Source organism: Oryx dammah, unplaced genomic scaffold (assembly GCF_014754425.2).
Source record: "Oryx dammah isolate SB20612 unplaced genomic scaffold, SCBI_Odam_1.1 HiC_scaffold_2, whole genome shotgun sequence".
In the NCBI taxonomy this organism is placed as follows: domain Eukaryota; kingdom Metazoa; phylum Chordata; class Mammalia; order Artiodactyla; family Bovidae; genus Oryx; species Oryx dammah.
In genome coordinates, this window is record NW_024070186.1 from 80,530,682 (window position 1) to 80,602,770 (window position 72,089).

Consider the following 72,089-nt stretch of genomic DNA (forward strand, 5'->3'; position numbering starts at 1 on the left):
GGATATTTTAATGCAAATTATTCATTAGCTGGTAGAATAAATATAAAAAGTAAAACAAGTAAATATAGAAAAAATTTGAACAATGTGGTTAGCAAACTTGATCTAACTGAAATATTTGCAACACTGCACCCAACACCTATAGAAAATACCTTCTTTCAAAAACTCTTGGAATATCCATGCTTAGGCATTCAGTCTTGTCTGATACTCTTTGTGACCCCATGGACTGTAGCCCACCAGTTTCCTGTGTCCATGGGGATTCTCCAGGCAAGAATACTGGAGTGGGATGCCATGCCCTCCTCCAGGGAATCTTCCCAACCCAGGGATGGAACCCAGGTCTCTCACATCGCAGGCAGATTCTTTACCATCTGAGCCACCAGGGATGCACTGGAATATCCATAGAAAATGACTAAACAAAGTAATTTAGAGCACACACTCGGTATTTCCTACTAAAGTTGAAGTAACATGTCTTACTGTATGACAAAGGAATTGCACTCAGTATTACATTGTTTTAAAAATCATACAGAGAAGCATCAAAAGCCACATACAAAATTACTCAGAGCAGCAGTATTCCTAATGGTCAAGAACTGGGGAGAATCCAACAGCAAAAGGATGGCTATTAACTGAGAACACATCTATATATTAGAATAGTATATGGTAATGAAAATAAACAAACTACAGCCAAAAGCAACAATATATTTGAACATTCAGTTCAGTTCAGTTCAGTCGCTCAGTTGTGTCCGACTCTTTGCGACCCCATGAATTGCAGCACGCCAGGCCTCCCTGTCCATCACCAACTTCCGGAGTTCACTCAAACTCATGTCCATCAGGTCAGTGATGCCATCCCGCCATCTCATCCTCTGTCATCCCCTTCTCCTCCTGCCCCCAATCCCTCCCAGCAACAGAGTCTTTTCCAATGAGTCAACTCTTCGCATGAGGTGGCCAAAGTACTGGAGTTTCAGCTTCAGCACCATTCCCTCCAAAGAAATCCCAGGGCTGATCTCCTTCAGAATGGACTGGTTGGATCTCCTTGCAGTCCAAGGGACATTCTTGAGAGTCTTCTCCAACACCACAGTTCAAAAGCATCAATTCTTCGGCACTCAGCTTTCTTCACATTTGAATATTACCAACCTAATATTTATCAAAAGAACTCAGTCAGGGATAATGTATATTAATACTATATGCTTCCATTTGTACAAAACTCAAAAACTAAAGAATAGTATTAGAAATTGGTATTATCATCATGTTTTTTCAGAGGCAGGCATGAAATAGTGAATGAAGGTAGAATGGGTGCTGATAATATTCCATTTCTTGAACTGGGTGATGATTACACAGATGATCTCTTTGTGATACTTAATTCAATTCCACAAATAAATTTTTTCTACATTCTTTTCATGTATGTGTTATATATTAAATTTATATATAGGAATGTATAATTATATATAAGGGAAAATATATATGCACAATCAGAATATAGAGTATGATATGACACAAGTTTACTTTCACTAACTGAAATAAGCATACTATCAAGCTCTATGGCAAATTATTTGTCAGCACATGACCTTGACAAATAAAGGTGTCTCAACCTCTTCCTTTTAAAAATAGTCTATTTGGGGTAGTTAGATTGGAAATAGTACCAGCTGTTGTCTCTTCTTTGGCCCAGATCCCTCCCCTGACACAATAGTCAAGCATCTCCTCTAAATTAGAATTGAACAAATATTTAAAGGCTATGATATTTAACCAGTGCTAAAACAGTAGACTTCGTAATATACCTATATGACTTAATTGAGACTACACATATAAACAATCTCATGTACCTATTCTATTCCCCAAATCAGTATTATTTCCCCTAAAGTGCAGGTTTCACATCTAACTTTCCTTTTATTTTTATTTCCTTGCCTAAAATAATTTACAGACTAGGTATTCATTAGGTTTTTTTGAATATTAACAATTATCATATGCTTATAAGGTAAAGTATCGATATCTATAGGCTTTCCTCGGAGAAGGCAATTGCACCCCACTCCAGTACTTTTGCCTGGGAAATCCCATGGACAGAGGAGCCTGATAGGCTACAGTCCATGGGGTCGCTAAGAGTCGGACACGACTGAGCGACTTCACTTTCACTTTTCACTTTCATGCATTGGAGAAGGAAATGGCAACCCACTCCAGTGTTCTTGCCTGGAGAATCCCAGGGACAGAGGAGCCTGGTGGGCTTCAGTCCTTGGGGTCGCACAGAGTCAGACACGACTGACACGACTTAGCAGCAGCAGCACCACAGGCTTTCCTGGTGGCTCAGATGGTAAAGAATCTGCCTGCAATGTGGGACACCTGAGTTCGATCCCTGGGTCAGGAAGATCCCCTGGAGAAGGGATTGGCTACCCACTCCAGTATTCTTGCCTGGAGAATTCCATGGACAGCTACAGTCCATGGGGTCACAAGAGTCAGACTTGACTGAGTGAAATCCATATATATCTCCATGTTAAATAAGAGGAAAATAAAATTTTGAGATAAACTAAACTACCCATGAGCACACAGATAGAAAATGGCAGAGTTCATATTCAAAGTCTGACTCTATAGCTAAAGTTCTACCTAGCAAGTTCTGCACTGTCCCTAAGCAGAAAGTTAGGGACTCAGATCTTATTTTTTCTTTATTCCTCTCGTTAAGACTCAAGAACATGTTAACAAGAGAAAGCCAAAGAAAAATCCCCTCTCCAAAAGAGATTTGAACCAATTTTTACACATCTCAACCCACTCTGCTACTCAGACTTCTTTCCTGTAAAACTGTTTGGTTTGTCACGCGAAGAATTTCCAGATGAGTACCTACTACTGATCTCCACACATGTCCCAAACATATCTAAATCTTCAGTGATAGTTTATGCTAAAATATGTGAATCTCTCATACATAAAAAATAAATTTGTTTTTCTACCCCCAGAATAGAAATTTAACATTGCCTCATGTGAATTATTCTTATATTCTTATTAAAAAATCATCTTTTTATGTGTGTCTCTCTTTCCCTCTAACTGGTGAATTTCTCAAGAGCAGAATGTTTATTCTAACTTCCTGGTCCTTCCTATTCAAAGCACTAATATAGTGCCTAGTACAAATAAGCATTCAGTTAATGTTTTTGTTCAATCTTTCATAGAAATGAAGAGAATTAAGTCCACTCAAAAGAGCAACAGGAAAATCTAGTGTTGTGCCTTTATTATTAAGGTTAATTTATTTGGCTTAGTTTAGGCTAAATAATCCAAGTCATTTTTCAATTTTCACCTGATTTTCATGTTTCAACATAATAAAAAAAGAATGCTGAAGATTGCCCCTAGTAATATGTGTGGAAATATCTCCTTTAGCAATTATACTTGCAAGGTTTTTCCACTTTTACCCTAAGATTTCATAGTAGATGGAAAACAGAGAGCCAATAATAACAGTTGCTAGTGGTAACATATCATGAGAACAAACAATAAGGAGATCCTGGGAAGCAGCATGGAGAAAACCAAAGAGTTAAGAAAGGATATCAAACTAAAAATAGAATAATTTAGAAATCACCATCTTTCATTCAGTGGATATCCTGGTAGTCAAAGTCCATAAACAGAAGCTGCTTGAGCCAAGACTTCCTTTGAAACCACATCTATTTCATGGAAACTAATTTTTTAAATGCTCAGTGGTTTAGGAACATGAAGAATCAGTTTACAAATCATTATTCACTTCATGAAAAGAAAAAGAAATCATCAAGAACCCAGGTTTTTAAAACCATATAATGGAGTTAGACGTTAAGTCATGTGACAAATTAGAGGGGCACCAGAGTAATTTCAACACAGTCAAATCATCAGCCTTCAGTCCTCATAGTGATTATGCTCTCAGCTTACATACATCTCCACATTACTGTGGTGTCTTAATAATATCTGTTAAAAATCCTGACATGTTAGTAATGTGAGGAGAGAACATCCCTCAGTGTACCTGTGCCAATAAGTAAATGTCTGTTCTAGTTACTGAGGTTTTTAGTCTTTCCGACTATATATAGCTCACACTTCTCTGTTCTCCTGACTTCAGAATGGAGTGTATTAGGTAGCTCAATGAAAATAAGCAAGTTGTGATTACTGATCAGTTTGTAGGTTGGTTTGAAAACCCAGGTCTATGATAAAATGTTCTAATAATAGCCACGAGGCAAGCGTGCATTAAATATGGACTTGGTAGGAGAGGTGTGTTAAATTTATCTTAAATATTACATGGCCATCTTGTTATTTGTTAAGATTTTTTTATTTTCCATTTCTGATATTAAGAAATTATGCAATTATTGTATATTCCATCCCAAATATAATACCTCTTTCCCCTAGAATGCGCACTTTCATCCACAGATACCTCTCTGTAGTTCTCATCACTGAGTACTGTACATATCCGTCATATCTTAACTCATGTACCTCCTACGTTATGAAACCATCCTCCACCCTCCAGACAAAGGCAATGAAGTGACTTCCTTCATGTTCCCCCTGAATTTACAGCAGCCATAGCACTTGTTATAAGAGTGTGCTTATTTTTCTCTTCTCTTGGATTGAGTTTCTCAAGTGCAGAACTGGCTTGTTTAGCCTAGCTCTGGAACCTAGTTGAGAAAATTTTTTTAGAATTTGTTAAATGAGCCAATCTGTCTTCTGGATCTTATCTCATAATACCTCACCCCAGTACCACATATGCATTTCATTATGCTTCAGGCACAGAGGAATAGTTAACATTTCATATTTTTTGTTACAGTAGTTCAGTTCAAAGAGTTGTTTCAGTCTATGTGGCCATCTCTTGGCTATGACAGAAGACATTCATTGATAGACAATACAGGAGAATTGTTCTCTGTTGTCTTTAACGAACTCTAGGGAGTTGCTCTAGAGAAGGAAATGGCAACTCACTCCAGTGTTCTTGCCTGGAGAATCCCAGGGACTGCGGAGCCTGGTCGGCTGCCGCCTCTGGGGTCGCACAGAGTCTGACACGACTGAAGCGACTTAGCAGGGAATTGCCTCGGTTGCCAGAATCTCTTCCATCAGAGTGTCTTTATTTGTTTGGAGCTGACCATTTATCTTCACTTTGTCTCGAGTCCTCAATTGAAAAAATCATGAGATAATTTGATTAATGAGAGTAACCACCTCAAAATACTACCTATTTTATAAAATTCAATTGAATGTGAAACTATTTTGATAGTCACCATTTATTGAATGCATATTAAGTATTTACATTTGCTTTACATGCATTATTGAATTTAATCATTCCTACAGTATTATAGAATAAGTATTGGTATCCACTTCCTAAAGAAATATGTGCATGTGTGTGTAGGAGACTATATCTTCCTCAGGATCTAGTCTTTTCAAAAATATTGATGTGCTGTACTCTATTTAATGTTTATCCAAAAGACACAACCCCTCAAGATGGAATTCAAGGCAAATGTAAGGTATTATTATCATGCGACCAAAATATATTAATCATCAGAATTTAAACCACAGAACAAAATCTTGTTTCAGAATTAATCTAAAAAGTGCATCCCCAGATAGAAGCGAAACCTGTAAAGATACAAATTTAGCTCATAATTTGCATTTCTTCCTGAAATTCAGCCAAGTCTGGAGTGTTAAACAACCATACCTGGTTTCAATATTAATAAGATCTATGCAATAGGAAGTAAGAAGACTGTTTTTTTGAAGGCAAATTAGTTACGGAATTAAATGAAATTCCATCAGTTCAGTTCAGTTCAGTTTGCTCAGTCATGTCCAATTCTTTGTGACCCCATGGACTGCAGCACTCCAGGCTTCCCTGTCCATCACCAACTCTAGGAGTTGCTCAAACTCAGGTCCATCGAGTCAGTTCCATAATTCTAATTAAATTCCATAATTACAGCTTAATATTTAGTGAATAAATTAAGCTTTTCACATTAGTTCTTTCCAAACCCTACCCCTGTATTTTCTTCACATATGTTACTCCATACTGGTGAAGAAAACAATAACTTCTATCCCTTTGTCAGATGGAGTATGAGTGAAAGGTGATTCCAGATAGGACACATTCCCTGTAACTGAAATAGAGCTAGATAGAGCTGTAACTGAAATAGAGCTAGATTTACCTTGATAACTTGCAAATAGAGGAAAGATCCCAGAAGTCAGGAATCAAAGATTAAAATTTAATGAGATTTAAAAACCAAATAGTCATTCCAAAAAATAAGGTGACCAGTGACAATGAGAACAAAACTAACTTGTGATTTGAGAAACCAGAAAAACTAAGGATAAAAGGTTGTGGAGGGGACAAAACGGAAGTGATCTGGAAATGCTCCTAAAATGGAGCAAGGTTGAGGTCTGGGAGCCAAACCCAAGGCAGGTAAGGGTTTTGTATGTCAGGAGCATCTGAAGCATCTGATAGAACCTCTCAAGAACAGAAAGTTACTCATTAGGAGTTATTCTTATTGGGAGATATGAGCAATATGCCAGAAATAAAACCATCTTTTACATTTGTTTCCGTGTATTAGTTTAAATCTACTTATCCTATTTATAGGGTCCTTAGAAGCAAATTCAGTCTTGTAGTAGGTGCAAACCTATCTTTTAAAATAAGCATTTGGAAAGTCAAAGTTTTTTCTCTGCCCCAATAAGAGCATGTTGGTAGAGAAAACAAGGTTTTTGAGAAAGTAAAAGCCATTTTTTAAGATATTATGTTTTGATCCCAGAATCAGTATTTTTAAATGAGCTAAAAAAAAGTCCTAAATTAAAAAACAATTTTTGCTTAATGAGTTAATTCAATCAATAAAACTTTAATGTTAAGACATTAAATGTAGAAAAACATTTACAACAGACACATTTCAGAGTAGTTTGATATACCAATAGCCCTTGCATTGGTAGAGAGCTTTCTCCTTGGGATCTTGAATTATTTGGACCAAAGTAAATAGACACTGGGCCAGATTCTACAGCCTTACCTCCAATTTTTCCTTCCTTAATCTAGCCAGCCCTGTTTCTAAAAAGAGATTTTTATATGTGATCAGTATATCCTCTTCCATACACTTTCTCTTAATTTTTGCAGATGCTTTCTTCATTCTAGCAGATTTCTCAAAAGAAAAGAAAGAACGAAAAGATACTTTCTAGGTAACTTGCTCTAGTTTAAAGGGTGAGTAGAAATTATTTATATTTAGGAGGCTTATGATATGTAGTTAGAATACAGGCTGTGAACACATTAGGTTTGAATCCTCCCCCTGCTCCCTCTACCACACCCACCACTTACCACTTACTAGCTGTGACCTCTCTTAAGGCATTTAAGCATTCCATAGCAAAGTTAGTGCTTTGCAAACGTATGGCTAATAATAATGTCCATCTGTTAAAACTACTTGAAGATGAAACAAGATAAGGAACTTGACACTATTGGCAGAGTGCTGACTCTGAGGAAGAATTAAATAAATGGTAATGGTTATTACGATTATTACTAGACACCTATTTTGGTAATATGGAAATGAGCTATTCTTTGTTCCAATTTCCTTTTCCTTAATCAAAATATCACCCTTCAATCCACAGGAACAGGGATGGGGGATCATGAGGCTTTTAAACAATCATAACCAAATAGATAATTAAATAGATAATTTTTTTCAATGAGACAAAGTTCAATAAATCATAATTATTTAATAAGGCTGTACTCAAAGATCCATGAATAAAATAATTAAGAGAAATATGTTATTGGAAGTTTTGTTGCTTAACAAATTCAGAATCTTGAAAAATGTTTTAAAACTTTTAATAACTGAACTAGCTAAACATTATTTTTATTTTTAATTTTTAAGTAATTAATTAAGTAATCTTTAATGCAGTAATAGTTAACTTCAATGTTTATCATTTTGAGTGATTTTTACTTCACTCTGTTTTATGTAAATAATGAAAGTAATTTTTCTTCCAATCATTTAACCTATTTCTGTTATTTCCTACTAGACTGTAACTATGAGTAAAAAATAAATATGAGATTTTACTGCCCCAGTACTGCTCAGAGAGGACTGGATAAAGCTGGGAAGTATTATGGGACAGACTGGGAACAAGGATGGCTTTGCTCACAGCCTTGATTTTCACTATCAACTCTGCAAAATCAAATTCCACAACTTTATTTTCAAGTTCATTATCATTTTCACACTTATAATTAGATTTAAGGCTAAAGTGTATGCTTTAGTGAGAGGTATATAGTTCTGCTTCACATTGACAGGTAAGTGAATTCTAATACCTTGCAAACTAGTGAGTGAGAGTTTATTGCAGATAATGAATAAGATTCACAAATGCTGAAACAAAGGCTCAATGTGAAAAGTAAGAAAGAGCATCTGGGGACTTCCCTGGTGTTCCAGTGGTTAAGAAGCCATGCTTCCAGTGTGAAGGACACAGGTTTGATCCTTGGTCAGGGAACTAAGACCCCACATGCTGGGTGGCATAGCCAAGAAAATATTTTTAATATACTAAGAAATATAAAGGAAGAAGGCTAAGCACATTTGATTTCTATTCAAGAAAATAGTTCATGGTGATAATTGTAGGTAAGATATATTAAGAATGGACTTTACTGCTTCATTTTTTTTACATCAATGGACCCTGAAGGATAATATGGATCTTTAATATTAAAAAAGTTAATTTTGTTCTTTTACAATCATAATAGCATAGACCTTGAAGGCTTTTTCTAGTCTTAGCTTGCGGATGGTAAGATACATCCTTATTCAGAAAACATGTGTGCACATACTTAATGTTAGGGTGAGACCTCTTCAAGCACCCTGGCAACTAAAATAATATGACAGAAGGTAAATCTCTCAAATCATGTTTAAAATATGCTTCCATAAAACTGTTCTTATACTATTTGTATAGCACTAATCACATTGAAATGTCATTCTTTTTCAAATTAACACTCTTCTTTCCAAGACCTTAAGTTACATGAGGATGTGGGCTATCCCATACAAATTCTTTATCTTACACTATGACTTTCTAAGGACCTGGTCCACAAAAGACTCTAAGGGAATATTTGTGGAAATGAACACCCTACACCGCAGTCAATGGAAGCACATTTGCAGATAAGTGGTTACCTGACTTAGTGAGTCAAAGACATTTGAAAACTAGAAAATGCCATAGGGGTCACTTGAAAAAGCTCATTATTTCAAAGATGAGGAACTAGAAGCCCAGAAAATATAAGACTTGTCCAGAGCCTGTACAGGACAAAGACAATCTTACTCTTCAATCCTAACTATGCCAGTCCAAGGAAGACCCAATGGTAGCTGGGGGTAATTTTTCCAGTAAGTATCTTACTTCTAATATGCAAAGGGAAAACCTGTGGGATATTCCTAAATTAAATAATGCAGGCAGCTGAAAGTTCAATTTTGTAGAGGCCGTTTTGTAGATGTAAAGATTCTGTGTGAAGAAAAAGGTAACTTGCTTGCCTCTGCTAAACATCTACTAGCCTCCAGTGCACAAAGTTATAAAAATATTAAAAATGCTAGAGTATGTGTTTGTGTGTCTAACAGATGGAGAGAAAATGAAAGAAAGAGAACAAGATTGGATGAGAAATATCCCCCCAGAATTATATTAATTTTGTGAAAATATAAAAATAAAAAATAGCATTTAGTCATAAATATCTTTTACAAACAAAAAGGAAAATATTACCTTTACTAATTCCTAATTTTTATTGCTAAAACCTATTGCTAGTCCAGCTAAAATTGTCACTTGTCTCTTTCTTGGCACAAATGCACTTTCTCTATCAATAAAAACTGACAGCCAGGAATCTGGCCTCTGAACCAAACTGAATCTGTTGACTAGCCTAAATATATCTCAGTTTCCTTATTTTCAATGTGAATATAATAAAAGAATTAACCTCAGAGAATTGTTGTGATGATTTTAAGTAAGCTGATACATGTAAAACACCTTAGAGCAGTATATGTTTCATGGTAAGAACTCAATAAATTTTAAATATGTATTTAACCTGTATTTAAATATTTATTTTCATAAACAAATACAGAGTGTATTTTAAAATGTATGTCTGGTTCCTAAACACTGAAACCTTCAATATACCTCCTAATTTGAAATCTGAAAAGAAAGGAAAGAAAAAGAAATTTAGTGTTTAAAGAATTTCAAAGTCACTTGTAAGTCATCCCCTCCTCATTCCTCAATTTGAATTCATTATTAAAAAGAGAAAACTAAACTTATATATGTTTTTGCTTGAGAAAACAATTACTTAAAAAGCAAAAAATGATTACTGTAGAACCATCTGCCTGAGGTTAGAGTAAATTACTGTTGTTTAATATATGGAGGTAGTAACTAGGGAGATGAGAGAAATATGATAAATATTCTTGACTAGGACTTACATTCATGCTTATAACTATCTACTCCCATTTAGAATGAAAATATTTATAATTTTGTAAGCAAATATAATAATAGAAATGTCTGAAGCAAAAGAGATTAATGATTGTATCATATATTACATGTATATTTTATTCAACCAGTGTATTTGTTTCAGTTCAGTTCAGTCACTCAGTCGTGTCTGACTCTGCAACCCCATGAATCGCAGCATGCCAGGCCTCCCTGTCCATCACCAACTCCCGGAGTTCACCCAAACTCATGTGCATTCAGTCGTGATGCCGTCCAGCCATCTCATCCTCTGTCTTCCCCTTCTCCTCCTGCCCTCAATCCCTTCCAGAATCAGAGTCTTTTCCAATTAGCCAGCTCTTCGCATGAGGTGGCCAAATTAAAGGAGTTTCAGATTTAGCATCAGTCCATCCAAAGAACACCTAGGACTGATCTCCTTTAGAATGGACTGGTTTGATCTCCTTGCAGTCCAAGGGACTCTCAAGAGTCTTCTCCAACACCACAGTTCAAAAGCATCAGTTCTTCGGTGCTCAGCCTTCTTCACAGTCCCACTTTCACATCCATACCTGACCAGTGGAAAAATCATAGCCTTGACTAAATGGACCTTTGTTGGCAAAGTAATGTCTCTGCTTTTGAATATACTATCTAGGTTGGTCATAACTTTCCTTCCAAGGAGTAAGTGTCTTTTAATTTCATGGCTGCAATCACCATCTGCAGTGATTTTGGAGCCCCCAAAAATAAAGTCTGCCACTGTTTCCACTGTTTCACTCTTTCCCCATCTATTTGCCATGAAGTGATGGGACTGGATGCCATGATCTTCGTTTTCTGAATGTTGAGCTTTAAGCCAACTTTTTCACTCTCCTCTTTCACTTTCATCAAGAGGCTTTTTAGTTCCTCTTCACTTTCTGCCATAAGGGTGGTGTCATCTGCATATCTGAGATTATTGATATTTCTCCCAGCAATCTTGATTCCAGCTTGTGCTACTTCCAGCCCAGCGTTTCTCATGATGTACTCTCATAGAAGCTAAATAAGCAGGGTGACAATAGACAGCCTTGACATACTCCTTTTCCTATTTGGAACCAGTCTGTTGTTCCATGTCCAGTTCTAACTGTTGCTTCCTGGCCTGTATACAGTTTTCTCAGGAGGCAGGTCAGGTGGTCTGGTATTCCCATCTCTCTCAGAATTTTCCACAGTTTATTGTGATCCACACAGTCAAAGGCTTTGGCATAGTCAATAAAGCACAAATAGATGTTTTTCTGGAACTCTCTTGCTTTTTCCATGATCCAGCAGATGTTGGCAATTTGATCTCTGGTTCCTCTGCCTTTTCTAAATCCAGCTTGAACATCTGGAAGTTCACGGTTCATGTATTCCTGAAGCCTGACTTGGGGAATTTTGAGCATTACTTTACTAGCATGTGAGATGAGTGCAATTGTGTGGTAGTTTGAGCATTCTTTGGCATTGCCTTTCTTTGGGATTGGAATGAAAACTGACCTTTTCCAGTCTTGTGGCCACTGTTGAGTTTTCCAAATTTGCTGGCATATTGAGTGCAGCACTTTCACAGCATCATCTTTCAGAATTTGAAATAGCTCAACTGGAATTCTATCACCTCCACTAGCTTTGTTCATAGTGATGCTTCCTAAGGCCCACTTGACTTCACATTCCAGGATGTCTAGCTCTAGATGAGTGATCACACCATTGTGATTATCTTGGTCGTGAAGATCTTTTTTGTACAGTTCTTCTGTGTATTCTTGCCACCTCTTCTTAATATCTTCTGCTTCTGTTAGGTCCCTACCATTTCTGTCCTTTATCAAGCCCATCTTTGCATGAAATGTTCCCTTGGTATCTCTAATTTTCTTGAAGAGATCTCTAGTCTTTCCCATTCTGTTGTTTTCTTCTATTTCTTTGCATTGATCGCTGAGGAAGGCTTTCTTATCTCTCCTTTCTGTTCTTTGGAACTCTGCATTCAGATGCTTATATCTTTCCTTTTCTCCTTTGCTTTTCACTTCTCTTCTTTTCACAGCTATTTGTAAGGCCTCCCCAGAAAGCCACTTTGCTTTTTTGCATTTCTTTTGCATGGGGATGGTCTTGATCCCTGTCTCCTGTACAATGTCACGTGTATTTGTTTACATAATAAGATATAAATTGATTTTAGGGCAAAGATAGGCATTATCAAATGAATATTTATTTTAACTTGTCCAATATGTCTGGTGACCACACTAAGGAGTGTGTTTTATATATTAAAACTTCCACATGGTAATAACTCTGATCAATATATGACAGATGATATAAACAAGTCACTCTGTATATTTGGATATGTTTGTACCAATATATACTTTTCAATTTTTGTTAAGAAAATCACTGGTTTAGAACCTTACTAGTCCTCTAATCTAAGAGATTAGAAGTGCAATCCTTTCTTCAACACACTCAACAAATTCACTTTTCCTTTTTGATGTAGGGACTAACTGTTCTTTGAGGGAAATAATTCTTTTGTCAAAAGATCTAAATAAAATGTACTGACAGTGTTTTGTTCCTATTGAATTAAAATCTCTCTTCCTGTTTTATGACTCATAATCAGTATTAGGACCCTCTATAGTTTGTTTGCTTGTTTTTATTTTTGCCCCTCAAATTAAACATATGCATTCTTCTGTATGGTTTTAAAGCAACTGTCTTCCAGATACCACCCTGAGCTGGGGCCTCATTTTGGGACACTAATTTGTCTGCAACTCTCTCAAAGTACAATACAATCTGACAAGCATAGAGTAGAGAAGAATGATTCCTTCATCCTTTGGATACTGTCTATGTTAGAGGTTTTTAAGCATTCATATTATAGTTAATTTGCACTGGGTATCTTACTTGAAGTCTTGTTTTATTGGTGCTTTTGAATTGTGGTGCTGGAGAAGACTCTTGAGAGTCCCCTGGACTGCAAGGAGATCAAAACAGTTAATCCTAAAGGATATCAACCCTGAATATTCATTGGAAGGACAGATGTTGAAGTTGAAGTTCCAATACTTTGGCCACTTGATGTAAAGAGCTGACTCACTGGAAAAGATCCTGATGCTAGGAAAGATTGAAGGCAAAAGGTGGCAAGGTTGGGTGCGGAGGAGTGGGGGGTGCAGAGGATGAGATGGCTGAATAGCATCACCAACTCAATGGACAAGAATTTGAGCAAACTCCAAGAGACAGTGAAGGAGAGGAGAGCCTAGTGTGCTGCAGTTCATGGAGGTGCAGAATCAGATACAACTTAGTGACTAAACAACAATCAACAAAGAGAATGTAATAATCTTGTTATTGGCTGTATAGTCAGGCCACCCAAGGTGGCTGTTCTCTTGCTCTCCCTACATCCCTTGCTCAACCAGTGCATGCCTCACCTATACCCTGCTCACATGACTGACCTTTCTACACACTTGCCCCAGGCCCCCGCTAGTGATAATTCTTACCAAAAGGAAAGGGTAAGAGGCATGCCTCTCTTCTGGTTTTCCAGTAACCAGTGAGCTCATTGTTTTGCTGTTGTTGTTCAGTTGATAATTCAGGTCCTATTCTTATGTGACCCCATGGACACATTTTTGTGATCTCATAGACCCTGCCAGGTCCCTCTGTCCATTGGACTTCCCAGGCAAGAATGGACAGGGTTGCCATTTCCTTCTCTAGGGGATCTTTCCAACTCAGGGGTTGAACTCATGACTTCTGCATTGGTAGGTGGATTTTCAACCACTGATCCACCAGGAAAGCCCAACCTGAAAACCCATTTGATGTCAGTTCCTTCAGAACTGGTAACTTCTCCCCACCCTCGAGAGAGAGAGAAGTCTCCTGCCATGCCCTGCCCCATCTGCCACACACAGTGGGATGTCACTCTAGGACCTTGTTTCAGACATGTAAGCTCCTCCATCCATTAAGCCACTGACATCTCAGTCTCAGACTCCAAGCTTTTTTGTTGGTTCTGAAGCTGGGCAAGCACAGGACTTGTAAGTCTGATGGTTGCAGTCCAGCAGTGGTATTTCCTACTTACTTAAGAGGTTCTGACTTACTTGTCTTATTTACTATTGCATATTGAGCCAAGTTTATTTATTTGTGATACCTGAGTCTCCTTCCCATTGTGAATTGGTAGAGATGAATTTAAAGGGTATGTAATTCATAGAGACATGACTTCTCCACAATGATGAAAGTTGATGGCCTAAACAGATCATTCCAGGAATATCAGGTATACCCAAGACTGTCAAGCTGACTTCTCAGCATCATTGGTATAGCACAGTGGAAAGCAAAATTGAAGAAGTTTTAAAAACAGTTTTGGAGGAGTCGCTCACAAACACAAATCCTAGCTCTCACCTTTATACCTGCATGACTTTGAACATATTCCAAATCTTATTTCCCCATGATTTAATTATGGATAATTCCTACCTTTTCAGGTGTGTCAACGATTAGATGGAGAGACAATATAGTGTAGTTGTTAAAACCATAAACTTTAAGGTCAGAACATTTTTCTTTAAATTTTGGCTTTACCACTAACTAGTTTATTGACTTTAGCTAAGTTTTTATTTCTTCTCTGGTAAAAGGAAGATAATAATAATTTCTCCAGTGCATAGAAGTAAAAAGATAAATTTTGAAGTGCTATGTGTTAATGTGCTTAGTCACTCAGTCATGTCTGACTCTTTGCAACACCATGGACTGTGGCCCGCCCAGGCTCCTCTGTCCAGGCAAGAACACTGGAGTGGGTTGCCATGCCTTTCTCCAGGGAATCTTCTGAACCCAGGGATTGAACTCGGGTCTCCCATATTGCAGGTGGATTCTTTACCATCTGAACCACCAGAGAAGCCCAAGAATACTGAGTACGTAGCCTATCTCTTCTCCAGGGGATCTTTCTGACCCAAGATCTGAACCAGGGTATCCTGTACTGCAGGCAGATTCTTTACCAGCTGAGTTACGACAGAAGTTAATAGGTTATTATTATTATTATTATATTAGTATATCCTTATAGGCAGGTGAATCTTCTCCTGTAGCCCTGTGGGTATGTCTGTGTGATAAAGCTGAGGAAATATATGACAGTTTGGTCTTCTAGTATCGCTTCTGGTATTCCCTAAAATTGATCAAGTCAGTGCTTTGAACTGTTGTAACTTAGCAGATAGACTCCTGTAGTTAACATAACGGTAGGGATGATCATAATAAAGGAAGGATGTAAAGGACAGGGATATCAAAAGACAGGAGCATTCAGTCAGGGTCAGCAAATGTCATGGCTATAAAAAAAAAATCTTGAAATAAGGCCAGCAAGCCAGGCTGAGGCTCAAGCCCCATAAAATAAAGGTGAAAGGTAATGCATTTTGGCTCAAAGGTGATCTGTAAACTTCCAGTCTATTTTTAAAGCCACCACCACTGTAACTATATGAATGCAGTGTGCCCTAGACATGGGATACAACAAAAGTCAATGCAAAACCAGAATAACACGAGGTGTTCCAGAGTCTAGAAGTAGAAATGAGGCTTCTGACGTGGAAGATTAGAGTGTGGAAATTTAGCCTTCTCAAGTTTAGTTCAGTTCAGTCGCTCAGTCGTGTCCGACTCTTTGCGACCCCATGAATCGCAGCACGCCAGGTCTCCCTGTCCATCACCAACTCTCGGAGTTCACTCAGACTCACATCCATTGAGTCTGTGATGTCATCCAGCCACCTCATCCTCTGTCGTCCCCTTCTCCTAATGCCCCCAATCCCTCCCAGCATCAGAGTCTTTTCCAATGAGTCAACGCTTCACATGAGGTGGCCAAAGTACTGGAGTTTCAGCTTTAGCATCATTCCTTCCAAAGAAATCCCAGGGCTGATCTCCTTCAGAATGGACTGGTTGGATCTCCTTGCAGTCCAAGGCACTCTCAAGAGTCTTCTCCAACACCACAGTTCAAAAGCATCAATTCTTCGGCGCTCAGCCTTCTTCTCAAGTTCATTTCAAGCTAAACACAAAGGAAATATGAGGAGGCTTGTGAATGCAATTCTTACACCTCTGAATTTCATCATTAAAGGGATGATTTATACAGATGAAAAATGCAGTGGAAAAGGACATAGCTAAGAGACAAGCTGTGCATCTCATTTCTACTGTATGAGTGTTTTAAATTCTGTTTTAACATCTACAAAACTGGAATGATAATAAATACAATATTGTCAAGAATGGAAAGGAATTATTGAAATATTGTTACACAGCCAAACAAGCATAAAATATTAGGAAGAAAACTTATACTTTCATTTGGTATATGAAAGCCATAAGACAATGTCACTTTCACAAAATCGTGCAAAATTTTAACTTTGTTTGAGACCATCAGGGATCTGAGGTCAATAATAATCAGGGTGGGAAATTTCAAATTCTTGCAGTTCTTCTGAGGGGAGAGAGGACATACAGATTGTCTCACCTTGGGTACAACATTTGAAAAATATGAAGCCAACATAAAAGTCGTTAAAAACAAAAGAACAGTTGAAATTTTAACAAATTTTTAAAGTAAATGTGTCATTGGCATGAGAATTTAGAGTTCCCAGAAGACAATATATAAGTGAAATCCTCATTCATTTGCTAGGTCTATAATATGCTGAAATTAAATACACACAGGCACATGGGCACACACGTGTACACACACACAGAGTAAATGAATTTAAAGCTAGGTCAATAGAAACTATTTCAACTGAATAATATGTAGGAAAGATATTTTTTTTTTAAATCAGACCTTCCAAGAGGTGTAGGACAAAATCAAATGATCTAACACACATGTACTTAGAGTCACAGAAGAAAAAAGAGAGAATGAGACAAGAAATATTTGAGGAGGTAATGGTCATTTTCCCCCCAAATTAATGAAAGAAAACAATCAAGAAACTCAGAAACCTTCAGGATTTTAAATGGAAAGGAAAATACTACTACATCATAAAGTATATCACAGATGAAGAGGTTTCCAAACATACACTATGCAAATATCACCTCTGAATTCTATCATGAGCTATAATAAAAGTTAAAAATGAAGATAAGTTAAACACTCTCTTGAACAAAAATACGATGAGAAATGTTAAAGAATGTTTTTTAAGCAAAAGAAAAATAGTATTACTTAAAAGTGTAAATCTAAACACACACAAACACAAAAAACAGTATCAGCAATGGTAAATATAGGCAAATATAAATTTCAAAAATGTTAAATCACTGAAAATTATTGACTTTGTAAAGTAAATATAGAAAAAATAATTAGGCTTATAAAAGCAGAAATTAAAAAGTGTGACAATACTACTACAAAGGATCAAAAGAATAATATGAAATTATACTATTAAAAGATTGTTACCCTATATGTGAAGTGTAAAAATATGACTTGAAGGAAAGCTGTGGCAATATAATCACTGGCATATCGTAAATCTATAGCAACAACTTAAAACATAGGTATGAACAATAATCCAAATTAAAGTAGAATAGTAGAAAATAGATGAAACAAAAAACACCAGTTTTAAGACTGTAGCTTTAAAAATAAGTATGTCAATAATTGCAGGGGTTTCCCAGGTGGCTCAGAGGGTAAAGAATCTGTCTGCAAGCAGGAGACGCTGGTTTGATCCCTGGGTCGAGAAGATCCCTTGGGCAAGGGCATGGCAACCCACTCCAGTATTCTTGCCTAGAGAATCCCATGAATAGAGGAGCCTGGCGGGCTACAGTCCATAGGGTCTTAGAGTCGGATTGAGCGACTAACACTTTCACTTTTCATCCTAACCCCTAATGTGACATTATTAGGAGATGGGGGGTGGGGGGGGTGATTTGAGAAGTGATTAGGTCATAATGGTGGAAGCTTCGTGTATAGAATTAGTGTGCTTACAAAAGAGACCCAATGGGTTTCCCAGATGGCTCAGTGATAAAGAATCCACTTGCCAATGCAGGAGACACAGGTTCGATCCCTGGGTCAGAAAGATCCCCTGGAGGAGGAAATGGCAATCCACTCCAGTATATTCTTGCCTGGAAAATCCCTTGGACACAGGAGCCTGGTTGGCTACAGTCCATAGGGTCTCAAAGAGTTGGACACGACTGAGAGACTGAGCAGGCATGCCAAAGAGACCCCACGGATCTCTCTCGCACTTCCTGTCATGTGGGAAACCATTGAGAAGTTCATCACCTACGAACCAGGAAATAGGCTCCCATTAGACTCCAAATCTGCAGGCACTTTAATCTTGGACTGCCCAGCTTCCAGAAAATTAGAAATAAATGTTTGTGGTTAAGACTTCCAGTCTATAGTATTTTCTTTATAACATCCTGAATGAGCTAAGACAAGGGCATAATTCTTCCCAATTATTTTGTGAGACCACCATAATTCTGATACCAAAAGCTGAAAAATACATTTTAAGGAAGTAAAAAGCCTATCTCCCTCATAAATAAATACCCTTAAATGTATTCATTGTGATCAAGTAGACTTTATCTCAGAAGAGCAAGGTTATAATTCACTTTCAGAAAACTAATAACAGAAGGGAACTTCTGCAACCTGATAAAGGGCAGTTATAAAAAACCTACATTATCATATTTAATGGTGAAAAATTAATACCTTCTTAACCACAAGATCAGGAACAAGGTGGGGATGTTCACCCTCCACTTCTATAGAATATTTCACTGGAGGGGCTGGATGAGGCAATAAACAATTACAAAAATATGAGAGACATACAAGTTGAAGATACAAAACAGTTTTCCTTCCTGAACCAGAGGATTTTATATACTTACATAAAATCCCATTTAATCTATAAAAACCTACTAGAACTGATAAATAAGTTTAAGAAGGTCACAGAATAAGAGATCAATAGACAATAATCAATTGTATTTTTGTAAATTAGAGATGTCCACTTAGACATTGAAATTTTAGAAGCTACATTTGTAATAGCATCAAAAATATCAAACAATTAGTGAAATATTTAACAAAATAAATACAAGATTAGTACACTTTTGAAATTTAAAAACATTGTAAAGAGAAATCAAAGAGCTAACTAAAAGAGAAGCATACTAAGTTCACACATCAGAATACTTGAAAAATGTCAGTTTTCCTCCAATTGATCTATAGATTCAAAGAAATCCCAATAAAATCCCAGCTAGTTCTTTTGTACACATTCATGAGCTGATCTTAAAACCTAAATGGAAATGGACATGACTTAGACTAGCCAAATAATTTTAGAAACTTCGAGAAGGAAACACAAGAAAAAATTACTGCAAACCTGAGTGAGGAAATGATTTCTTAGGGTATATGAAATATGTTCTGTTTTTTTTTAATGGCAAATTGTACTTCATCAAAATTATAAATGCCTGCTCTATGAAACAAAGCTGCTATGAGAGTGAAAAGATAAGCTAGAGAATGGAAAAAAAATTGTAAAACACAAATCTCATTTTAAAAATCTTGTATCTAGAATGTATAGAGAAATCTCACAACTGAATATTAAGCAAAAGATTTGAACCGACACTTTACCAGAGAAGATATACAAGGGAAAGTAAGTACATGAAAAGATTATCAACATCCCTTAGTTTTTATGGAAATACAAATTAAACACAGTAAGATAGAATTCAGTATAGTGCTTGTGCATAGTCATGTCCGACTCTTTGCTGCTCCATGGACTATAGACCTCCAGGCTTCTGTGTCCATGGGATTTTCCTGGCAAGAATCCTGGAGTGTGTTGCCATACCCTCCTCCAGGGGATCTTCCCCAACCAGGGATTGGACCCATGTCTCCTATGTCTCCTACATTCCAGACAGATTCTTAGCACTGAGCCCCTGAGGAAATCCCAAGTACATCTAGATACAAGTATACATTTATTAGAAAGGCTAAATTTTTGGAAATGGCAATGACTGTCCAATGCTAGCAAGGATGCTGAGTAGCTAGAACTCTCATACGTTTCTGGTGGAGATGCAAAAGGGTAGGGTGACTTTGGAAATCATTTTGGCTGAAACTCCAGTACTTTGGCCACCTCATGCGAAGAGTTGACTCATTGGAAAAGACCCTGATGCTGGGAGTGATTGGGGGCAGGAGGAGAAGGGGACGACAGAGGATGAGATGGCTGGATGGCATCACCGACTTGATGGACATGAGTCTGAGTGAACTCTGGGAGTTGGTGATGGACAGGGAGGCCTGGCGTGCTGCAATTCATGGGGTCACAAAGAGTCAGACACGACTAAGCGACTGAACTGAACTGAACCCTTGCCATGTGATCCAGAAATCCCATTTCTTTATATTTTCCCAGGTGAAATTAAAATATATATCCACTGAAAGACTTCTATGTTAATGACTATGGCAGCTTTAGTCATAATCACCAAAAACTGGAAGCAATTCAAATTTTCACCAACTGGTAAATGATTAAGCAGATGTGGCACATCCACTCAATAGAATGTTCCCATTTTAAAAAGAAACCAAGTGCTGGTACATTTAGTAATATGGATGTATCTCAGAAGCTTTATTCTGAGTAAAAGAAGCCAGACACCGAAGACTACATACTGTATAATTTCCTAAACCTTCTGGAAAAAGCAAAATTATAGAGACAGAAATCAGATGGGTGGTTACCAGGACCTAAGAGTTGGGTAGAGACTTAACTGTAAAGGGCAGCAGGGTGGGGGTGGGGGGGTGGCTATAGAGATGGTCTTTATCTTGATTGTAGTGGAGGCTACATACTGTCTCCATTTGTCAAAACTCATCAAACTGTGCACTTTAAAGGGGTGAATTTTGTTTATGTAAATTATCCTTCAATAACCCTGACTTAAAAAAAAAGCATCAGGAAGTATGGCATAACAGTGTGGGTAACAGTGGCATTCACACTCAAGTTGATCTTTACAGGGAATGCCATTTGTATGTCTCTTAGCGCAATTTTGAGGTTAAACAACATGCTGAGTCCTTTATCTCTCAGGTTTGACCAGAGGTAAATACAACAGAAGATTGTGTCCAGGAAGCAGAGTGAAATCTCAGTGTTTGCTTCCTAGATTCCCTCCCTTGTAGATCACGCTTAACTACCTGTGTTCCTTGATGAAAAGTTACACTTCTGCCAAGCAACTTTCTCTACCAAGATCCCTCTGTTCTGGGTCCCTGTAATCTCACTTTTAATCCTTCAGGTTTAGAAATACCTGGCTATTATTGGGGGTTCAGTATACTGCACAATCCTTTCTCATTCCTCCACACCCTGCCCATAATAAATTATTCTCAAGTTATTCAACTTGAATGTACCATTTCTTTATTGCCAGAATCCTGAACAATACAGAAAGCTGTCTTCTGGCCTCATCACTTTTTAAAAAAAGTTTTATTGGAGTATAGTTGCTTTATAATGTTGTACTAGTTTCTGCTGTATAGCAAAATGAATCAGTTATATGTATACATACATCCCATTTTCTTTTTCAATTTTCTTCCCTTTTAGATCACTTTAATGCATTGAGATGAATTCCCTGTGCTATAGGCTAGCTTTTCAGTAGCTATCAATTTTATACACAGCAGTGTGTATCATTTTAAGTGTGAGCACTTTGGCTACCCTTTCACGTATTTGATATTTAGTTTCTCCATCTGTTATATAATAATAGTAATAATAATGCCTCATTAATAAGGTTATTATGAGAATTAACTTTTTAGTAATACTTTTTTCCTTTTTCATCTTAGTCTCTCTATTACTGGGTGTTTATTCTCCTTCAGTGTCTTCATATGCTTCTATTTCTACTCTCTCTTTTAAGTAACAATTTCTTTATTATATATAAATGTATAAGTGATTTACATAGGGCTTTATAATGTGGAGAAGCCTGTATAAATGGCTTAAATGTACCATGGTTATGTTCCTGGAATAAACTGTTGCTATTTCTACTGCTACAGAACAGTTAAGTCAAATTTTTGAATTAGGTCAACAAAATCCACAAATAGGGTGGAATCTTTGGACTGTCTAAGCAGGGATAGATCTGGAATAAATCAGCCACAGATATCATTTGTCAGCACTCTAAGGGAGGCCTTTCAAATAAGGGTAGAAGGCACATCAAGAATATCAGCTTCTAGTAGCATTATGGTGAATCCATTAAATCTATATTGAGAGTTTTCCATCATGTGGATTCAAGTTAACATAATTGTTTTATTGCAGTAATGTCTAAACAAGGATCCACAATTAGGCTGTATTTTTATCTTGACTTGTGAACTATTGCTGCCAACTACTCAAATTTCAAGCTTGTTGAGACATATGTTATCCCTGGAAACCCTTCATAAAAATGAAGCATTTTACTGTCCCACCAATTCAGTATAGTCTGGTCAGTTCTCCATCTAGATCTAAGTAAACCATGTAATAGTTCCTACACTAGCAAGTAGTATTTTAAATGGCTTTTAAAGTAAAACCAAAAAGAACAAATTTATTTCTATTTGTGCCAATTAATCTGGTTTGGATTCTCTTTTCCAGCTTCTTAAATAATAGGACAGAATGAAGTTGTGGGAAAAGAACTGGATATGGAATTAAGAAGATCTGTATTTGAAATCTTGCTCTAATGCTGCTTCCCAGCTGTGTGATTTCATTAAATCATTTACCTAGCCTCAGTCTCTATCTGTCAAATGGGGATCTACTGGTGACAAGTGAGCTAATAATGATTGACAACATATTCCTTTAAGGACTTAATAACTTATTTTTTATAATTCACGTATGTAAAGTTTCAAATGTGATTAGTAAGAAACGGGAATGAAGGAAACTTTCAGACAGAGGCAGGAATGTTTTGGTTAAAAGGAAACTAAAATACAAGAGAACAAAAGCAAGATAAAAATGAGTACAATGTATGCATTTATAGCCCACATGTCACAGTTCAGTATTTATAGGTTTGTAAGTGACAGCCTTCCCAGTATAGCAATGTTAATTATGAAGTAGCTGTCAGTTTCAAGCTGTGCACCTGACTGAGGCTGAAACTATTCACCATTTCCACACTTGATCATTTAATTTCAGAGCCGAAAATATACACCCATAAATCAGTTTGTGTTTCTGATTTTGTTTCCCTAAATCTTCTTTTGAAATGCCCTAGTGACTTTCTATTTAATGAATATTAATCATTTTATTTCACAAATGTGATTTGTAATTATCAGAGCTGGACTGAAACCTCAGGAAGAGGTGATGAGTCTAAGACTGAACACAATACTAAATGTATACTTAAATTTTCCAGAGCTGATTCTCCCGTTGCTACTTAAATTCCATGGTCAAAGCAATAAATGGAATAAATATGAAAAAGAAGAATAGGAGAGGGAAACAGAGAAAGAGAGACAGAGGTGAGGAAAGAGAGAGAGAGAAAAGAATGAGAGAGAGAGATTGAGAAGAAGCTTGGGAAAACGTTCAGTGGAAAATCTGTAGAAATGATGTAAGAGAAAACAAAGGCAGGGATTGGAGTGAGGGGTGTATAACTGAGACTATAAAAACTCAGAGAGAAAACTCACCATCAGAGCTGAGTTTGGGAAAAACTGCACAGACAGGACTCTAAAGTTAGACTCTCCTGATTTTTCACAAGGTAAGTTAAATATAAAAGCTGATGAAGAGTTAGTCTTTTTCCTTTTAACTATTTTTTTTAAGTTTTTGAATACTTTTCAAATGCTTTGATTATATCTTGATTTTGTTAAAATTAGAAATGTTTTGAGGAATATTATCCTCTCTAAAAATGAGTAAAATATCTAAGATATTTTGTAATGCAAAATTAGGGTAGCGATAATTGTTTGCTCAGGCATTTTATATTTATTATATTGTTTTTGCTTTTATATTCTATTTCAAAATAAAGAGAAAAGGAACTCAAAATAATGATCCTATAAGAGTGTTAGATATATTAATTTTGCTTTTATCAAATACGTCCAGTGTTAAGAATATTTAAAGTTACAAAGTGGCCTGATTCTAAAAACCTAGGTAGAAAAGGAAGTTTCTCTCTTATCTTTATTTCTATTAAAATTAGAATTTAAGAAACATCCCTAAATTAACCAAATTATATGCTCTATGTTTTTCAAACCTATACTATCCAGTGCTTTTATTCTTATGAAACCCAAATAGGCAAATATGATATTAATAACCTAGTTTAAAATAGACTTAGGTCATATTTATTCTTCAGTATTTGAAGTGCTCTTGCTATTAATGATTGAATTGTTAATCTGAAACATATGCTTGAGTTCTGTTTAAGAAGAAATTTAAAATGTTATTTCAAGTTTTGATCTGTGGAAACAGTGTACAGTCTACAAATTCAGTTCTAGCAAAACAAAATATTAACTCCTTTGAATTCCAATTATAGGTTCTATAAGTTTAGGAAAGTGACTACTATGTATTTCTGAGTTATCTCTCTAGAAATTAGATAAGCAATGATTTAGGATGATTTCAGTGCCCAGGTAAGCTATAGAATTGATAGCAGTATATTTAATGGTCTCCCACAAACATCAGGCACATTTTGTGTCTTCTCTTTAATTTGGTATTACTCTTCAGCACTCTTATAGAACTTTCCTAAGGAGAGCTTCCTGTAGATATGCTATGCATTCAAGTCTCCTCTTTATAAGTTCATTGAATGTGGCTTCATTCAGTAAGTTACTTATGGTATTTAAGGTGACTTGCTTTCTCCCTTTATTTCTCAGGGTTTTTAACTGATTCTGATACAATGAATCATGGGCAATAAAGAAGCAGTTATGCTTAGAGACTAGGTTTGGGGACTTTAGGGGTGCAATTTTAATTTATTCAAATATTTTCATGATTTGAACATTAGTTAATAAAATTAGATTGGAACAGAACTCAAATTGAGCAGTCTCAAAATATTACCCCAACTCTGTCATTATGCAGTTGTGCAACTTCAGGCAAGCTTAAGCACAGAGTGGTGCTCCATAACATTTTGTTATCATTGAAAAAGACAAAACAACTAAAAGTGCCAGTGATATTGAATGTGAGAATGACCTGGGAAGCTCCCACATCCATCAGTTTTCCCTATATTAGAGAATGAAGAATCAGTATCACAGAATCTTGGCGCTAATCCTTAGACATCATCTAATTTAACCTTCTTACCAACAATTCATCCACTGTGATCTCTACCCACCAGACAATCTTTGCTTAGATTCAATGTTATCAGAGGAATACAAGCTTTGGAGTTAGGAAAACAGCCTTCTAATCTCAATCCTGACTTCATCAGCTTTTACGCAGCTTCCCAGGGGCTTCCTTCTTTCCTAGTAAAACTACAGTTTGTGTGTATACACACGAAGAGTCACAAGTTCCCTCCTAGCCCTGGGCACCTCTCTACATGGGCCAACTTCTATGTCCCTGAAGATCTCTCTGATTAGAGATGTTTTTAGCTGAGTTCTCCTCCTTTCTCCAAATAATTCTCCGGGCACCTCACAGGAACAGTGGTTAGCATCACTGGCCAGTAATTACTGGTGCTTTGGTTGGCATGAACTGGCTGTTGCTCAGTTTTGCCTTTTCTCCCTTATCGATGCCTCATCAGCTCTGGTCTCAGCACAAAGCACACACTCCCTCCAGAACCAACTCTTCTGCCATGCTTCCTTCTGCTTATCCCCTCTTCATCCATTTAAAATCTCCCTTTCAACTCCCCTTCCTTAGACAAATTAATTACCTTTGAGTCTGGCTGTCTCCATTTACTGAGACTGAAAGTGAAAAGTGAAAGTGAAAGTCGCCCAGTCTTATTCAATTCTTTGCGACCCCAAGGACTATACAGTCCATGGACTTCTCCAGGTCAGAATACTAGAACTGGTAGTCTTTCCTTTCTCCAGAGGATCTTCCCAACGCAATGATCCAACCCAGGTGTCCCACATTGCAGACGGATTTTTTTTTCCAGCTGAGCCACAGGGGAAGCCCAACAATACTGGAGTGGGTAGCCTGTTCCTTCTCCCAGGGATCTTCCCAACTCAAGAATCAAACCGGGGTCTCCTGCATTGCAGGTGGATTCTTTACCAACTGAGCTATCAGAGAAGCCCTTACTGAAAATAGTAAATTCCAGTTTCTGATGATAGCCTCCTTTTCTAAAACTCTATGTTCCTACAACACAAGGCTCTAACCATTGTGAAAAATGCACCTTTAAAATATCAGCTGGGCCACCACTGATAACTTGGCTGTTGGCCCACCAAGTAAGAGCTGTGGCTTTCCATGGTCCTCTCCAAGAGCCTTTCCATGGACTTCTCCATGAGTTCCCTGTGTTCCCACATTGATGGTTGCATTTCCTTGCAAACTCTGACTTGTCCATCCCTGCCAGGGCACTAAGATGTTTAAAAAGTGTCATCTCTTCCTCTTCCATAGTCCATCCCTTACTGGCTGCTCCCATGTTTGTGTACAGTCTAGTTCCTGTAGTAAAGTCCTTAACTACAGTAACAACCACGTTGGCTCCACTTCCCTTACACAGCCTGACTATGCTATACTGTCAACATTACAAAACCTGTGGGAAACCATGACTCCACATAATTAGTGATTTTTTTTTAAAAAATAAAATTAATAGGATATTTTATGAACCATAAAACAAAATATAAATCATTTAAAATTCAATTAAAAATTTACTTTGGTTAATATAATAAGAGTTTGAAGAATAGTTATATTTTAAGTTAACAAATTTCTTCCCTTTGCTTTCTTTTCATTATGATATTGTTCATGCATGTGTGCTTGCTAAGTTGCTTTAGTCATGTCCGACTCTTTGCGACCCCATAGACTGTAGCTCACTGGGCTCCTCTGTCCATAGGATCCTTCAGGCAAGAATACTGGACTGAGTTGCAAGGGATTTGCCTGGCCCAGGAATCACACATCTCTTATGTCTCCTGCATTGGCAGTCAAGCTCTTTACCACTAGTATCACCTGGGAGGCCAGATATTGTTCATAGTTTTATACAAATATTTTAATAGAAATATTAGGGCTGAAATTAATGACATTGCATAGCATACTATAACATTAAATGTTAAAAGTAATTGCCATTTATAACTCTTTAGTGAAATTTCCTTCCCTCAGTCAATATTATTTTATTTTATTTTATTTTCTATCACTATGCTATAATTCTAGATTCCAAGGTCCAATTTTATTCCTTAAAATGAACAAGGATAAAAATTTTTCATAAAAATAAAAGAATAAAAAGAAATATTTTGACAAGTTGCTATTTTTAGAAGGCAGTATCAGGATGTGGTGGTTTAGTCGCTAAGCCCTTTCCAACTCTTGCAACCCCAAGGACTGTAGCCTGCCAGGGTCCTCTTTCCATGGGATTCTCCAGGTAAGAATACTGGAGTGGGTTGTCATTTCCTTCTCCAGGGGATCTTCCCAACCCAGGAATGGAACCCAGGTCTCCTGCGCTGCAGGCAGATTTTTTACTGACTGAGATAGGAGGGATGCCCCTAATATCAGGATAATAATAGCTATTATTTAATTAGTTATCACTTTATGCCTGTCCCTTTACCTGTATTATTTCTAGTCCTTACAATAAGCCTAAAAAGTAAGTTTTTGTCCCATTTTCCTGGTGAAGATATTAAAAACAATGAAGCTAAGTAACATTTCCAGTCAAGAGTCATATTCAAGTCTGTGTAACTTAAGAACAACCAACCTCTTTCTACTAACTCACTTTTCTTGGATTAGAAAGTATAACTACAATACCAGGAGTCAGGAGATGAGGAAGTAACCTGAGTTGGGTCAGTTCATCTATTAAAAAATAGAATTATAATATTTTCCATATAAATCATAGCTTGACTATTAGGAGGATGAAAGGAGATGGACGAATTTCAAAATAATAAAGTACCTTGCAGACATTAAAATAAAAAAGATTATTTACAACAACTGTACTTGAAGGAAATGAAAGAATTACAGGAAGAGTCTGCTCTTGCAGGAGGAAATCATTGGCTGGGCAGGGCCAGTGGCCAGGCAGTTTTCATCTCGGCCAGGCTGTGAGCAACTGGATGACAGAAAGAGTGTCTCATTTATGTTTATATCCCTGGTGCCCAATAAACAGCGTATACCTAATAAATGCATCTTGTTGTTGAGTATTATAAAATATATTTTGGGCTTTTATTTATATTTTAGAGTATTTTTTCATTGATTATATTGTCTAATTTAATGTAATTGAAATGTAATTTACTATTTTATTAAATAGTATTCATACATGCTAAGTCACTTTGCTGCTGCTGCTGCTAAGTCACTTCAGTTGTGTCCGACTCTGTGCGACCCCATAGACAGCAATCCACTAGGCTCCTCTGTTCCTGGGATTCTTCAGGCAAGAATACTGGAGTGGGTTGCCATTTCCTTCTCCAATGCGTGAAAGTGAAGTCGCTCAGTCGTGCCCGACTCTTAGCGACCCCATGGACTGCAGCCTACCAGGCTCCTCTGCCTATGGGATTTTCCAGGCAAGAGTACTGGAATGGGGTGCCATTGCCTTCTCTGGCTAAGTCACTGTAGTCGTGTCCAAATCTGTGTGACCCCATGGACTGTAGCCCCCCCAGATTCCTCTGTCCATGGGACAGAGGCAAGAATTCCAGGCAAGAATACTGGAGCAGGTTGCCATGCCCTCCTTCAAGGAATCTTCCTGACTCAGGGATCAAACCCACATCTCTCATGCCTCCTGCATTGGCAGGTGAGTTCTTTACCACTAGCACCACCTGGGAAGCCCATTAAATAGTGTATGCAAGTACAGAGTGGAGTAAAAAGTGAAGGAGGTGGTAGCAGTCCACATTATCCTGATGCATATATATGTCATATTTAACTGCATTTATCCAACTTTACTCTCTGAATGCCTTTTCATACCACATAAAAATGGCTTGTATCAGATGACCAAATAGCATGTGTATGTGCAATTCTATCTATATTTCCCCATCTCTAGTTTTGAAGATTCTTTTTTCTCCCATTATTAACTGTTAGAATTAAACAAGTTCCCTTACCAGTATTTTACACAATCATACACGAAGTTCTCTTCTATTTCTAGAGGACATAGTTTACTATGAAGAAATTTACAATATTTCAGGGATCAGAATGCAAATTAGTGTTTGATAAGGAGAAAGCTTAAACTTTACTGGAATAATTATTAGGGAATAAGGACACATGTCCCTCTCATTAGAATGAGAATCTGTGATGTGAAACATGAACAGACATACCAAGAGTTTGGCATAACTTCATCACATATTATTGTAGGTATAAAAGTTGGGCAAATCTCTTCCCATGACTAAGCCTTAATTTCCATATCACTTAATATCTGTCCCACATTTCTGTTTTCTTACCACAATGGGCTGCTTCATTCATTCATTCTTTTAACACGTAAGACTGACTCCCTGCCAGGCATTATGTTGGGTGCTGAGATAAAATAGTGAACATGACATAGTTCCTACCCTCAAGGAATTTACAGCAACATTTACATAGTTTATTTATCTAGGCTTTTTAATAATGTGATCTTACTAATATCATGGTAGGTTTCTACCTTCTTAAATTTGTGCAAGAAAGATACTAGCAGTATGGTTGAAAATTCAAAATAGAAAAAAAATTGGGGTATTTAGCAACAAAGTTTTATGATTTTGGAAGGCAATAGTGTCTGAAAAAGAGCAAAAATGGTGCCAGACAGAATAAAGTCAGTTAACATATGTATACTAGTAAATTATCACTCTTTCTGATTTGTAGTCCTCAGGGAAAGTCATTTTAAAATTCAGGTGTCTGCCACATTAAGAACACCTCATCCATACACATCTGACTTTATAAGCAATTTGTTTTGGAGATGGGAAAACAATACTTTATACTTTACTTTATACTTCCACAAATAAGTTAAACTTGAAGGAGCATGAAACTGAGAGGCTGAAAGCATTACATTGTTGTTCTGGCTCTTCTAACTGGCTTTGTGACTTTGGAAAATTGACTACTGCTGATGGAAGAACAATGAGAAATGAGAAAGAACGCATTCCTGACATTTTCATTAAAAAAAAATGATTTGTTAAGTTTATCAGTCTCAATTTGCACCTTCGTTTCAAAATCATACTCAATAAATCAAGCAAATGCCATCACACAATCTACTGAAAAGAGCAAATTTCACAAAGAGAATTTTAAATAAAATAAACACCGAGTATTTCTCTGATGTATTTCAGCGAGAATGATATACAGACAATGTACATGCTAGTGACAGAAGCAACCAGTTGTAGTTCAGTTGCTCTTGGGTGAAAATCCTCAATGACTTTAAATTAAGTATTTGCGTTTAAGAGGATCTGAAACTAATCCCCACTTCTGAAGTTCTAAGTGCCTTAGCCATGTTTAGTTCTCTTGTTTGTGGAGCCAGCTGCACCAAAGGTTGTGGTGTGGCATGTCAGCACCAATAAAGAAGAGATTCCAGCCTCCAAGTCTCTGCTTTCCAGCAGGAGAGTGGCTCAAGCACCTGGTTTCTTCTCTCATCAATGAAAACTGGAAACAACCTTAATGCCTGTTCAAATGTCACTCATTGAAGCATTAAGATTATCCCTATAATGTCAAACTGTTCTGTATCCTCTTGATTTTTAACATAGACTTTGCTGATTGACTTTAAAGATGGCCCCAAGTTCCCTAAGTCATTATGGGTATAAGCTTTACTTTCCCTGGAAGGACTTAACTTCAAATACTTGGCTCAATAATAATCATTTTTATACAAAAATGATTTCATGCAAAATTTAGAGTTTCCATTGAAAAGTTTTACCTATGATAAAATAAGAATGATGCAATGTTTTTTCCCAGATAAATGTATGTCTTTATACATTCTCAATAATAATATTAAACATAAAAGTACATGTTTTATTGCTCTTGTTTCACATACAAGGAAAATCCATAATGATTTGTACCAATTGTAAATTAAACAATTCTAAATTAAATTTAATTAATTAAAATGTGAGATCATACATGAGGTTTATTAGACAACTTGACAGTTTAGGCATCTTGCTCAAGGTTAACTAGCCCAACAAGGAGTGTTATCCCTATCCTTCAAGACTGATTCTGAGTTTTCCTCACCATCACAGAAATATGTTTTCTATATATCTGAAATTTTCTATTATCAAAAAGTCCTATTTTTGTATTTAAAATAAGAACTTTTGATAACGGTAATAGTAATTTTGTATTCATTAATATATGAAGTAGGAAACAGCAACCCAGCCCAGTATTCTAGACTGGAGCATCCCACGGTCAGAGGAGCCTGGTGGGCTACATATAGTCTTTGGGATTGGTGGAATATAGTTCGTGGGATCGCAAAGAGTCGGACACAACTGAAAAGAGTGGGCACATCCACTAATACTAAGACTTGTGAGTACTCTGAAAATATTCAAATGATTATTTTACCTTGATAGACATACTATTAATAACAAATGCAGAGGAATAGGAACTCAGTCAAATCTTTAAATTTTTTAACATTATGTGATTTTAAAAAACAAATTTAGTCATTTTCTGGCTGCATCAGGTCTTAGTTGCAGCATGCAGGATTTTTGTTGGGAACACTGGCTGTGCCTAGGCAACACTAGTTGCCCTGAGGCATGTGGGATCTTAGTTCCATGACCAGGGGTTGAACCCACATCCTTTGCATTGTAAGCTGGATTCTCAACCACTGGACTACCAGGGAACTCCAAAAATTATGTGATTTTTAAAAATTTATAGTTAATAATGCATTAAATATTGCACAATCCTTTCTCTCACTCCTAAAAAGCAGATATAACTAACTGCTGCATACCAGGGCATCTGGATCCTCCCTCAGCTCCAACATCTTTGTTTCTAAAGTGCGGGGGAACTGAGTATATGGTCTTAAGAATGATGAGAAAAAAAATTTCAAGTGAAAATTTGAAAGTAAATAGATATAGCATATTTCATCTGTTCTGTGCACATTTAACATCTCTAAAATTGGAATGCCTTACACTTGATTGCTGTTGTCGTTTAGTCACTCAGTCTTGTCCGACTCTTTTGCGACCCCATGAACTGTAGCCTGTCAGGCTCTTCTGTCCATGCGATTTCCCAGGCAAGAACTCTGGAGTGGGTTGCCATTTTCTTCTCCAGGGGATCTTCCCAACACAGGGATCAAATTTGTGTCTCCTGAATTGGCAGACAGATTCTTTACCACTGAGACACAGGGAAGCCCTTATACCTGATTGCGTGTCATAACTTAATTGATAGCATTTTTTTTCTTTCTTAAAATACACTTTTAAAATAGAATCACTGCAAATGAAATCTTAAAATCAAAGATTTGAAGGCCCTCTCTTTTCAGTTAGAAATACTTTAAATTAATGAGAAGTATTTTTATGTGAAAACCTAAATGCAAAGTATTATGCATAGACTCACCTGATTTGAGGGAGGGCAGAAAGGTTTTCTCAGCCAAACCTACACCGATCAGAGAAGAGTCGGATTCAGGACAGTCTTTCCAAAAGCTAGAAGCAACTTTAGAGGTCATTTGCCCAAAATCATATAGTGAAATAACAGCCAAGCAAGAGCAGGGCCTGAGTCTCAGAACCCCTAGCTCAGGTCTCTATCATACAGACTTTGTGTTAACCATTGTCCCTTAGACTCACCTTTACAATAAGAAAAAAGGCAGTTACTCTATTATCCACTATGCTGGAAGCTTTCCTCCATTACTAAAAACACTCAGGTGAGCATGACTTTATGGAGAAGGGTAAACGCTACACTGTAGAAGTAGCCTACAATATCGGGCTTTCCAGGTTACAATAGTGATAAAGAACCCACCTGCCCACGCATGAGACATAAAAGACTCGGGTTGGATCCCTGGGTCAGGAAGATCCCCAGGAGAAGGGCATGGCAACCCAGCCCAGTATTCATGCCTGGAGAATCTTATGGACAGAGGATCCTGGGGGGTCTACAGTCTACAGGGTAACAGAGTCGGACACACCGAAGCAACTTAGCATGCAAAGGGTATGCTTTTGAATTTACTCTGCTTTTCAATTTTACTGTGGGACCAAGCTGACCCACCACGTGCCTAGAAGACCACCCCTGTTTTCGGAGAAAGAAGGTTTGAGGAGTGTTATGTGCAGGCTCACAAGGCCATTTCCCAGTGACAGAACTAGGGACCTTTCACAACATGTCCTGTTAAATCTCACTTAAATGCCTGCAATGTCACAGTGGGAGAGGATTTTTAAGTTTAATTACTTTTTAAAGTACTTTATCTTTAATTAAGACTTAAATTTCTGTTGAAAGTAAAGTGGGTAGAGTCTATTTTGTATATTTCCAATTAAGAAATTAGTAAAATAAAACATCCAAAGAATTATATCTGGACTAAACCTAAAAAATCAGTCCTCTCATGAATTTCTAATGGTTAGATCCACTATCTCTAAATCAGACCTTGTTGAGGAGAAATTTCCTTAGTCACCTGAGTGATTTGGTTTTCTTCAACAACAGCCCTCAAAGACATTAGCAACCATCAAAGAATGGTTGCCAGTTTTTTCTTTTCCTAGCCCAGTCCACTTTAGACATTATTTTTCATAATAACGATGACTCACTGCAGCATTGATGGTCAATAATTCAAACATCTTTTTCGCCTTAGCAGACTTCTCATTTAATCCTATTTTAAATATAATTAAATCAGAATTTTTAATATGTCAGTGTGCACTGTCAATGTTTTAAAGGAATATATGTGAAAGTGAAAGTTGCTCAGTCATGTTTGACTCTTGGCAACCCCATAGACTGTAGTCTGTGGAATTCTCCAGGCCAGAATACTGGAATGGGCAGCCTTTCCTTTCTCCAGAGGATCTTCCCAACCCAGGGATCCAACCCAGGTCTCCCACATTGCAGGCAGATTCTTTACCAGCTGAGCCGCAAGGGAAGCCTTGTAGCTATAATAAATGTCTATCTGCAACCCAAACTTCAGTGACAAAACATCAGGTCTTCCTCCTCCCACCACATCTCCAGCCACAGATTGGATGATCCCTTCAGGGTATAGTGAGTTCTTGCATGTGAAAAATCTCTGAAACAAAGGTTAAGATGTTACACAATGTAAGATGTTTGTTTATTCGGCAATATCATTAGTGACAATATGTGTACATGGTAGGCCAACGGACTGAAAATGAAGTACACGCCTAATCTTATAAGGTAGAGCTCATACCCACTGTCTATTTGGAAACTCCTTGCCTTAGAGAACTATTATTCAAAAATTTCTCAATGAAAAATATGGCTGTACAAAAAAAACTGCAGGTGCCTCCACTGTCATATATTCACACAATGAACATCCTTTGAATGTTCTTTCTGTAATTCACAGTGTACATGGTGCTGAGTAGATTTTTAGTCATGGACTATATTTATCCACTATCAACAAAATAGGGAAATGGAGCTGAACCTGGTCTTTTCCTTCCCTCCCTATAATTTCCCCTGTTTCTAATTTTGTAGCAATCAAGTTTCAACTAGTTAATCAAATGTCTTTTGTGTGGCAGGTGCCAGGGTGTTTGTTTTCATTAGTGTACCAAATGCCATATTTAGGAACTTGGCCTTTTGGTTAACTGGCTACAAGCATGGCTTTAAACCATTAAATGTGTGTATTTAAACTCAGCATTTATTTTTATTTCTCCCTATCCAAATAATCAGGATGTGGTTATCTGTAAGATGACACATTATGACTTTTTTCCTATATACACCCAAGAACAAAAATATATGCTTCAGACATAATCATCAATATTACAAACACCCATCATCTTGTGCCATTTATAAGATTGCAGAGATGAAGAGAAACCTGGTTAGCAAAATGTGCATAAAAATAGATGAAGAAAGTCCACATAGGAAAGCTTATAAAATTGAAAAATTTCACACTTTGAAACTGTTTTTAAAAAGAGTGGAAGAAAACATCACAATTATAAGCTTATCTTTGAGTGAATGGAAGAGTTATTTTTTTAAAGATATGCCAGAAATATGAGATCATTGTAAAAAAAATGTTATATTTTTAATATATCGTAACTTTTGCTGAGGAAAGTCAAAGACATCAGCAAAATCAGAAGGAAAAATAAGATTCAATGCCTGATTTTCTAAAGAATAAGTAATGCAGTTTGGTTGGTATTTTTTACCAGATAACTTTTACATTTCTTCCTGTTAGTTTTTTCTATCCTAATTTAAAGAAATAATCATGATCAGCTTTTTAGAGCCTAGATGCTATTTAGAAGAGAAGCTATGGGGCAAAGGAGAAAAGGAAAGATATACCCATCTGAATGCAAAGTTCCAAAGAATAGCAAGGAGAGACAAGAAAGCCTTCCTCAGAGATCAATGCAAAAAAAAATAGAGGAGAAAACAATAGAATGGGAAAGACTAGAGATTTCTTCAAGAAAATGAGAGCTACCGAGGGAATATATCATGAAAGATGGGCACAGTAAAGGACAGAAACAGTATGGACCTAACAAAACTAGAAGATATTAGAGGAAGTGGCAAGAAGACACAGAAGAACTACACAAAAAAATATCTTAATGGTGTGATCACTCACCTAGAGCCAGACATCTTGGAATGCAAAGTCAAGTGGGCCTTAGGAAGCATCACTATGAACAAAGCTAGTGGAGGTGATGGAATTCCAATTGAGCTATTTCAAATCCTGAAAGATGATGCTGTGAAAGTACTGCACTCAATATGCCAGCAAATTTGGAAAACTCAGCAGTGGCCACAGGACTAGAAAAGGTCAGTTTTCATTCCAATCCCAAAGAAAGGCAATGCCAAAGAACATTCAGACTACCGCACAATTGCACTCATCTCACATGCTGGCAAAGTAGTGCTCAAAATTCTCCAAGCCAGGCTTCAACAGTATATGAACCATGAACTTCCAGATGTTCAAGCTGGATTTAGAAAAGGCAGAAGAACCAGAGATCAAATTGCCAACATCTGTTGGATCATAGACAAAGCAAGAGAGTTCCAGAAAAAAACATCTATTTCTGCTTCACTAACTAGGCCAAAGCCTTTGATTGTGTGGATCACAACAAACTGGAAAATTCTTCAAGAGATGGGAATACCAAACCACCTTACCTTCCTCCTGAGAAATCTGTATGCAGGACAAGAAGCAACAGTTAGAACCGGACATGGAACAGCCGTCTGGTTCCAAATTGAGAAAGGAGTACGTCAAGGGAATATATTGTCACCCTGCTTATTTAACTTCTATGCAGAGTACATCATAAAAAATGCTGAGCTGGATGAAGTTCAATCTGGAAACAAGATTGCCAGGAGAAATATCAATAATCTCAGATCTGCAGATGACACCACACTTATGGCAGAAAGTGAAGCAGAACTAAAGAGCCTCTTAATGAAAGTGAAAGAGGAGAGTGAAAAAGTTGGCTTAAACCTCAACATTCAAAAAATGAAGATCATGGTATCCTTTCCCATCAATTCATGGCAAATAGATGTGGATACAATGAAAACAGTGACAGACTTTCTTTTCCTGGGCTTCAAAATCAGTGCAGATGGTGACTGCAGCCATGAAATTAAAAGATGCTTGCTCCTTGGAAAAAAAGCTATGAGCAACCTAGGCAGCATATTAAAAAGCAGAGACATTACTTTTCCAACAAAGGTCCACCTAGTCAAAGCTATAGTTTTTCCAGTAGTCATGTATGGATGTGAGAGTTGGATTGTGAAAAAAGCTGAGTGCCGAAGAACTGATACTTTTGAACTGTGCTGTCGGAGAAGACCTTTGAGAGTCCCTTGGACTGCAAGGACATCAAACTAGTCAATCCTAAAGGAAATCAGCCCTGAATATTCATTGGAAGGACTGATGCTAAAGCTGAAACGCCAATACTCTGGCCACCTGCTGTGAAGAGTCGACTGATTGGAAAAGACCCTGATGCTGGGAAAGATCGAAGGCCGGAGGAGAAGGAAACAACAGAGGATGAGATGATTGTATGGCATCATTGACTCAATGGACCTGAGTCTGTTCAAGCCCTGGGAGTTGGTGGTGGACAGGGAGGCCTGGCATGCTACAGTCCATGGGGTCACAAAGAGTCTGACACAACTGAGCAACTGAACAATATATGAGGTGAAAAGTTTACTGCTGCTGCTGCTAAGTCGCTTCAGTCGTGTCCAACTCTGTGCGACCCCAGAGACGGCAGCTCACCAGGTTCCCCTGTCCCTGGGATTCTCCAGGCAAGAACACTGGAGTGGGTTGCCATTTCCTTCTCCAACGCATGAAAATGAAAAGTGAAAGTGAAGTCGCTCAGTCGTGTCCGACCCTCAGCGACCCCATGGACTGCAGCCCACCAGGCTCCTCCGTCCATGGGATTTTCCAGGCAAGAGTACCGCAGTGGGGTGCCACTGCCTTCTCCGGGTGAAGAGTTTATACATGAATTAATCCAAACCTCTCAAAAGTTCTTTTGAAGTCAGCATTACTTCTCATTTCACCAATATGGAAAATAAATTTCAACAGATTAAGTAACACACACCCAAGGCCATACTATTACTAAAGCAAATATGAGTCTCAAATTCAATTATTCAGATTGAATAATTCTTTTTGCTCCCTGCAGGTTTCCAAATGATTTTTTTTTTTAAAAAGGAAACAGAAGTTTGCTGAGAATTCTTATTAATGTTGAAGTGGGGGACTTCCCAGTGTCGTGCTAAGTGGAGAAGTCAAGCTGCTTTTATTGGTAGCTCAGAGTCAGAGATCTTCTCCCAGCCGAACAAGGCCTCCCATTTTAACCAGCAGTCAGACTGGCAGCCAGAAGGTCTAATCTATATTGTAAATAAGCTTTAATTGGATTTATATTGCTTTATTAATGTAAAAATTCATTAAAGTATCAATGACACACATTTGTGCTTACTACACAGAATTAATAAATATAACCTTTTGACTTGTTTGCTTTCCTGTGTATATGTAGGTAAAACCTGAGTCCCTAATGTTTTCTTCATAATCTTATATTCTCCCCCACTTTCCCCAGAAGCAATCAGTCATGAATCAACTTCCATTGGTCTCTATTTTAATTATAGGTATAGATTTCAAAATACAGGAAATTGTTTTATGTATTTCCAATTTAGGTAAATGGTAGCATGGCATATATACTGCTCTAGAATTTCTAATTTCCCCTCAAATCTGCTCTATTTTAAATCCATGCATACAATTACACATAACATTTACGTCATTTGTTTGAACCATAGATAACACATATATTTAAATTGTTTGCTTTAAGTCCACAGTATGAATGTACTTCACCTGACGAATCCATTTCCTTCTGAGTAAGGTACTTGAATTGATTCATTTTTTCACTGCTCTAAACAATGAGGCTATGAACTTTCAAATACATGTTTTCTTATAAACTTTGGCCCATTTTTATTTAATTGTGTCTGTTTTTTCAAATTTTATTTATCAGTTACTTAAATGTTTAAAATGCTAATCATGCTTTTTTATATCTGTTCAAAATATATTTCATTTGTAATTTGTTATTTATTGCAATTTGTTTACTGTACCTTATCACATGGAAAATTTCAATTTTGATATAGTGTAATTTGTTAATTTTTTCTATGAAGTTCACCTTTTGAATCTTGCTCAAAAAATCCTTTTAAATCACAGGACATAAAGATATTCTACTATTGGAACAGTGGTGTTTTTGAAATTTCATATAAAATTACTTTTAGACACAGCACATTCTCTCTTGTTCACCGCAAACCCCAGCAGGGGTTGGTATATCATACCTAGTCAATTTAACACATTCATCCTTAGGTACATGATGTTGTAAACTGTGGATTAGACACTCAAACAATAAGGTTCCACAAACTAGATTTCACAGACTTGGGTTTTTTTGAGTTAAATTATGATTATAGCTGTACAACCCCAGTCTAGGTTTCCATGGAAATGAAGCCTTGATCGAATTCATTCTGGGAGATTGACAGCCTCTATTAAGTATAATTTAAGTGTTGCAAAGGTGCACTCCAATGTAGAGAAGCTGAATAATTTAGTTTATTCCCTGCCTATAACAAGCTTTACAGGCATTTTTGTTTCCTATCTTTATATGTCAAACTAATGAATGTTAACCCTGTTGTGTGTGGCCCTCAGATGCTGGACTGGAGATTAGCGAGTGCACATTTTATCCTGGCCATGACACTGATGCTCTGGAGCTCAGGCAAAGTGTTCTCAGCGGGTGTCACAACAGAGGTAATGGGAACTAGGGGCCATGTTTTTTAATGAACTTAAATCATTTTTCCTAAGGTCAGTAGCAGGTGCTGCTGACAAATATGGAGAAGTTTCAATAACACAAAAATCAAGTAAATAGACATTTCTTTCTATGCTGTGTCCTCACAATGGATTCAGAGAAAACCTGGTATATAAATATTTAAAAGAAAAAAACCTGTAAGTAACAACAAAGATTGGTATTCCATAAACCAAAAACTTTGGGAGAAAATTCATTACAATTTCAGCCATATATATATATAGATATATATATATATAATTGAATGAATTCTATAAAGATGAAGTGCTTTTATATGAAATTTAAAGTTGTTGACATGTCAGGATTTGAATCACTTGGCCAAAATTTTATCACTCTACAAATATTTTCTTGTTGCCAGTACTAAACTACAAAGGAAAAGAAATGTGAGGACATCTTGACGCAGAGAAAAGTTAACTTGGATCATTTGATCTTAAAAGAAATATGCATTCTTTGTACTTTCTTAAATAGCATGAAGTGAGAATCTGAAATGCATTTTACTGAAGGGCAAGTTTTATAAAAGGTTTGTGCCTTTTTTCCTGAGGATTAGAAATATCTTTAAAAAGAAAGAAAACTTGACTTTGTATGTATATCAGTAGGAAGAATTAACACATATTTTTTGGAGGACCTTCTGAGAGATAATAAAAAATCTCTTAAATTTGCCCTTTGGTTTTTCTCCTGATCTTCATTCTTTCTTTCTCATGATTATTTCCTCTTTAGTTTCTATGCTTCCAAGTTTATGTAGGGAAGTAATTGAAGTTAAGATTTTTAAAAAGGAGTTCTGGACTTTGCATTGTAAGTAACAAAGGGTTATACAGATTTTAAATTTTTTTATATGATGAAAGTAGTGTTTGGAGATAATTTACTTCATGGCAGTACTCAGGACAGAATAGAAAAGAGATAGAGAGAGGGGACAAATAAATTATATGAGGTTTCAGAGTGTGCCCTGAGTGAAGAGGTTGTTGCTGTTGTTCAGTTGCTGAGTCGTGTCTGATTCTTTGAGACTCCGTGAACTACAGCATACGAGGCTCCCTTGTCCTTCACTATCTCTCAGAGTTTGTTCAAATTCTTGTCCATTTAGTTGGGGATTATATCTAACCATCTCATCCTCTGCTGCCAAGAGGATCTGATATCAATCACTCCTGATAGGAATCAGAAAGAGCACGGCAAGAGGAGTTTTCCAAGTATAACTAGCCATACTTAGAGCAGATTTGACTCGTTTAGGAAAGAAGTTCAATGGCCATTAGTCTCAAGAGCTTTGAGGCAGACTGCAAGTATTCCAAAAGAAAAATGTTTGAGTAGACGATGAAAAGGTTTAGAAAGTGCTACTCTTTCATTTTATTGCGGACAAAAAATGAACGGAAGAGAAAGAGAATGAGATAAACAATTCGAAGACAAAGACAGGATGTGAAAAAAGATAAGTCCTGCTCACACCGAGCGTGTAGGGCTGTAGTTAATTACTGTTTCTTTTCAGAGGGGAATATTCTCAAACTCTTAGGAAGAAAGTTATATCTCCTGGACCACAGAATGACTCCAGATTGTTAATAGGAACATTTTTTTAAATGCTGTGATTGGGCCTGAGAAAGGAAGATAGACTTCATAAACCAGACACTTACACACTTTTATGACTTGGATGGAATACAAAGTGGCAATATGTGTAAATAAACAAATAAGAAATTTGACATGGGACAATAAAATCTTTGGAATAGCTCTGACTTGCTGTAGATACTGATGTTATTTGTTAGTAAATCACACTGGTAGAGATGGTAAGCTCCCTCAAAGCACAGATTGGATTTTTCTTATTTTTGTATCTCTTCGATCAAATACAGGACCTGCATAGTGGATGTTTAGTGGTTTGAATGAATGAATGAGTAGTGAAAAGAAAACAGCAAGAGGTTTATATTTTTTCAGAATTCATTCAATAAATATTCATTAGAAATGTACTAATTAGTGCAATAATAATGAGCAAAATACTGAAATAGGGATTGAATAGCACAAACAAAAAGCTGATTAGACATAGTCTTTGACTTCAAGTTACTCACAGTCTAATATGCAACATACGTATGTTTTAGTTAATATAATACAAGGGGAAATATAATAATTGTAGAGATGGAAGAAGTATAGATAAAACGCTATTAGAGTTATAAGAATGCAGTTGTTCCTAGGAAAGAATCTGAAAGAATAATTAGTTAATATAGTAAATTTCAGAGGCAGGTCTGGAGTTTATCCTTTCTTTCTTTGTATGTACGTATATGTGTGTGTTATTTTCATTTCTTTTGGATAAACTTCAATCCTATGTGTTTTTCTCCTTAAAAGTCTTTCTCTCTGGATCATAGCTCCATGAATAACCAAGTTTCGTGACATGTGAGCTGAAAAATAGTAAAATCCAAATGTAGACAGATGATTGTATGTATACTCTTTCTCTTAATGAATGGACTCACCTTTCTTGCCCAATAGGCCTTTGATTCTGGAATCTTAGGTGTTCAGTCATCACCCACAGTCAGAGAAGATAAGTCGGCCACTGACCTAGCAGCAAAACTCTTACTTCTTGATGAACTTGTGTCTCTGGAGAATGATGTGATTGAAACAAAGAAGAAAAGAAGCTTCTCTGGGTTTGGTTCTCCCCTGGACAGACTCTCAGCTGGCTCTGTGAGTCATAAAGGTAAACAGAGGTAAGTGCATTCTTGGAGAAGGAACATTTCCATTTTCTAATTCCTCCACACTGGGTTGAGAAACAGGGAGAATTCTACCTAGAAAAAAGTACAATGAAAGTCTTGTAGGTAAACAGATTTGAAAGTGTCTTAGCTCATTTCTGAGTTTAAAGGCATCATTTTGGAAATAAATTTTGGGAAGCACAATGACTGCCATTTTTGAATTATCAAAGTACTTAAAATTGAATTCGTCACTAATATGCACAATATGCACTAATATTTTTGTCAAAATATTTTCTGAAGATTCTGTTGCATGTAGATATAAAGTCGTTATTACTAAAGACATATAGCATTTGGGAGGTAAGAGCAAAAGTATATACTGTGAGATAAATGTTCCAGTCAATTAAGTTTTCTCTTTAATAGAGGTAACTAGAATTTCATTTTTATTTTTACCCTTGTTACAAAGCTTGCCAAATGATATGAGTAAGTCCCCTCTCTTATACCAAGAAGGTAGTGAAGATCTCTCAGGACCTAGAGTCAAAACAAATGTGTCTATGTCAAATTTCTTATTATTTCTAGCCATGTGATTTGTATAAGGATCTTACACTCTGTGATCCTCAGCTTATTTATCTGGAAAGTGGGGATAGTTACTTACCTCCAGAAAAATCAAATGAGAACTTTGCAAACTGTTAATTATTATAATAAAATTAAAGTAATTAAATCTCTCTTTAATCAGTGAGCAATTGTCAGTACTTTAAAGCAGTCATTCCAAACTTAATTCATTTTCTACCTCTTCAAAATCTATTCCTTCTGCTGCTGCTGCTGTTGCTGCTGCTGCTGCTGCTAAGTCGCTTCAGTCGTGCCCAACTCCATGTGACCCCATAGACGGCAGCCCACCAGGCTCCCCACTCCCTGGGATTCTCCAGGCAAGAATACTGGAGTGGGTTGCCATTTCCTTCTCCAACGCATGAAAATGCTAGACACTTCATACTAGTAGTGGCCCAAGAGACTACCCAGTTCCCATAGTCTGGAATTTGGGGAATATACTAAAATCACAGGATTCCTCACAGGATTCCTTTTGCTCACAGGATTAGCTTGAAATTTCTTCATTTGAAACACTTCGTTTTTCACTAAATTCTTTAAATTTTGTTTGTTTTATATGTTAAATATCTCCAAGATAGCCTTTCACATGAAGACTTTCTTAATTCTGACCTAAATGATCTTTTCACCTTTTCTTTCTCCAGTCTTCCCTCATCTCTTCTTCCACCGTCATCCTCACTTTTTTAGATCACCAATTGTATCTTTTACTACCAGAGGAATTATCTAACACTTCGTGAAAATTTCCCATTGCTCACAAGAGAAAAGCAAACTCCTTGGGAAATCCTGTGGAGAATTTCATTTACTGACACCTCATTTCTTCCTGCACCCATCTCCACATCGTTTAGTCCAGTTTTACTTGGTCACTTGGAATTCTAGGACTTGTCACATTTGTTCCTGGTGAATGATTTTGCTTTCACTTTGATTTTCAACATACAGATGTAATTGCTAGGCTTCTGTTCTGAAAGATTCTCAAAGCAACACTAGAAAATAAAATCACTCTGGGACTAGATTTATCCTACATATACTTGACAAAAATTTCACACCTGTATTTTGAAATTCAGACCCTATTTTAATTTTAAAAATACAAGTTAGTTTCACTTAGTTAGGCACTGTGTTGGACTATGGTGGAAAAAAGTAGAAAAATATAGTCTCTGTCCCTCAAATAAATCACATGCCAATTAAAAGCAGAAATAGTTTTAGCCAATTATAACACAAAGCAAGAAGAGATACATTTAAAAGCAATTTATAAAGAAGAATATGGAAAAGCAAAGGATAAGTGGAGAAAAGATTGTGCCTTCTAATAAACAGAATTTCTCTGATTCCTGGACCTTGCAGCACAGTCTACAAAATAATTTGAAAATCAACATGTAAATGTTTATGTAAAACTTGTATATGAATTTATAATATTGCATAAATATAAATATATAGAATCTACATGAAGGTTTCATCATAATAATTTCTTTAAGATATCAGGAGATATAATCTACCTGCTGCTAAGTCACTTCAGTCATGTCTGACTCTGTGTGACCCCATAGAAGGCAGCCCACCAGGCTCCCCCATCCCTGGGATTCTCCAAGCAAGAACACTGGAGTGGGTTGCCATTTCCTTCTCCAATGCATGAAAGTGAAAAGTAAAAAGTAAAGTCGATCAGTTGTGTCCGACTCTTTGTGACTCCATGGACTGCAACCTACCAGGCTCCCCCGTCTGTGGGATTTTCCAGGCAAGAGTACTGAAGTGGGTGGCCATTGTCTTCTCCAATAATCTACCTAACATAGCTCAATTTATAGGCAATAAAGGGAAATTGGTGAACATTTAATATTCATTTAAACAGTATTTCACATTTGAAAGCTAAAAATAAACTATTACAACTGTTTAAAAGATTAGGGAATATTGTTCTCATGAGTAGTACTTCCTGAGGAAGCTACTAGATGAATCTGTTCAGTCAAAATGACTCTAGAGTTGCCCCCATAAGAACTGGTGCAAGCATAATGTTAGAATTAGAGTGTAATGATGGTTGCAAAACAAAAGAATGCCATGTATTATAGTTATGCAGTCTGACAATATAGATATAGAAAAATATCAAGCAATTTAGGGACAGTAGTGAGAACATATAAAATTTAGAGTAAGTTTTTGATTGCTTCATGGCTATTAACAGAGCATAAAAGGATATTACAACAAATAGCTGCTTGCAAACACAAAGAAGAAAAGGTAGGATTTTCTCTTTATAAAATATGTACAGCTAAAGCAATGAAGAGACAATACACATAGTAGATGAGGTCGAAATTCTCCTTTATATAATTATTCCATGTAATAAGGGAAGGAGGAGTGATAGGATTACAATGTCTCCATTTTGCAAACCCTAATGAAATGATGGCTCTAGACAACGATTGTCAATTTTCTGTTAGCATCACAAGAGAAAAAAGAGCAGGTCATGATACGCCCTATGTTGAACTAACTCAGTACTACTTATACAACAGAATTGCAAAAGAAAATTCTCGCCTCGAGTTCCACCTGCCAATTTTCAGGAAATATGAGAAGACAGAGAAGTGACCACAAACAATGCAGGAAATCTGGGGCTTCCTTGGCAGTCCAATAGTTAATAATGTAGTTAATAATATGCTTTGTAATGCAGAGTGTGCTGGTTCTATCCCTGTCAGGGAGAGAAGACTGCACCTGCCTTGCAACCAAAAAAAATCATAAACATAAAACAGAAGCAATGCTGTAACAAATTGGTACATGACCCCAGATTTTAAAGCTCTGCCTCAAGCATATGAAATGCATTATTTTATTTTCAGTTCCTATAAAATATTCAGAAAACAAAAAAATTTTAAATCTGCTTTTGGAAAGGTTCATAAGAGATGGAAATGGAAGAATGAGTGAACAGCTAGAGAAAAATAAAAGAGAAAACAAGCATAAAAAAAAACAGGACAAAGTCTATGTCAGATCATAATAAAATGAAGCAAAGAATCATCTATTATTTCCTATTTTATATTATATTTAATATTTATTCCACCTGATTATGACACTAGCTTCATTTTCAATTGAATGTGCAAGTTACTTTAATTCTCAGAGCAGGGTTATCACAAATATGCTTTGAAATCCAAAATATTTTCTTCTTTCAGTTCACTTGTTTAAAGCCTGAAGAGGCCATTCAGTTTATGAAAAATAAAAGGAAGTAGCTTCTAGGTCATCTACTATTTGAATGACCTTTAACATTAGAAGATATTGGAATTTTTCTAAAAAGTGGTTTATCGCTCTTTTTCACACAAAACTGAAAATGCCTTGTAAAATATTAACAATAATAATTCTTTATATTTGAATTTAATTAGGGTAAATATTTTCACAACTGTATTGTTCTAATTCTCCCATTAATATTTTGAGGTCAGGAAAGGAAGTAACATCATGGTATCAGTCAGCGTTTTCACAGGAAACAGGCAGGACATTTGAAACAGGAAAATTTGAGAAGTGTTTAGACACAGCAAGACTATGAAATTCTGGGAGAGGCAGATCATATCGTATGGCATAATAGCCCAGGAACCTGGTCTTTGAAGAGTCAGATTCCTTGGGAGAAGCTATGACCTCCAGTTAAGAGCAAGTAATCTTGCAAGGAGGGAGCAAGTGGAAAAGTATCCTGATTTTACTTCCTCTCTCCTTCCAGTCTCTTATGCCAAGATTGCCCATTGCCTGCCCCAAACCAAAGCCAGCGAGTACAGGAATATTTGTGGGATCCAGAAAGTTTAATTTCCTGGACTGAAAAGGCAGAGGGTGTATCTGGAGAACAGATGGAAGTTACCCAGCACAGTTACATACATTCTATAGATTCAGGTCAATAAACACTTTGCTTTTAACATTGTTTCTATAATCACTTAATTGAAAGAGAAGGACTTTATAGAACATAAATAGAAAAGCAACTTTATTCCTCACCCACATGCATTCAAACACATTCAATAGGAGTTGTTATTTTCTATCTTTTGGGTAAAAACAAAAGAAGGTACTATGACTCTGTGGCTCACATTGAAATAACATAAAATTTTCTGATCACTTTTATTAGAAAAATAATCTTATTTCAGTAATTAAAATAACTATTCATATGTCTTAGCTGTTGTTCAGTCACTAAGTCCTGTCTGACTCTTTGCGACCCCATGAACTGCAGTATGCCAGGCTTCCCTGTCCTTCACCACCTCCCTGAGTTTGCTCAAACTCATATGAGTCGACTCTTCACATCAGGCGGACAAAATATTGCAGCTTCAACAACAGTCTTAGTCCAAACTAGAAGTATTAAAAATGTTTCTCCTTTTCTAGCTGGAAAGCTGCAGTGGGAAAGGGTTTGTGTCCGTCTACCCTCCCCCCTTCCCCTACCACTCTGGGCTGTCTTAAGTCTCCTCCAGTACTGGGGATGAAGGTGCAAAGAAGTAAAGAAAAGTCTTACTTTATTGATACTATCATGACTTGACTTTTATGTTCTCTGCCCTCAGTGAATGCTCAAAGCTGACTCCTCACCATGGGCTGTTTTTGTGGGGTCACTGCATAACCACTGTGAACACTGACATAAACACCCTTGCCTCCAGCAATGCTTCTCTTTCAGCAGATCAGTTTTGCTCCTCACCTTTATCCTATTCGCTTGGTTTCTTCATTTGACACCACCATCACCAGCATTCTGCTGAGGCCACATCACCCATAACCCCTGGCCAAAAGCAGGGGAAGTTTCCTTTTATAATTAACCTAGGCCAACTCTACCCACATGCTTGCTCTACATCTGTTCCACAGAAAACCCACATCCTTGACTCTGGTCACTGAAAGTAAAGCTGTTGCTTATGTAACCGTCTCTTCACTCTGGAATTGAGCCAGTTCTCACAGCTTCCTGCCCTTTAGATTTCATAGTCTGTTCTATGAGGTCTACCCTGCTTTAAAGAGTATTTGTTGTTGTTTAGTTGCTCGGTCATGTTCAACTGTTTTGCGTACCTATGAACTGCAGCCCCCCAGGCTCCTCTGCCAAAGCATAGAGACTGACTGAGGAACAAGATTTTCTTGAAGCCCTTTCTCCATATGAAAAAAGAGGGAAATGTCCCTGTTCTCCAATAACTTGCTCCAGAGAAATTCTCCTTATTTACCTATTCAGTATCTATATATATATATATATTGGTTTAAGTTTGGAAAAATAGTTTATAGCAACCTTCTTTACAAATACTGCATAACTCTAGCACTCTACTTTGGAATGCAAGAGGAAATATAATCCTTTTATCCCCTTCAGTTTTTCTGGGCCACAGCCAAAACTGTGACAGAAAGAATCCCATTTTAACATTCCAATACACTGAGTTTTAAAAATTCCTAACACCCTGAGAAAATATTATCCCCTTTTTATTGGTATATTTTCACAGATATAAAATGACTTCCTGGCTATAATCTAGCTAGAATATCAGGTTATTGAACCTCAAGTCCAGTGACTTTCTAGAGAAATAAGCTGCTTATGATAAAGAAATTAAATTATGTGTGAATAAGGCACTTGTCCAAGGCCAGAAAAAGTGAGATTCACTAAGAATGACTACATTAAATAAATCATTTTGGAAAAACTGTACCAATGACAAATATGTTTCTATCCTAAGACAGACATAAAGTTTAAATTAAATTGAGAATAGCAATTCCAACTTCAATTTTTCAGACACAACTGCTCTTCTTGACCAAAGATTAAAGGTGAAAAATCCTAAGATTTCACCTTTTTCATTCATTGTAAAACAATGCTACAGATTAAGGCCAATCCAGTTACTCCATGATTTTTTACTTCTTTCCAGCTTTTAATTGTTAATGTCTAAAGCAGATAGTTCAGAATGGGCTCCATTCCATGGTGAAGAACACAGAGAAAGAACTCAGAATGTGATGCCCTATTTTCATGTTTCCTTCTTTATATTCAAAAGCCTGTCTGTTCTATAGGAAATGCCCTTGATCATTGATCTTGGGCCATTTTTCCCAATATAATTAACCTATTCCTGAACCTGTTCTTTATTGCTTGCTTCTTACACCCCAACTCAGGTCCATGAAAAAAAACAGTTCCTTTACCTTTTACTTCTAAACAAACTCATGCATGACGGTTTAAAACTTTCCCCTAAAAGGGATAATGCTTAATTCCATACATGGGTTTTGAAATGTACATTATCCACTCCCCACAAAAGAAAATTATAGAAGACATTTTTGTGTAATTTCATTTGCTGGATAGAAATTCCAAGTGTCATTAGTCCCTAAAAGAGGCTCATGAGCCAAGTAAATGAAAATCCTTTCCACCTAGTCCTACAGATCTACAGTAGCTTCCAAATTAGGCATGTCTGATTTGGAACCCTTTAAATCTTGCTATTTAATTCCAGAGCTCTTGGTTTGTTTCTGAATGCCTGTTAATAAGGCCTGTTTGGGGGATAATATTTCAGAAGCTGACATTATGCCTAGTCAGCACCATCATCAAAAATTTAATAGAATCTACTTAAGATTGAATTACCACTTTTGAGGTAGAACTTCAAAAGTCATAAGTCAACTGTGTGCTAATGAAGTAGCAGTTTCTTTCATCATTCCAAACGTATCCCATTTATTAAGTCATATTTTCCAGCCTCATGTTTCCAAGTAGAGGAACTCCAGTTAGAAAAATACTGACCCCAAGCATTAACCCTTTATTCATTCTTTCCCCAAGGAGAAGTAATCATGCACCAGACAGGTTAATTTGGGAGGAAGAGTTGGGCATGTTCAGCTCATCCTCTTTCTTCTTGTCTTTATTTGATAATTAGGACTAATTGTGTAAATCTATCTAATCCTCAGAGAAAATGTAGGAAAGTCATTTAAATGCAAATTGAAGTCTTAGTCTACATTCAGCTTAAACAAAATGATGTTTTGATTTCTATGCATTGATCATTCATATCATTTCTACTCTGTGTCTAAAGATGGACTCAGAAAAAGAAGGGGGGGCATTATGTATTGGTCTCTAAAAAATTACATCATCACTCAGACTTGTGTGGTCTTTCATCAGAACATTCTGGAATTTGAATTTGAAAACACAATTGTCTCTTTTCAATTTAAAAATCCATTTAAATTTAACCTTTTATTCATTCTCTTCTTTTACAGGCCCTTGCTGAGTCTCCTTCATATTAGTCTGTCTCATATATTAGTTTTTCTAAGCTCTTATATCTATATCTAACTTCCTATGTCATTTATCAATTCTATAATTTTAAATTGTGATAAACAAGATTGCAGAACTCGGAGGTCACCGTTTGTTTTATTGTTTTCGTATGTTCCATAAGTTCCTCCTGGAACCCTCAAATTTGGCTATGATGTCTTCTCCTGTGGAATCTCCTGTGGAATGCCTGATTTGGAAGCTACTGTAGATCTGTAGGACTAGGTGGAAAGGATTTTCATTTACTTGGCTCATGAGCCTCTTTTAGGGACTAATGACACTTGGAATTTCTATCCAGCAAATGAAATCCCTTAAGCCCTTTAAGTCTTACTGTATTTGGTATCTATTGCTATGCAAGCAAGTTACGCAAATATAGTGGCTTAAGACAATAAGGAAATGGCAACCCACTCCAGTATTCTCGCCTAGGGAATCCCATGGACAGAGGAGCCTGGTGGCTACAGTCCATGGGGTCAAAAAGAGTTGGACATTACTCAGTGATTGAGCAGCAGCAGCAAGACAAGAATTCACATTTATGTTCCCACTCGGTTTTTGTGCATCACAAATCTAGGAAAAGTTTGCCTGACTGATTCTGGCTCAGGGTCTGTCCCAAGGTTACAGTGAAGAAACTGACCAGGATTGCAATAATCTGAAGGCTGCATGGGGTCTGGGGATATCCATTTCCAAAATGGCCCACTCACAAGGCTAATGGCAGGAAGTCTCAGGCCCTTGCTAGCTCTTGGCAGGAAGCCTTAGTTCCTTGTCATGTAAACCTCTCTAAAGGACTGTAGGATGGCAAGTGATTTCCCCTAGAGTGAGAGATCCAACAAAGCAAGGCAGAAGCTGCAGCATTTTTCATTACTTAGCTCTGGAAATCATTTCCACAATATGCTATTGATGACAGAGGTCCGTCTTGTTCAATGTGGAAGGAGACTGCATTATAGTAGAATTATGGGAGTTTATCTTGGAGCATGGCTACTATATGCACCTAAACTTTAAAGTATACATATTTAATTCTGTGTTTTATTAATTTAAACTATTGATCTATTTATTTGGCCACACCACACAGCATGCAGGGTCTTAGTTCTCCCACCAGGGAGCTAAGTGGAACCCCGGAGTCTTAACCACTGGACTGCCAGGGGAGTCCCAATTACTGAACTATTTAAATGAGCATCCTCTGTTAGCCATTACTATATTTTCCCTTTCTGCTGTCACTCAATGTTGGTGGAGCTATATGCCCTTCTTAAAAGAGTCCAGATATTTTATTGTCCTTTTAAAATGTAACGGCAAATCATTGTTTTGTGAGAACACTCCACACTAAATTTAATTCCTAAGTTTTTTTCTTGGAAACGCAAAACTTTAAGCAGAATCAATAAAAGTTGTTGTGTATCCTGCAATTGGTGAGAAAAAATGATTAAGTTCACATGAAACAACTGTTAAAATTAAATAAGTATCTGTTCACAAAATCAGCCTTAACATTTTTAAAGGCTTGGTTATCATACAGAACATAGACTCAGAGCATGAAACAATTAAATAAATAAAAAAAAAATACCTAAGAAAGAAGGTATAGTTCTCAATTCATTTCTTGAGAATAGCATTATTTGGACACCAAAATCATGTGTGTAAAAGAGTAAGGGTAAAGTAAGTAAAAAGAGTAAGAAAAGAAAATTACAGTATAACTTCATCAATAATTACAGATATAAATTTACCGGCAAAATTAAAAGTCCACAATGCAAAGGTTGGCACAGATTTGAAACAATAGCAATTGTCATACACTGCTCTGTGGTGTGTAAATAGGTACCAATTTGAAAAACAGTATGGCATTATGTAATAAAATTAAGTATAAGAATAGCTAGCAATTCTACTAAAAATTTACTATAGAGAAATCCTCAAATGTGCATTACAGGCATGTAAATGAAAAAAATTAGCTGAACAGTATATAACAATAATAACAAAAAAGGAAATACCTCAAATTACTATCAGTAAAATGTGTTAATAAGCTGTTGCATATTCATTGTCCATAAAATGAAATACTATACAACAGCAAACATAAAAAAAGTATATCTACACAAGTCAACATGGACAAATCTGCAAACATGAAACACATTTTTTGAAAGAAGTCAAGAGGAATTCACAGATCATTTCTTTCAAATAAAATTCTAGAACCATCTGAACTAACCAAGAGAGTTTTGAATAATACATATAGATTATAAAGAAAATCAAGGGAACTATTAGATAAAAATTCATCCTTCAGACTACCTCTGCGACCAAGTTATGGGGGGGGGAATCAATTTAGGAGGAAGAACACTGAGGACTTCCAAGTAATGGTAATATTTTATTTCTTAATTTGGTGCTATCAATAAGGATGCTTGTTTTATTTTTTTAAACTGAACATAGATAAATTTATAGACTCTTGGATATGTGTGATTCTAAACAAAAAGTATAAATACAAGCTTTCCAACAGTTGTTTTAGAATGGTGAACATCTTTAGAAATTGAATTATCAAAGAATGTAAATGACTTAGGCTGTCTATATTTTAGTGTGAAGTTTAAAGTTATATTTAAAATAATCCATCCTCATTATATTACTTTGCTCTATATTCTGTATCCTTAAACTACTTTCAGAATATTTTAGAATAGAAAAGATGGACTGTTTTCAATGAATATATAAGCCATGTCATTCCATTATTTTGTCACAAGAGGGACTAGATAGTTAGAAAGTATGGTTTTCCCTTTTAAGAATATTTTTATGTGTTAGCACTTAAGATTCACACACTCTGTATTCATGTCAGTGTATGTGCTGAAGAGTGTAGTATTGTTATATATATTTCATATCAGCAAAAATGTTAAGATAAATGTTAGCTTGCCATTTTGCTTCTGAATTGATAGAAAGCTAAGCTAAGCTAAGTCACTTCAGTCGTGTCCAACTCTGTGCAACCCCATAGATGGGCAGCCTACCAGGCTCCCCTTTCCCTGGGATTCTCCAGGCAAGAACATTGGAGTGGGTTGCCATTTCCTTCTCCAATGCATGAAAGTAAAAAGTGAAAGTGAAGTCAATCATTTGTGTCCGAACCTCAGCGACCCCATGGACTGCAGCCTACCAGGTTCCTCCATCCATGGGATTTTCCGAAAAGTATATAGAAATTATTTGACTTTGCTATTCTCATTTTTGGTAAGTAGAAGAAATAAATATAATACAAGTCAATATCTCCTGATTTCTAATACTTTTTGGATCAAATCTGGGGAAAACAAGGGAAGAAAAGAACAGGGAATGAGGGAAGATGGAAGGAGAAAGAGTTTATTTTCTTTTTATCACACCATTGTGTGTTTTAGTGGCTCAGTAGTGTCTCTGTGACCCTATGGGGTGTAGTTCACCAAGATCCTCCTTCTGTGCGATTTTCCAGGCAAGAACACTAGAGTGGGTAGCCATTTCCTTCTCCAGGGAATACTTCCTGACCTAGGGATCAAACCTGGGTCCCTGCATTGCAGGCAGACTCTTTACTGTCTGAGCCACCAGGAAAGCCTATAGCACCCTCCCATCTATTTGAGCAGGAAAAGTAGATTAACTGTAGTACAGAAAGAAAAAAATGCTATTTTCATTTATTTTACTTTCACTTTCGGAAGTATATATCGGCAATACGGACCCATACATGTTCTGTTCTAATTTATAATAATGCATGAAACCAAACCATCATGCTGGTTTGGTTTGCATTGTGCTGTGCTGTGATCATTCGTGTCTGACTCTGCAGCCTCATGGACTTTAGCTCGCCAGGCTCCTCTGTCCATGGGATTCTCCAGGCAAGAATATTGGGGTGGGTTGCCATTTCCAACCCCAGGGGATCTTCCCCACCCAGGGATCGAACCCACCCCTCTTGCATCTTCTGCATTGGCAGGCAGATTCGTTACCACTGAGCCACCTGGGAAGCCCTGCAACCATCACACTTCTCTAAAAAAGTAAAAGGATTATTTCTAGTGACACTATCCACTCCACAGAAGCTTTCAGAGGTCAGTTCACGTGTGGGCCACTACTCTTTTCCCAACTGCCATTTCCTTTCTCTTCTCATCAGTCCTTTAAACACCTGGAAATGCTGGTTTCTCAGTTCCTCTTCTATTGTCTGGGACTTCCCCAGAGCATTCTTCTCTATCCCAGGATGGCTTCTACCTTATCTCTTCCCTGGAATTATAATGGGGGTTGTTCATGAAGGAATTTGAGGACTCAAGGAATAAAAATCACATATGCTTCATGTTTTTAGGTGTTAGCTGTAATACACTCAGACATCAACCCTAAATCATACAAACAAACATATTCAGTTTTTTATTGCTGTGGTAATGAATTAACACAAACATTTGGGTTTAAAAACCCACAAATTTCTGTATTATCTTACAACTGTCTAGGTCAGAAGTGCAGTATATTGTCTTATTCAGTCGCTCAGTTGTGTCTGACTCTTTGAGACGCCATTGACTGCAGCCTGCCAGGCTCCTCTGTCCGTGGAATTTTCAGGCAAGAATACTGGAGTGGGTTGGCATTTCCTCCTCCAGGGGATCTTCCCAACCCAGGGATTGAACCCATGTCTCTTGCATCTCTTATACTGGCATTTGAATTTTCTACAACTTTTCCACCTGGGAAGCCTTTGCAGATGATGTAGTTTTCGTGTTTAAATTATGTAGTCAATACTGACAATATAATGCAAGTAATTAGAAAAAACAAACAAACAAAAAAAACTGTTGAAAATGCTCTGAAACAAATCTTGAAACTCTTTAAGCTGTTGAATATTGACGAAGTGGTCTTGAGAGGCAATTAGATCTTCCTCACTGAGATTTTCAAGTGATAAGCTGTATCATCGCTGATCAAAAATTGGAGTTGATATTCTTACGTTTGGTGCAAGAATTAACTTTAAGACTCTTTCCTATTCAAAAATATTTGATTGCTGGTAATGTTCTATTTCTTGATCTGGGTAGTAATTGTGTTTATAATCTGTATATCTCTCATATTGCTCACTTACAAAATATCCTATTTTCTGTATGCATATTATGTCAATAAAAAGTCCAACAAATCTGTTAAGTCAATTCCCCTCAGCTGTGAGACAAGTCACTTACTTACATGGCTTTCTTAGTTTCTCCCTATTTCTATCTTTCTTAAGAAGATAAAAACTTCTTTAAAATCCAAAGCCAGTGAAAGTTATTCATTCACAGCTCTGGGACCTTTCCTGTTAGCATTTTGACTTGATAGAACTAAGTAATGACAATAACAAATCAAATTAAAATGTGTCTCTTAAAAGAGATCATTCCTAAAACACACAAATTGTAGGGCCTCTTGTAGAATTTTTTAACTTTATTTTAATAATGAAGTTTTTTTTTCCCCAAACAATATTTGAACATATATAACAAATATAGACTATCACACATAAAGCGTCTCTAGGTAAAATCTGAGTGAAGACCTGAGGGGCACACTTACTCCATATCCAGTCTTGGCTTCAGCATCTGTTCCTATTCCACCACCATCCTTCCCCAGGAAAACCATTGTAAGGAAGAGGTTAGGGAAAACCACCGACCTGGTGCAACCTCCCTCAAGTGACAGAGGAACACACCAAAATCTGAAGAGGGGAAAGGGACTTACCCAAACTAAGCACTTATCAGATTGGTATGCTGGTAAGATCTTGTTTTTCATCTGGCTATTTATTTTGGATAAGTCATTTAATTTCTCTAAACCTCAGTCTCCTCAGATGTAAAATGGAAGTGGGCATACCTACTTCAACAGATGTCCAAAAGATAAGAGATAGTGTCTGACACATACTGGGTGCTGATGAATAAGAACTGCTAGTCATTCCTACTCCAGAAGAAAGCCCCTAGATCTGTGGGAAATAAAAGAGCAAAACTAATTGGACATTAGCTTAAATATGTTATTTTTGGTTTATTTCAGGAAAGTAGTAGATCATCCAAAAAGGCGACTTGGTATCCCTATGGATCGAATTGGAAGAAACCGGCTTTCAAATTCCAGAGGCTAATGGATTCCAGTCGTGAGTAAAATTTGAAGAAATAACAATACCTGCAGGCTTTGATTAATATTTCACAGTGGGCTAATTGATCCATCTTGGTTTATAAACCCCCTTTGGATCTCTTGTCCTATAAACTCAGTTTTTCAAACATTTCTGTACTTCATTAGTATATTGATGTTAAATAATTTAAATGACATTAAAAAACAATACCTAGATCTACTTTGCCCTAAAAAGGAGACTTATTCTCACAAACTTGCATATTGAATATTAATATACAAACAAAGATTAAAGTTATAATTATCAATAAATCATTTTCATAAATATAAATAAACACGTAGCAATCCCTCTATTATTAAGAAGACACATTCTGGTGATATACACCATCTTGTTGCTCATAACTAAACTACCCAATTATCATCATGAACCAGGAGAGAAAGTGATATAGCAGAAAGGGTATCAGGCATGAAATCAAGACGTGTAATCCAAATCTTGGTTCTGTCATTCATTATCTCATTTCCATCAAGATAACGTATTTCTCTGCAGCTTGTACATTTAGATAATAACATTAAGGGTGTTGTGAAGATTAAATTAGATGCCTGTACTAATTCTAAATTATATTAGACACACAATATGTGCAAGTGATAAGAGCTTATATTACAGTTCTGAAAATTAACTCTATGCTGAGCTCTGTACTTAGTTTTATTTACTCATCATGTTCCATAAAGTAAGTACTATAACTATTCCAATATCTTGAAAAGTAGTACAGTATAAGGGGTAAAATACCAGGTGGACAGGTCCGGTTTTGTGGGTCATATCCTGGATCATCTATCTGTTAGCTGTGGCAACTTGCTTAAATTCTGAAATCCTCCTTCATAAAATGAGGATAATAATAAATTCAACCACATTGCACTGTCCTGAGGATAAATGAATTGGTATACACTAAGATGGCTGGATGGCATCACTGACTCGATGGACGCGAGTCTGAGTGAACTCCGGGAGTTGGTGATGGACAGGGAGGCCTGGCGTGCTGTGATTCATGGGGTCGCAAAGAGTCGGACACGACTGAGCGACTGAACTGAACTGAACTAAAGCACCTAGAGTTGTGCCAGACATAACTAAGTACTCAATAATAATAATAATTATTGTACAAGTAAGTGGAAAGCTTATATTAATTAACTCAATGATACAAGTAGAATTCAATTCCAGAAAGCTTAAATCATTAGCTTATATTTTAAATGTATTTAATTATACATATTATATGTTTTAAAAGGTAAATATTTTTTGGACACACAATCTAGGCACTCCCAATAAGGCTTACAGAGAGAGTGCATCCTTTCTCCCAAACATATTAAGACAGCTCAGAACTGTTTTGACAATTTCAGACTACAGAGAGAAAGCTCTGCTTTTTGCTTTTCTCAAAATAATCCTCAGACCAATGATGAAGAGGCCCAGAAGCACCACATTAGCCTTGACCCTCTTAATTTGTCATGCTGTTTTGCCTCCTCATCAAATACTCTCAACCACAATGAAAAATCAGTATTTTACCTCAACTATCTCATTCACAGAATGGCAATTAAAATAATTTTTCCCTCTATGGAATCATTGGTCAGTGAAGTGGCAAGGTTACTGAATGTCCATAACTACAGGAGGACTTACTGAAAATAACCAATGACACTGCCTTTTGAGCAGCACCATCTTCAAAACTCAGGTTGAATTTTTTTTATTTCTAGAGATATACTAAGAACGGTTACTCTCCAGGGATGTTAAAAAATCAACACATTATATTTGAGTAGGAACTAATTGCTATTAAAAGTTAAGTAACTCCTAGAAATCAGGGCCACAACCCTGCAGTTTCTTGATGTATTGAGAACATTATGACACTGAGATTAAAATAATTAAATTCAGTTGGTTTCCACATATATCCCATCACCTTTGCAACTCTGGGTTATCACCCATTTTAATATTTCTGAATTTAACCAAAACACATGTATGACATAAAAATCATATAAGAAGTTCATTTTCCTATAAATTTTACATATGTTTTAGACCATAAAAACTCCAGAGAGTTATTAAACTATGAAAAAGGAGTTGAATTAATGTTTTCTGAATCATTGCTATGTGAAATCCACATTAATATATTATGTCCTTTACTTAATAGATTTTATAGAGCATCAGGGGGTTCCCTAGTTGGTAAATTATCTGCCTGCAATGCAGGAGACCCAGGTTCAATCCCTGGTTAGGGAAGATCCCCAAAACTGTCCTTACTATTAAAACCTAAAGATAGTAATATCATAAAAATATGTTGAGAAAAGAGTTTAATATCATACATTTTTCTCTTTCCCTTTCTTCAATCATTGTGGGTTCACCTGCTCAACCATAGTTTCTATTCTTTACTTTCTGCTACTATCACCAAGATTTCTCAGACATTTTTTGACTTCCTCGTGTAAAGTTTCATGTTTTTTATATTTTAAGAATATTAAAGGCTATCAAAATATGTTTTTAATTTCCATTTAACTTTTCAAAATTATTTTTGCTGTGTTATTTCTTATTGTCACAATATTCCTTTGAATTAAACAGGAGATGTAATATGTGAATCATTTAATAGATAACATGAATAATTAAATAATTTTCACCTAATCATGCAATGAAATCATTTGAGATTCAAGAATATAAAGTCTCCTTCAACCTAAATCATTTTTGTAAATGAATGAGAACACAGGTTTTGAGAGGAATCTGATTTGCCCAAAATTTTACAAACTTTTAGACAAAGCAAGCTCCAGGTCCCAGCCTCTGGACTTATAAGCCAACATTCTCTTCATAGCCCATAAGATCTGTGTGCTAAATTGTTATTGCTGACTTCACTGATTATCCATCTCTTAAACAAACAGAAATAGTATCTCAGACTTTATGAAAATCTTTGTTTCACTTCTGTGGGAGCTGATATACACTCTTTTGGGGCAGTTTTATTTGTGGGTTTTCACCTTCTGGGTTTCACTGTAAGTCTTCACACTAATAATGAAACTGGTACTAACATGGAAGTTTTTCTTGGTTTGAGGTCAAGTCTATATACAGCTGCTGTGTGTTACATAGTTTCCAGAATAAATGTTTGTCTCTTCCTGATACACATTTTGGAAAGGATGCTAATCTGCTTTTTACACAATGTCCTCCTCAAATTATTAATATATTGGACCAAAGTTTTGAGTTTTTAATAGGTTTCAGTTCTAAGCAACTCAAATTCAGAGTGGTAAGGCATTGTAGCTTCTCTAGCTGCAGTTAGCAAAGTTCTAGGACTCTGCTGTTTAAACAGGATACCAACTTAATGAAATGTGGTAAATATGATCATTAATTGTGCTACCCCTTGCTGCCACAGTACCTTAAGACTTTTAAAAATGTAAAACACATGTTGTTGCATTATACCGACAATTTCTATGTTAGAACGATATTGATACACTATCATTCATATAAGCAACATACCTCTCAAATAACAGAAATATTATGTTTAAATACCAGCATATATTTGGATCCTTTAAAAAGAGCAAAATATACAATTATCAACATGTTAACAATAAACAGAAAGTAGTAATCAAATTTTATTTATCTTTCCCTTGTAACGGCAACATCCTTTGACCTAAGATTGGAAACTCAAAAGAAATAAAGGTAGGAGAAGAAAGGAGGTGTGGTTTCAGATAAGCACCTACTTGTTACATTTAAAATACACTTTTTAATAAATTTTTATCTGAAATTATCATTTTGCATTATTGTCTCAGCAATAAAAGACATGGCACTTTAAAAAAAAGCTATAATGAAACCTCATGTAATTAAAGTTTTAGCTCTTCTCAATTCAAGTTGATGGATTTCCCCTTATGCAGAGGTCTCATTAGCTGTAACATTTTCAACTTTCATTTTTGCAGACACAACTTCCTTGGGTGAAATGTCACAGAAACATGGAAGATATTTTGGTGAAGTTCTTCACACTCCTTAATGATTAAACTTCTAAGGAAACTTCTGTCATCCTTTCCAGAGCTTGAACTTCTGTTCATCACATAACAGTATTGTTATAACTTCAATTAAATTGCAGATAATTTCAATGCATGGATATTTTTAAAATATGTATTATAGTTATTCATGAATGGTTACTATACCCCAAATATTACTTTTCTAAGAAACACAATACAGTGAAATGGTTTCTGTGTGCCTTTACCGTTTACATATATGAAATTGAGGGATAATAGCTAAAGACTGACTGATTTATTTCAGTAGAATTTAGGTACAATCCATTTGATCATCACTGGGGAACAAGGAAAGACGATGCTGTGTATTTTCTCTTGAAGACTTTTACTCCTCTCTTATCTTTTGTCTGTGAGCCTCTTGGGTAACGATTATGAAATTAGGCTTCTTTTACATTCAAATGTCAATTCGGTTCAACCAAATAAAACACAATCCCAGTTCCAGATATAAGAGGAAAACTCTCTGAGCAAGAAAAAACAGCAGTAATTAAGCCCATAAAATTTATTCTCCCAATAAATTGAGAAACACTGCAGGTCAGAGCACACTGACTTAGAATCAGGAATCGAAGAATATTATTCATTTGCCGAGTTTGGCTATCTCGCGTCCCCTAACAACCTTCCATTTCTCTAAGTTATAACTTACAGTTAATTAAGAGTAGTGGTGGCTGATTAGGAGAGCTATTTACAGAAATAATAGATGAAATTGTGGGGGAAGTCAAATAGGAAACCATCAGAGCTCTTGGGGCCAGTTCAATTCACCTAATTGAAGCACAGTACACTGTAGCACGTTACAATAAGCAGTCTTCTTAATGTTAACCACCCATCTATGAATCCATTTAATCTGTTTCATATATTGTGTTTAATAAAGCATTGAAGAGTATAATATATTTGAGAATGATTTCTTTAAAATGATTCAAATTATTTTTAATTCTCCTGGGAAAGCACAAGGTTTGGTATTCTGGAAAGCCGTCCTCAGCAAAAACTGCATTGTTGCTGTAATTTAAGTACATAAATCCATTGCGCATTGTATATGCTTTAAAAACATACAGAGAATTTATCACTTGAACAAGAGATTTAGCATAAATTAGCAGAAGTTTAAAAATCCTCTAACACTTCTTTAAACTCTAGTAATCACTGTCAAGCAGACCTGATATGTGAGGGAAAAAAAAAAAAAAATTTTTGACCAGTAGAGAAAGGTTTATTTTAGCTAAAAAGGAAGAGTGTAATGAGAAGGTTCAGTTATACTGGAAGAAGAGGAGAGAAGTGAGTAGTTGTTGATCTTAACTAAAAATAAATCAACATACATTCCAAAGAATAAAATAAACTCAAACACAGAAATGAGCATATATAGTTAGCATTGTACACAAAGTGATTTTGTATGTAGTTTCTTTAGGGGAGAAATTTTCTAACTACTGAAAATCTTTACATTTAATTTAGGGGAAAAAAACTGAAAATGAATTATTCTTTGAATTGTAATAGAGGAACCTTAGCAAAGAAGAGTAAATTTTGAGAAAGCTCACAGATTCTTTGATTTCTGTTCATACTCTTGCACTAGAAATTTAGCAGTGGTACATAGACAAAGATCCTGCAGGACTTACTATTTGAAAAAATTATTTAAGTTATAATTTATCTTGCCCAACTTTGTGATGATTTATAAAAATGTATGCTATTCCTTAGCAACTCTTTCATTTTCCTTTCATTTGGATATTTGTCAGACTCTGCCTGCAATGCAGAAGACCTGGGTTCAATCCCTGGGTCAGGAAGATCTCTTGGAGAAGGGAATGGCTACCCACTCCAGTATTCTTGCCTGGAGAATTCCATGGACAGAGGAGACTGGCAGGCTACAGTCCATGGGGTCACAAAGAGCTGGACATGACTGAGTAATTAACACTCCACTCTATTCCAACCCCACTGGGTGCTGCTGCTTCATGCTTTGACAAAAGGTATTAAAACCTAGTGTCCCTAAAAATTTCTCATGGTAAAGATTTAAAGTTGGATTAAACAAATTGATTTCCTATCTTCTTTAATTTTTAAATTCAAAATTATGCTTATGGGCTTCCATTTTAACTAAAGTAAGAAGTCACAATATATTGATTTACACTTTGTTCTAATGTGTAATGCATTTGTCTCATAGCATATACACCAGATGTACATGAAGAAAAAAAGAAAAATGTTTTTTCTATTTGTAACTATTTGATTTCATATTTTAATTTCTACAGCTACTTTATATAGAGTAGAACAATCGTGAGCAGTATTCTAGTTTAAAATAAGATATTTGTTTAACATATCAGGAAATTAAGTCATAATTTCTCTTAAGAATATGATAAGTCATCTCATCAATTTGTATAATGTATTGTATATTACTAAATCCAGCTATATGTCATTGCAAATTACCGGCTTGAAGGGACTTTTCATCTAGTTTCAAAGAAATAGATTATCTTTTCTTCCTCTTTGTTCCTGTGTGAAGCTTCATGTAGAAGTGAATAGGGATTTCTGAATTTTGGTGTTGATTACATAACTAATTTTTCATGGGGGATGTTAATTGCTGACTACAAAAACAAAAAATATCTAGGGAATTCTACCTTTACTTTACAGAATTAAACTTCTTAAGGCAAATTTTTTAAAATAACAAAGTATAAGAAAAACTATTAATAACTTTCTCTAAAAGGAAAAAGTATCAAACTTTTAAAATAACATTACCCATAAAGTTTAAAAATGCTTAAATATCATTCAACTGCACCAAAGTTAATAAACATGAGATGATGAAAACAGGCATTTTATCTTTGTTTACAATAATATCATGCTTGTGTTCACAGCAGATGTAAATATGGGAGAAACATTCAGGCATGATTAAGCAACTGTCTATTTATGTACATTCAAGTGGCTCCTAACAAGTTTATTTAAAGCACTACAGGTATATTACTCAACTTGTTCTGTTTATGAATGTTTTAATTGTTTTTCACTTAATATCGCTCATTCTAGGTCATGAGATAGTTTTATTGCTAAGACCCACACAATTAGCATATGTAGATAACCTACATCTCCCCGTACTGTGATATAAGGGAATGCCCGTAGCCTATCTGGCCATTGACAGTCTACCATTGATATTTTTTAATTACAAACTTCCTTTGACAATGTTTCGGTGTCACCACAGGTGGCAAATAAAAGTGAAGTTGGATTCCCAGCCTTGAATTGATTAAATAAGTTTGTTCAGACATAAGTAAGAGCAGTTTAATGTGAAGATGTGAGAAAGAAATTAATGAAAAAAAAAAAAACTCAAAGAGTTTTTATGATTTGTTTGATGTTTTTAGTACACTGAATCTAGTCTCTCACAGACATGCTAAAAGTCTCAATTTCTGATACTGTGGTGAAGGCAGAGATAAGAACTAAGGGGCCCAAAGGCAAATTGTTATGTAAGAAAATTTTAATATCTCTCTCTCAAACACCTAGTACTACTTTTTCCTAGAGTCCGATAAACAAGACTTCTGCTCCCTAGTAATGCGTTCGTTTGGTAGTAGGAGTCTTACTGACAATTATCCTAATGAACAGAAAAGAGATAGTAGCCAGAAGAATCACAAAAAAAGAGAAAGAACAAAGATACATATTTCCACATAGATTCAGACAATATAATTTAATTTTCCAAAGCAATTTTTACATTTTTTAATTGATAGCTCAACTGCTTAGTCATCACTGAACAAAATGATAGGTAGACAATGAATTTATGGGAAGCATACAATAGATACAGCACTCTCAGCTTTAGCTCTACAGAGTCATTCTCATAGTCCATGCCATTCAAGTGCAACTAATTTGTCACTACGATTCACAACATAAACTTTAAGCATGTAACAAGCTGTATAAACTTTGCCACTATTTTTTTATGCTTGAAATAGCTTCAATCTTTAAACAGTAGAGTGGGTAGTTATATAACTTTTTCTAATGTTCTTATCTTTTTTTGCATCCAGAGCAAAAACTTTAGACACAATATTTCCAAAAACAAGCTAAAAAAGAAACAAAACAATTCTTTATTAGAAAGATTTTTGATAAAAATATTACATTTAAATAAAATGGTTTAAGTATGCCTGAATATGAGAAAGTTTTCTAAAACAGATATTTAGCGGTAGTCAGCCTCATATGGATCTTTAAATTAATTAAAATTAAATAAAATTTTGAAGATTCAGTTTCTCTATAATACTAACCAACTTTTAAGTGCTCAATAGATGACCATAATAGGCAGTGCAAATTAGAGAATGGTTACCTCATTAAAGAAAATTCTAATAAACAGCTCTGTTTTACATTATAATATATGTAATACAATTCAAAAAATACATTAGGCCATCCTACTAGATGTACTCCTCTATTTTAGAAGGGCTTCCCTGGTGGCTCAGCTGGTAAAGAATCTGTCTGTAGTGTGGGAGACCTGGGTTTGATCCCTGGGTTGGGAAGATTACCCACTCCAGTATTCTGGCCTGGAGGACTCCATAGACTATTCCATGGGGTCACAAAGAGTCAGACACGACTGAGCAACTTTCACTTTCTATTTAGAGTTGGCATAAATCACTTCATGGGAAATAGATGGGGAAACAGTGGAAACAGTGTCAGACTTTATTTTTGGGGGCTCCAAAATCACTGCAGAAGGTGATTGCAGCCATGAAATTAAAAGATGCTTACTCCTGGACAGAGAAGCCTGGTAGGCTACAGTCCACGTGGTCTCAAAGAGTCGGACAGGACCGAGCGACTTCACTTCACTTCACTTCACTTCACTCCTTGGAAGCAAAGTTATGACCAACCTAGATAGCATATTCAAAAGCAGAGACATTACTTTGCCAACAGAGTTCCGTCTAGTTAAGGCTATGGTTTTTCCAGTAGTCATGTATGGATGTGAGACTTGGACTGTGAAGAAAGCTGAGCGCCAAAGAATTGATGCTTTTGAACTGTGGTGTTGGAGAAGACTCTTGAGAGTCCCTTGGACTACAAGGAGATCCAACCAGTCCATCCTAAAGGAGATCAGCCCTGGGATTTCTTTGGAAGGAATGATGCTAAAGCTGAAACTCCAGTACTTTGGCCACCTCATGAGAAGAGTTGACTCATTGGAAAAGACCCTGACACTGGGAGGGATGGGGGCAGGAGGAGAAGGGGATGACAGAGGATGAGATGGCTGGACGGCATCACTGACTCGATGGACGTGAGTTTGAGTGAACTCCAGGAGTTGGTGATAGACAGGGAGGCCTGGCATGCTGCAATTCATGGGGTCGCAAAGAGTCGGACACGACTGAGCAACTGAAATGAACTGAACTGAAGTCCCAAAGAGGACTAAGCAAATAAGCGAAATCATGATAAATATGCTTCTATTTACTGGAGGAAAAAGAAGGAAGAGAATTTAAACGTCCCTTTGCAAACCACCAAATGATATTTATGTAATTTCATTGTCAAATTGAGTCTCACATTCTGACCATAAAATGATTCTTCAGAAAAAAAATCAAACTAATTCAAGCAGCATTTTAATCTTTAAATGCATGAATGAGTGATTTAAATCTGTGGATTGTTCCCAATCAATTGTCTGACGTCAGCTTCATCTAATTAATTACAAATTTCTCTAATTTCCTTCAAACTAAATGCTTTATAAAATGAAGACCTTGGGGAGATAGGTCTTTGATTCACTATTGATTAATGGGATGCACATTAAAAATGAGTTGAAAACTCATAGGACACTTAAGACACTTTTTGCCATAAATAATAAAAGTCTATCTTCTTGCCCAGGTATCTCTCCCTAACTCCACTTACTCTTTAAACTGTGGCCTTAGTGCTTATCACCACATAAACACAGAGTGTTACAATAGTACTCAGAGTTTACTTTTCATTCCTAAAAGAGCCAGAGTTTTCTTTCAACAAAACACATTCAAATCCTATGAAAGCAGAAATTTATTTTCAGACAGTAAATTGAGGGGCTTGGTCCTCTAATCCAATATTCTTTTTATATTTTGAAAAGTCCCTTTCTGTCCCTTTGGATATCTTTGAATATCTCAATCAAGAAGGGAAATATAAATCTACACATATCCAAGATTTGCACCTCAAGAGCAGCTCGGTTCTGGTGCATTGGAATATACTTCCCAGTTGAAGGAAATCTTCATGAATGATATCACCAGTAGAACCAACTCCTTAATGCATATCTATCATTTATCATTTATGTTGGGGGTCAGGGGGGAAACACCCTAGCCAGCATTCTTCTATCCCTGTTTTTAGCATGATGCTTTGTGTTGGACAGCTGTATCTTTAATGAAATGAAGGATTTACCAGGTGTCTGTCAAGTATATATTAAATGATTAAACAGATAACATTATTTCACAGACATTTAAGATATTCTAGCTTTAAGGTGAACCTCTGAGTTCATTTCACCTTCATATATTTTTATTCATGGTAGACTGTTTCTAGTTATCCCAGTAAAAACGACAGATGTGATGTGGATTGCTCCGGTCACCTAACCTGGGCATCTAATTCATATGTTTATCACTACAAATATTTATTTTGTTCCTACTACATGCATAAATGCTTTAATATCTCCTTGCTTGAAAACAATCACAAAGCTTCTTTGACTCCTCCAAGTTACTCCAGCTAATATTCCAATTTTTACTACCTTTCAAAACAAAATTTCTCAAAAGAGTTGTCTGTGGTTAGTCATTTCTGTTGTTTTTCATATTCTCCTTAACCAAAAGTCCATCAAATAATTCTTGTCAAAATAATTAAAACCCTTCCCATTGCTGTTCAGATGGAAAGTCTCAGATCTCATTTTACTGGACCTAGCTGAGTACCAAACAATTGATGCTTTTGAACTGTGGTGTTGGAGAAGACTCTTGAGAGTCCCTTGGACTACAAGGAGATCCAACCAGTCCATTCTGAAGGAGATCAACCCTGGGATTTCTTTGGAAGGAATGATGCTAAAGCTGAAGCTCTAGTACTTTGGCCACCTCATGTGAAGAGTTGACTCATTGGAAAAGACTCTGATGCTGGGAGGGATTGGGGGCAGGAGGAGAAGGGGATGACAGAGGATGAGATGGCTGGATGGCATCACGGACTCGATGGACGTGAGCCTGAATGAACTCCAGGAGATGGTGATGGACTGGGAGGCCTGGCGTGCTGTGATTCATGGGGTCGCAAAGAGTCGGACACGACTGAGCGACTGAACTGAACTGAACTGAACTGAACCATAGCTTTAGGAACAGCTGAACTATGTCTTCCTGGAAACAGTTTTTCTGTTTGACATCTGAGGCATTTTTCTCCTTGTGGCCTTTTTCTACGATAGCTGCTCCCTCTCAGTCTGTTTTGCTAATTCTCTCTCATCTGCCCAGTCTCTAACCTTGGTGTGGCCTGGCACTTGTTCTCGATGTCTTCTGTTTTATATCTATCTAGAGTGATTCCCTAGAGAGTTTCATCACAATACCAAGCAATACTGACATGCAGGTAACTGTCATATTTAGATCTCCAGTCTGAGCTACTTCCCTAAGCTCCAAATTTATATACTCAGGGGTTCACTCAAATCACTACTGGGAAGATTTTGTTATACACGGCATAACAAGCTCAAAATGTCTATAGTAGAGATAGGATTCTCCAACTGTTCATTGTGTTTCTTGACATTTCCCAGGTGCTCCCCTACTCCCATTAAGATAGATTGAGAACATGTGCCTAATTTTGGAAGGTAAGGATGCGCTTTCCTCCGTATCTTTCCTATCCTGCCATAGGGACCCATGGTGCAGGCACAAAGTGAAGGAAAATAACCACAGTACACAAGGCTCCATGTAAACATGAAATAAATCTTAAACCAACTTACACCACTGAATTTTTAAGGTTATTTTGTTGATGTGGTTTGCCTAATTTATACCAAAATATACCTTAGTAACTTGAAGGAGGGTGCTGCTCTAATAGGAAGCTAAGTCATGGCACAGCCTCAGCAACTGATTAATGGCAGACAAGGAAATTGATGTCACAGGCTGGAAACAAGAAGAGTCATTTTACAAAGTAGCAAAATGTGCAGTAAAACTGACGTCTATAACAGTTCAGATTCAGAATGTGTTCCTCTGGAACTTCTAGAAGAAAAAGGTAAGGAAATAGAACATTGGCAGTATGTTTAGGTTTCTGGTGGATACACTTAGCCAGGTATTACAAGAAATAGTAAGCTTGGGGGAAAAGGTGTCTTTACACATAAATAAAAATGAAACAAAGGTAGTTCAGAAATACAAGACCTTGAAATATTTCAAGAGCTGTTTCTAGATCCTGAAAAAAGAACCATAAAAAGGGATTTAAAATGATTCTAAGTGAGTGAAGTCAGGTAAGTATCAATTGAAATAAGGAATTCAGGGCAAAAAAATGAGATTAAGTGTTACTTTTCAAAGTATATTCTTCAGGGCAACTCAGTTGGGGCTGAGAATACAGAATAGTTAAAATAGTTTTTTAAAAACTGTGTAGCAATAGTTGAGAGGCTGTCTAAATTGGTACAAGAAATCATTGTCAAAGACAGCATAAACTTTAGAACTAAAATCATCTTTGACACTTTAAAATGAAATAAACCTTGGGCCTCCAACTTTGTCAGAGTAGGAAGAGGCCTGAAAAAGCCAATCAGTCCTCAAAGAGAATATTCCCCCAAAAGCACATAAGCTGTGTTGAGGGATGAAAAATGAAAAAAAAAAAAAGGCAAAAACTTCGGAAAAGATGGAGCCAGGGGAAACACCACAATGGACAAAGGCTTCCTCCTACACACTGAAACTGAAACTGAAACTGAAACTGAGGTCGCACAGTCGTGTCCGACTCTTTGCAATCCCATGGACTGTAGCCTTCTCAGTCCGTGGAATTTTCCAGGCAAGAGTACTGGAGTGGGTTGCTATTTCCTTCTCCAGGGCATCTTCCCAACCCAGGGATCGAACCCGGGTCTCCTGCACTGCAAGCAGACGCTTTACCGTCTGAGCCACCACGAAAGACACTTTTCTCCATCTGCAGAGTAAGAGACCTTTATAATATTTGCCCTCTGGGATTTCAGAATTGCTAGGGGTTACCACTCATCTCTCATGTTCTTTTCCTTTATGAATAAGATGATTGATTGTTGTTATCCTGTCCCTATTTCCATGCTAATTACTGAATTTGGCCTTTTAACTAATAAGTCTGTGAATGAAGTGGAGGCACATTGTATTTGACAAAAATTAGTATCTCCTGGAAAGCCTGTTCTTTGTTCAGGGTGCAGCAGTGAAAGGAATTTGGGGTTGTCTCTAATAGAGTCAGGTGAGTGCAGTCTATGTGGTTAAGAAAAGATCAAAGGATTGACTGTGGTGGAGGCGGTACTCCCATGTACTTTTATAAGTGCTTTCTAACTTTTATTAGCTTGTTCTTCCAATATTTGGGTGGCAGCTCAAGAGACTAATTAAAGGCGGTAGATCAGTGGAGGTGATGCATGTCCCTGAACTGAGGCAACTGAGAGCTGAGATGCAGCCTCTATCCCTCTCCTTCATCTTGGTAGTCTTGGAGGCAGTAAGTTATAGCAACAATCTAGCTGATAGAGCCACAAAATAGAAGAGGCTTGTATTAATACTATGTGCATTGAACTTATGGATTTCCTTATATTAAGTCTCTGAGATTTGGACTAAAATTTGTAACATATCATAGCCTAGGCCATACTGACTATGAAAAGATTCAACAAATCTTTACACCAACTCTTTTCCATCACCAAACCCTTGCACCATGTTGCTTCTTCCAACTCTCTGTCCCCATTGGAATTTTCCAGGCAAGAATACTGAAATGGGTAGCCATTCCCTTCTTCAGGGGATCTTCCCCGCCGAGAGATCAAATCTGAGTTTCCTGCATTGCAGGCAGATTATTTACCTTCCGAGCCATCAGGGAAGCCCTCGATAAACAGAAATTGCCCTTTTATCCCTAGTCCCTTAGAATAAAACCTTGGAGTCATTTGCAAACCTTACTCTTTTTTTCCACAACTCACATATAATTTTAGAGCAAATTTTGTTGACTTTTTTTTTCAAAATATATCTAGTATCAGACTCCTTCTTATCAATTAATTCACTACTGCCACCCTAATTAAAGTTACCACCATTTATTTTCTAGATCCTTAATTAGCCTCATTAAAGGTCTCTCTGCTTGCATTTTTGCTCCTTTTTGCAGTGTATTCTGGAGAAGGAAATAGCAATACACTCCAGTGTCTGCCTGGAGAATCCCATGGACAGAGGAGCCTGGTGGGCTGCTTACATGCATGCATGCATTGGAAAAGGAAATGGCAACCCACTCCAGGGTTCTTGCCTGGAGAATCCCAGGGACAGAGGAGCCTGGTGGGCTGCCTTCTATGGGGTCACACAGAGTCAGACACGACTAAAGCAACTTAGCAGCAGCAGCAGCAGTATATTCTCCACTAAACATCAAGAGTGGTTCTGTTGAAACTTATTTCTTAGCACTCATTTGCCCCAAATTTTCAGTGATTTCCCATTTGATAATTGTTCAGCCACTAAGTCGTGTCCAACTCTGTGATTCTACGAATTGATTACAAGGATTGAGAGAAGCACTCCAGACTCCTCCATCCTCTACTATTTCCCTAAGTTTGCTCAAATTCATGTCCATTAAGTCAGTGATGTCAACTAACCATCTTATCCTCTGCCACCCCTTTCTCCTTTTGCTTCGGTCTTACCCAGTATGACAGTTAGTAAAAGCTAAAGTCCTTAAAAAGCCCGAAGATTCTTTCCCTTCCACCTTCCAATATATCCTCTACCAATGTCCTTCAGGCTCACTGGTTAAATCACTTAGTAATTGGGTTATTTTCAGCATGCTACTTAACCCCTCTGAGATGTAATTTTCCCATCTATAATATAGGCATAGTAATAGCTATCTTATGGTGATTATGATGAATATAAAATAATAATTATAGTAATAATGATCAAAATGAATTTTTAAAGTTAGGCTTACATAGTACTGATTACATGCCTGATATTGTTCTAAGTGACTTTCACATATTAACTTATAAAATCTTCCTAACAAGCCCATAAAGATGATTATTATTATTTGCATTTGGGGGCAAAGAAAATGAGGCACAGGAAGTTAGATAATTTCCCAAGATCACACATGTAGGATATATCAATATTACAATTTAAACCCAGGCAGTCTAACTATAGACTCTATATACTTAACCATAACAACCTGAGATAGTAAAATATAAAATGTCTGGTATATGCTAAGTGTCTAAGAATGCTGTTTCATCCTCTTCCATTGTAAAAACCACATTTTTACAGCAGTTAAAGACAAACTTGAGAGGAAGGGGACAAGTGAAAATGAATAAAACATGCCTTAGCAAATCTCATATCACAATGTGAATAAAGAGACATATATACAATTTTTTCATACACAAGAATTTTCTAAGAATGTTATAAAAAGAAATAGGGATCCAAAAGACAAATCTTTCTAAAATTAAATATTATAAATCAAAACCTGGACTAAGTGCTATAGCAATGAGAGTACTCTTTACTCTCCAGTGTTAAAGCAAAATAGCAAGGATGAGACACAGTTTTAAACAATGAAAGTCTGCTGCTGCTGCTAAGTGACATCCGTCATGTCCGACTCTGTGCGGCCCCATAGACAGCAGCCCATCAGGCTCCTCTGTCCCTGGGATTCTCCAGGCAAGAACCATGGAGTGGGTTGCCATTTCCTTCTCCAATGCATGAAAGTGAAAAGTCAAAATGAAGTCGCTCAGTGGTGTCCTTTTAGTGACCCCATGGACTGTAGCCTACCAGGCTCCTCTGTCCATGGGATTTCCCAGGCAAGAGTACTGGAGTAGGGTGCCATTGCCTTCTCTGAATGCAAGTCTAGTTTTACTTAAATCTGGAATATATGACCTTGCTAACCATGTTGTATATGTGACAGAGTTCACAGACATTTAATGCCTTTGTTTGAATGTCTGTGTGCTCAGTCACTCAGTCATGTCCTACTCTGAGATCACATGGACTGTAGCCCGACAGGCTCGTCTGTCCATGGAATTCTCCAGGCAAGAATACTGGAGTGGGTAGCCATTCCCTTCCCCAAGGGATCTTCCCAACCCAGGGATCGAAGCCCAATCTCCCACAGTGCAGGCAGATTCTTTATCATCTGAGCCATTGAGGAAGCCTTGGAATTTATTTATTTTTTAATATGAGCTTTGATCTGATCATCAACATAAAATAAAGAAGTGTCAACTTAATTTCTTCCCTTTCAGAAATACTGGCAAAAGTAATCTTAGAATTCAATGTTAAGACTTTGAAGTGAAAATTTACCTCGCTTATTAGGATGGGAAGAAGATAGACCGTCTATTGCATAGGACATCTCAGCATCCTTTGCTTCCGTG

The 72,089-nt window shown here is 36.7% G+C and overlaps 2 protein-coding genes across 2 annotated transcripts in view; one reads left to right on the forward strand and one right to left on the reverse strand.

Annotated features, from left to right (window-relative positions):
* The first annotated feature begins 23,672 nt into the window (after positions 1–23,672).
* Positions 23,673–60,614, forward strand: OSTN (osteocrin). Its single transcript, XM_040253297.1, has 5 exons — positions 23,673–23,769; positions 39,184–39,282; positions 41,792–42,006; positions 55,652–55,748; positions 59,639–60,614. Exons 2-4 carry the CDS (start codon positions 39,184–39,186, stop codon positions 55,734–55,736), a joined length of 399 nt encoding a protein of 132 aa, XP_040109231.1. The 5' UTR covers positions 23,673–23,769; the 3' UTR covers positions 55,737–55,748; positions 59,639–60,614.
* Positions 60,615–63,706: 3,092 nt separating this feature from the next.
* Positions 63,707–72,089, reverse strand: part of UTS2B (urotensin 2B) — a 16,164-nt gene continuing 7,781 nt past the window's right edge. The window contains exons 4-5 of the mRNA XM_040253310.1: positions 72,019–72,089; positions 63,707–63,732 (exon numbers count right to left, since the gene is read on the reverse strand). The exon at positions 72,019–72,089 is cut by the window's right edge and continues 23 nt beyond it. Coding sequence (XP_040109244.1) covers positions 63,707–63,732; positions 72,019–72,089 — 97 coding nt within the window. The remainder of the gene's footprint in view (positions 63,733–72,018) is intronic.

Coding starts and splice junctions, on each gene's coding strand:
- OSTN (XM_040253297.1), top strand. CDS start 39,184: ATGCTGGACTGGAGATTAGCGAGTGCACATTTTATCCTGGCCATGACA. Junction 39,283..41,791: donor CAGCGGGTGTCACAACAGAG/GTAATGGGAACT, acceptor CTTGCCCAATAG/GCCTTTGATTCTGGAATCTT. Junction 42,007..55,651: donor AGTCATAAAGGTAAACAGAG/GTAAGTGCATTC, acceptor GGTTTATTTCAG/GAAAGTAGTAGATCATCCAA.